This window comes from Brachypodium distachyon, chromosome 3 (genome assembly GCF_000005505.3).
Source record: "Brachypodium distachyon strain Bd21 chromosome 3, Brachypodium_distachyon_v3.0, whole genome shotgun sequence".
Taxonomy (NCBI): Eukaryota; Viridiplantae; Streptophyta; class Magnoliopsida; order Poales; family Poaceae; genus Brachypodium; species Brachypodium distachyon.
In genome coordinates, this window is record NC_016133.3 from 21272540 (window position 1) to 21333487 (window position 60948).

The 60948-nt window shown below is 53.0% G+C and overlaps 1 protein-coding gene and 1 long non-coding RNA gene across 2 annotated transcripts; both read right to left on the reverse strand.

Moving 5' to 3' along the window:
• Nucleotides 1-22411: 22411 nt before the first annotated feature.
• Nucleotides 22412-25876, reverse strand: LOC112271450. Its single transcript, XR_002964420.1, has 2 exons — nt 25743-25876; nt 22412-25014 (listed from the first exon to the last, which is right to left on the reverse strand). It is a non-coding gene; the product is annotated as an uncharacterized LOC112271450 (long non-coding RNA).
• Nucleotides 25877-27425: 1549 nt separating this feature from the next.
• Nucleotides 27426-46418, reverse strand: LOC112271655 (testis-specific gene A8 protein-like). The gene is made up of 2 exons (XM_024461391.1): nt 46083-46418; nt 27426-27443 (listed from the first exon to the last, which is right to left on the reverse strand). The coding sequence occupies exons 1-2, from the start codon at nt 46416-46418 to the stop codon at nt 27426-27428; spliced, it is 354 nt and encodes a 117-aa protein (XP_024317159.1).
• Between the last annotated feature and the right edge of the window lie 14530 nt (nt 46419-60948).

The following is a 60948-nucleotide window of genomic DNA, read 5'->3' on the forward strand; positions in this document are numbered from 1 at the left end:
GTCAATCTGTTTTAGCATTGCACTAAACATCAAACAATGTATGTAATATACAATTATACATGGCCCCAAGTGAAGGAATGTACCTCTCCATGTGCGGTGGCAGAATTTTGGAGACTAGAGACCATTGGGTAAGCTGGGACAAGCTATCTCTTCAGAAAAGAGAGGGTGGATTAGGTTTCACAGACCTCCACGCTTTCAATCTAGCCATGCTAACAAGACAAGCTTGGAGAATTCTTCAGAATCCATCTTCACTATGTGCTCAAGTCCTATCTGCAGAGTACTTTCCTGATAGACAGATTTTGAACGCAAAATCTATCAATGGTATGTTCTATTCCTGGTTTGAGAGGTTTAAAGCTACTGCAAAAGGCATTAATTGATCCCTCTATTGGCACATGGGATGAGGACCAGGTTCGACAAACTTTCTGCCCCGAAGATGTAGAAGTCATCCTACAAATTCCAGTAAATGAAGACGAAGAGGAATTGTCGGAGCCTCCCCTACAGTTTTCAGTCAAAAAAAAAAGACGAAGAGGATTATGCAGCCTGGCACTTTGATAAGGGTAGTTTCACGGTTAAGTCAGCTTATGGGGTGGCTGTAGAAAGTGACATACACAGTTTGGCTGTGGGGAGCACTTCTATTGCTAGCAGGGCTAGAATAAAGGAAAACTTTGAATGGATTAGTATTTCATATGGAGGTTTGCGAACCACAGTTTAGCCTTCGGACCAAAACTCAGGAGAAAAGAGTCTGTGTTGATATAAAGTGCCCAATCTGTAACCGTGTGGACGAAGACGGGTCACACTGTTTTTTCAAATGCAAGCCAGTAAAGCAAATTTGGAGAAGCCTTCAGTGGGAAGATATTAGGCAGAAGCTGGCTACCTTTCAAAACCCAAGGCTTGTGATTTATGATATTTTCAAGCTGAAGGAGAAAACCTGCCTGCAAATCTGTGTGCTCCTCTGGTTATGGTGGCATGAGAGAAACAAAGCAAATGCGAGTGCAGGTTTTAGGAACTGAACTGAAATCCTATATTTCATTGAGACACATCACACATTGCAGGGAGTTTGAGGAAGAATGGAACAAAGAAAGAAAATCAGTTTGAATGCCTAGTGAAAAGCACTGGCAGAAACCACCTCAAGATTTCTTGAAGTTTAATACTGATGGTGCTTATGATGCAAATTCTCATAAGGGTAGCTGGGGTTATGTTCTCAGGAATGATGAAGGAAAACTTGTGGCTGCAGGGCCAGGGAATTTATCTGCAGGCTATAAACAGAGCCATCCAGCTGGGCTGCAACAAGGTGATTTTGTAAACCAATTCAAATTTTCTTGAAGCAGGCGATTACAAGCAACAGTTATGATAACTGTAGTATGGGTGTTCTAGCTAGGGAGGCAAAGTTTTTACTTCAGTTATCTTTTGATGCAGCAAAGATTGTATGGTGTAATCGTTCCTGTAACTCAGTAGCGCATAATGCAGCGTCATTCGGCGCTGGTTTGGAGTCGTGTAGCCAACGTCATTGTCTAAATGTTTTCCCAGACTTTGTATCTGTCGCCGTTGCGGATGATATGCCGCATCGTCGCTGTTAATGGAATTTTCTTTCAAGTTACAAAAAAAAACTGTGAAAAACCAAAACACAAAAGAAGGGCGATGAAAGGCAGTCAAGGAGGGGCTGGATTGAAGAACACCCAATGTCGTCTTGGAAAAAAAGAACTTTTTTCGAACACAACGGGGAAAATAAAAATGCGGCGACGAAGGGCAGCGGAGCTGCTCGTCAACAAGCTCTGCTGGCACGAGCGCTCGTCACCAAGGTGGTGAGGAAGGAGGCATGACCTCCAACCTCCAACTCTCGATCGCCATCTCCTCACCCAGTTGAGAGGGTCACGCTTTTTCGACACCATCGAATTCATGTAGATATAAAAAAATGCCTCCTTTTACCACAAAATGTAGATCCAAGAGACATTGGAGAGAATCGGAGCAAGAAAAACCCCAAAACGTTGCATGGAACTTCACTTCATAACTTAGTCATCAGAAAACAGCAGAGAATCGGCAGCACAGTGAGAATCGGGAAGGACGATATTTCCGAGAAGGTGTACCCTCGGGAGAATCGGCGGAGAGGTGGGCTGCTGCTTGTTTTTTCCTTTCGACATCGCTGCGCCGCCTGCGCCTTCTCGCCTCGCGGGTTCTTTTGCTGAGGGAGGCGGTGCTCGTTGGAGACGAAGAAGTGAGAGGAAGAAGCAAGTGCAGGGGGGGCTTGGGCCTCGGTGGAGTTCTGAGGTCGAATAGAGTTTTTTTTTCTTTTTTCTTTTTCAAAAGAAAGTCTCACACGGTTACGATATTATTAAATTATTAATCATCATACAGATCTCAAATACAGACCAATAAAAAAAAATTATTGCACCATCCAAATCGGTCCGTCGCCCGTGTCCAATCGGTTGCACCAAAATTTCACAAAATGCTTGGCCACCATCGGAAGCAGAAGGGACAAGTACGGAGTCGGTGAGCCACTCTGAGACAACCTGCAAAAAGTTGAAAACTTTTTTCTTGCTAAAAAACAAATCATTCATGTATTTCAGATTTGACGTACTGGCAAATTAAATATCACAAAAGCAGCTCTACACATCAAGTGCGCCATAGTGCGCTATGGAACATTCTAGTGGGGTTTTATGAGAACTTCTCAAACTATGCTTCTAATGTGGGAAGACAGGATGTGAGATTGGCATATGGCTCTACCCAAGCTATTGCGGGGACTGGACAGTAACGTGTGATTCCAATATGCCTCTTATATCCGTAATGCATGTCCCCTCGTTTCCGATTAATTTGTTATCGATTAGCTGCATTATAAATGAGCTTAATTGTGTCGTAAACTTCCTCCCATCGTGGTTCTTATTTCATGAACTTGGTACTGGGAAAAGACTTGGTCAGGGATCATGCGTGATGGTCTATATTACCGAGACACCTATGGTTGCTGCTGTTCTGTTTCGTTCACCACTACAAGAGTTTCTTCTTCATCATCGCAGGCTGGACACATCTCTTTCAATACTCTGGGTCAGTTTTATCCTAACCTTTATAAATGAATTTGCAAGCAAAGTATGGTACGTGATGCTTGCCAATATGGGAAACTAATTCAGAGCTCTTACATTTTCATCTGATCATAGAAGTGCTATACCATTTCAAACTTTTCACTCGGATGTATGGGGTCCGAGTGGAGCGTGGTCACTTTATTGTTTGCTGCACCAGGACAACTTGGTTTTATGTGCTAAAAAACAAAAGTGATGTGTTTGAATGTTTTAGTGTTTTCCACAACTTAATCATGACTCAATATATGCACGGGTGAAGATATTTCGAACTGACAATGGCCCATATAATTTGATGAATACCTGTTAAGTTGTGGAATTCATCCATCAAACTAGTTGCCCATGCACTTTCGAGTAGAATGGACTGGAAAAACGGAAAAACAGACATCTTCTAGAGATTGCGCGGTGTATAATGTTTGCCATGAATGTTCCGAAATTTCTATGGAGTGAATCGGTGATGACTGCATCATATTTGATGAACAGAATGTCATCCAGGGTGATTGGCTACAAGACACCCCTAGAGCGTCTTACTGGTATTTGGGTGTGTATGTTTTGTGAAGGATTATAGACCATCAGTTGGGAAACTAGATTCTAGAGCCGTGAAGTGTGCATTTGTGGGGTACTCTGGAAAACAAAAAGGTTATAAATGTTAGTGTCCCTCAGAAATGCGAAAGTTTGTTAGTATGGACGTGGTATTTAGAGATCATGAAAATGGTGAACGAACTAACTTGACTGATGTGTTTCCTGACTTGTTTACTGATGACACGACGGATGGAGATTGCGGGACAAGGGGAAATGAAAATAAAAGCATTGATGTGGCATCAAGGGAGATGATAGTTGGAGTTATACCTAAAGGAGATGTACATGATGATGTGGGCTTACTGGATGCTGAGCAGGAACATGTGCAAGGTGAGCAACAAGATGAAGAGAATGATGTTGTGTGGTAGCCAAGGGTCAATGAGGAGCAAAATCTTCGGGTGTATTCATGAAGACATGTTTGAAGAGGAAGTGGTTCCAACCAGACATAATAATGAGGCTCAAGAAACACCTCTTGCTTTCATCCTCTTCAAATGAACCGTATATCTTCATTACCATTGGAAGATTTAAATATTCCAATTGCTCTCAGAAAACAGCCCTGCTCCACAGCTGAGAAATTACCATCAAATTTGTCTCCGTATGATATTTCTAATTGTCGCACCAGTGGCCCTGGGGTCCCACTGATGCCGGATGCGTGGGTCGCAACCACAGGGTCCCCGCAAGGATGGCTCCCCAGGAGGGGCAAACCCGGGAAGCCCCTCACCCCCGAGACAACAGCCAAGGGGGCTACAAGGAGACGCTCACTGGCAAGACCATCACACGAGAGGTTAAAAGCTCTGACACCATTGACAACGTCAAGACCAAGATCAGGATGAGAAGGACAACCATCCCAACGGCTATCCGGGAAGCATCATCCTGGCAAGTTGGCAGCATGCGGCCCCCGCAACTGGCCAGGCAATGGTACCGGGGTCCTTCCCGGCTACTAGATCTTGGGCCCACGGGTGGGGCCAGTGAAACAGTGAAGACAACAGCGGCAGTGCATTTAATGCATCGACAGGAGTCGCATCGGCAGGGCTAGTCTTGCTCAGCAAGTCTAGAGCCCCCTAAGGCTCATTTTATTTACCACGTACAGTGGTGTCGGGGGATGACCCCGGGTAGGGTCATGACGACACATGGTGGCCGACTAAGCGAAAGCATGGCCAGCATACGCAAATAAACCGACACTTGTAAGCCGACTTTCTACATGCCGGCATACCAAAAGTATGTCGGCATCGTTATCTTGTCTTGTGTGTCTACAGGACAAGTAAAAGCTATCTTATCTCGGCTGGAGCCGGGATATGCCAACGATCTTATCCTGATCTTACGGTCTAAAGTAAAGTTATGTTCCTTTGATGACGGTAAAGTAGTCGTTGCTCACGTCGCCATGTCGGACGACTGCACAGTGACGCGCCGTAGAAGGACAGTGACGATAGCCGAGGCGTGGCTACAGTGCGTGCGGTCTCACAGTATGAAAAGCACAAGGCTGCATTGTCCCCTCCTGGACAATCCAGAGGGGACCACGGGCAGTACCCGACGGGCCCGGGAGTATGGTCAGGGTGGCCCCTTGCCCCACCTTGCAGAGTAACATTCTTAGCCTATAAATAGAGGCATTACCCCTCCTGTGAGAGGGGTTCCCCCATTGAGTACTAGTTACTTCTTCTTCTTCTTCTTCTTCTTCTTCTTCTTCTTCTTCCTATCAACACAGCTCAAGGAGCAACATTGTAGTTCTCATACATCTCGGGTAATACAAATCAAGGCAGGAGTACTAGTTTTACCTCTACAAGAGGGCTCTGAACCTGGGTAAACACCGTGTGTTCTTTACGTTGAGTGTAGTTTCACTATGCCATCCCTCCTCCAGATCCTCCATCGTCCATCGGCCCCAACTTAAGCCATCCCATGGCATCTGCCGTGACACCACCACGACAAGTGGCCTGGGCACTGCATGAAGCCCAGCGTGGATCAACAGTAGGGTAATTCTTGTGGCGATGACACATGTGTAGTTAACGTGTCACGCTGCATGCATTAGCACTTGTGGTATCCCTTGACTATAAAAAGAGGACCAATGCCACCGGTCAAAGGGTTCCAATCCCAGTGGAATATAGAAGGTAGCTTAGCAGTCATCCAAGTAGCGAAGTTCCTTAGAGGGACAAGTAGCGAAGCCCGGGTACTCCCTGGCAACCTGTACTCATCAAAACTCGTGAATACATCACCAAGCAGGACATAGGGTGTTACACCTCCGGGTGGCCCGAACCTGGGTAAACTCACGTGTCGACACTTCGTGTCTTTCGTCACACCAGCGATCGCCGGAGCGATCCCCTCACCCTCCACGGAACCAAAAAAGGGGGTGTCCAACATCCCCGGTGCCGGAGGTCCGTGCTCCGACATCTGGTGTGCCAGGTAGGGGGGCGTGCAAAGAGCTCCGTGTGACCGCCGGCGTCATCATCTTCGTCATCGTCGAATTCGCCCTCGTCGGCATTGTCTTCATCAGCTCGCCATGCCGCCCAAAAAAGCAGACGAGCCTCGGGTCGACTTGCGCGACACACTTGCCATGCACACTCGGTCCCACGACGCCGCCAGGGCGTCTCAAGGTCACGGGGACCAGGGGTTCCCCCAGCGGCAACCGCTGCTGCCACCGCCAGCCCCTCGGGTGTCGATGGACAACCGTCTGAGGGGGCCTGCGGCGCCTAGCGCCGGAGCCAGCTGCACGGGCGACGTCAACGTCGCACGTGCCAGCCAGCGAGGTCGCTCGCGTGTTGAAAACGAGCAACAATAGCCATGTCATGACCAGAGCGAGTGGCGTATGATGCTAGTGGATTCTCGGCCCTCTCACCTGAGGGTTCCGGGCGAACAGGGGGACGGCAGCGGGTCAGGGAATCGGCAGCCTCCCGCCCAGACCTCGACAGAGGCTATCATTGGTGCGCGTGTCATGGTGTGCTACGAGCCACCGCAGGGCACGCCGGCGCATGACGCGTGGAGTGCAGAGTTGGACGCGCTCCAAGCGCTCGCCGCCCAACAACCGCAAGGTGAGGGTGGCCCGACCGGCTCAGGCCGAGGCTAGAACCTGGGACGTGGGGATCCTCCCCGTGCCTCGAGACAAGGACATCTTCCTGCACCCGCTGGGGGATGGGATGGTGATGGTTCCGGGGATTACTCGGATTCGTCACCGACCGTCACACCTGGTGACATGCGCGGCGTCCTGAACGCCCGCCAGCAGGAAGATCTCCGCCAGCGCTTGCAGCGCAGGTGCCAGCGCAAGAGAGAGAGCGCCAACGTCCCGAGGAGCAGGAAGATGCTCCTTGGGGCGCCGATGACGGCGGCGCCGCGTTTACCCGCGAGCTGCGTCGGGACCGTGAATCCCAAGGATTTCCTCCTGACCTACACGTTGGGCATGCATGCTATAGGTGCCGACGAAAAGGTTAGGGCCAACTGGTTCCCGATGGTTCTGAATGGATCAGCGAGAACTTGGTTGCTGAACCTGCCCGCCTGGTCCATCGCCTCCTGGGCAGACCTGCGCGAGCAATTCGTGAACGCGTTCCAGGACGGTTAGAAGCGCCCGGGAACCATGGCAGAGTTGCACACGGTGGTGCAGAAGCCGGGGGAGATGTTGCGGGACTTCACCAACAGGTTCTCCAACATCTCCTACTCCATTCCAAAGGCGGAAGCGGCTGCCATCATCAACACCTATGCCATCAACGTCCGTGATCCGAAGATGCATGTGAAGTTGAACACGCACCGGACCAAGACCACCAGGGACCTATACGCCCTCGCGCACAAGTGCGCGATGGCCGAGGAAGGGCGCCTGGAAGAAGGGCTCCCGGAAGCGTGGCGGGAAGCAGGTGCTTGCCGCGGAACCGGGGGCTCCCTAGAGGCCCACCAAGAAAGCTGCGTGGGCAGGCACATCGGGTAGCAAGCCGGCAACAGCCGCTCGCTGCCCCATCCACGCCAACGTCACCCACGATGCGTAGGACTGCCGCACTCTCCAAACCATCAAGGAGAAGCGCGAGCAGCGCCACAAGGAACGCCGTGCCGCCGGAGCCTGCTTCAACTGTGGGGATATCGGGCACCTCTCCCGCAACTACCCAAACAACCCCCGCAACGGAGCAGGCCGCGGCGACAAGGGAGAGCCCATGGGGGGTCGCGGTCAAGGCCGTGGTGGCAAAGACCGGCCTCCCTGGTGACGCGACAAGCCTCGTGCTGATCAGCGCGATGACGACTGCGGCGACGACGTCGACGAGCCCGGCTTCCAGGAGCCTCACGACATTGCCTGCATCCATGGGGGAGCATACGCTCTCACCTCTCACTTCGCCGTGAAGCAGCTTACCCGTGAGGTGTGCGCCCTCCTCCCCAGCGTGGAGGCACAACAGCCGTTGAGGTGGTCGCATGTGCTGATCGCCTTCAACTCGGACGATCACCCGATCCGTCCCTTGGGGTCAGGGGTTTTACCCCTCGTGGTGTCACCGCTCATCAACAACGTGACGGTGACCAAGGTTCTGGTGGACAACGGAGCGAGTCTTAACCTCCTGTCAGCCAAGTTGGTGGAGAAGCTTCAGTTGCCCCTGGAGAAGATGAAGCCCACTGACCCGTTCCGAGGGATTAACCCCGGAGTGGTGCAGCCCATCACGCTCCCGGTGACTTTCAGGTCCCGGAAAGCGTTCCGGACTGAGCACGTTGTCCTTGACGTGGCTGACACCCTGTTGCCGTACAACGGGATCATTGGTCGGCCTGCGTTGATCAAGTTCATGGCGGCGACTTATTGCGCCTACGGCGTGATGAAGATGCCGTCAACACATGGGGCACTCTCCATCAAGTGCGACCTAAAGGACGCCGCTTGGTGCGTGGGCGAGGTCGTGAAGACCTCCACAGTGGCGGATTTTGGTGACTTCGACGTTGCCAGGAACGAGGATCCACTTGCGGGCGAACAGCCCGCACAAAAGAAGGCACGAGCCTCCCTGGGCAGGATGCCCAGGGCAGTACAGCTCCAGCCCACGCGTCAGCAAGGGCACGAAGCTGAAGGAGGAGGGTGCTAGGGTCAAGAAGGTGCCCCTGCAAGCCGGCAACGAGGCACGCACCGTCTCCATTGGTGCGAGCCTCGGCGACAAATAGGAAAGCGCCCTCATCGCCTTCCTCCAAGGAAACTCTGACGTGTTCTTTTGTTGCTTCATGTATGTAGCATGTAAACGGTGATGGTGGTTGGTACAGGCATGCAAGATTAACTCATGATACTTCAAAATAGAATTGATCTTTCTTTTTCTTGTCCCTGTGACTGGCCTATGAAGTAGGGACATCTTGCAATAATCTCTTATGTGTATGTATGCTATCCATTGGCCACGATGTACACACGTTTCGTAGAACATCGTGCCTTGGGGTTTTGCCCTTTCCAACCGACGATCCTTGGGAACGAAATGGAGATCTTCATGTGGAGATACAAGATGCCTATCAGCCGTTTGCCTCATCTTCACAAATGAAGACTGATCGTCCGCATGATGCATGATAGAGTTGCGGACATTACAAAGACTATAGAAACATATGAGGATGGTGTGGTCCATCCGTGGCAGCGACCCGGCGCATGACAGATCCACCGATGCCATGGCATCTATTTCTCTTTCTTTTTATTTTTTAACCGTCCGTGACGATGACACGACGCGGGTAGAACTGTGGATCTCAAAAATTTGTAGACGACAATGGTGGTCCATCATCCATGGCTGGGACACGGCACCAGGTAGAGCCACGGATGCCATAGGCTCTTTCTCTCTTTTTTTTGTTAACCGTCCGCGACGACGACACGACGCCGGGTAGATCCGCAGACCTCAAGAATTTTATATACGGCGATGGTGGTCCATCTGTGGCTGCGACACGGCGCCAGGTAGAGCCACGGATGCCAAAAAACATCTTTCTCGTATCAAATGATTATCCGCGACGACCACATGGCGCCGGTAGAGCCGCAGACATCATGAATATGTAGAACATATGGCAACGGTGGTCTATCCGTGGCTGCGACACGGCTTCGGGTAGAGCCACGGATGCCAAAAAATGTAGAAACACCTGTAATTAAAGAGAAGAAGAACATAGTAATAATCGTCGCATGCTCCTTCGTGCGATTTACTCACCATGTGGTTACGCCAACGACGACCCTCGTGGAAGCCTCCGGATGAATCGATCTTGTAGTGGAGTGGATCAAAGATGCTATGCGGTGATTGTGTTTGCCAAGGGTGAACGATGATCTGCTTGGCCGGAGGGGGGATGATCTGGTTGTGTGTGCGTGTGATTGTATATCACTGATCGAGAGCAGAACCTGGCCGCCCTCTCGCTCTGATTGACCTGACGTGGTCTTGCCTCCTGGGCGATCAACATATATACTGCTCTTTTATAGCTCCCCTTGCCGAACGTGCAGGCCATCAGGATAAGCATGACGGCCAACGGCTAAAAACGTTTATCTCTAAATTTCAGGAGCTGTTCGGTTTCAGTAGGCATAGCTTGACGTACGTGATTTGAACTGCCCTATCAATCCCTATCAATCCGTGAACATCTATAAATATGCTGTCACCCTCTGCTAAACAAACTTGATGCATGTAGTAACTGATATTTGGGCCCATGCATGCATGGCCGATCAGTATTGGCAGCCAAAATTATTATCTTGGTAATTAAAGCAAATGATCACACGTACTTGTATTACTGCAGTCTGAGCACATCGGATTTTTTATACGAGACATCCCATCTATTCGTGTTGCAGTGCCATGATCCTTAACGAGTATCTCTTTGAAACAAATATATCTAGGTGACGGAGAAAACGAACCCTTGTTTCATTGTATAGTGGTAACATTTTGGCAATACTATTTGTAAATTACCATGATTCATTAAGGTCAATATCCGTCTTTATTTCTATTATTGTGTCGAAATATTGTGACAAAAGTCCATCGAACAAATGCCCCTCGCCAAGGAGAGTGCGAATGCGTAGCAATTCGCACTATGGTTGGCGAAACTGAATTCTCATGCCCCTCCATGAACAGAGCGAATGTCTTGGTGCCTGCCAATGATAAGTGGTTTTCATAGTGCAAATCCATGCCATGACCTCACTAATATTTTTTGCTAACTATAATTTTGTGTTTGTCGAACCACGGCAAAATCCATGCCACAGAATCAATCCAAATATAACCTTGTTGGTGTCAGACAAATAAGTTGGTGCAATTTATTGCATGACAAAAGCAACGACGAAAAAACCATGTCGTGTGTATGCCCCAATAGGAAACCAATCCTACTACGACCATGATGGTGTGAGCCAATGGGATAACAGAGTTCTTCATACTATAAATTTCTTGTATGTCTTGGCGTCATAAAAGAAGATCTTTGTAGCCGTCTTGGTGCTGCGGTGCCAAAGATGAACTGCACTGGCAAGCTTCGCTGCCCCGGAAGTCTTGCATTTTGGTGAAACAAACACTCTGGCACCAAGGTGAAATATTATATATTGCTAGCTTGGTCAACCTGACTCGTGGTGATGGTTGACAATGAAGCTTTCTTGTATAACGTAGGTTCCTGGAAATTAAAAGGTTATTGTAGATAAGACCATGATGACGTACCATGCCATCTGTCCTGATTGACCAAAAATAACCTATTGCGACCGTGATGGTGCCAACCAATAGGATGTCAAGGTTCAATGGTTATATAGTATGCTCTCTCAGGGTGTAGCGAAATACCATGCCATGTCCTGATAAAACAAAAAGATCCTACTGCGACCGTGATGGTGCCAACCAATAGGATGTCAAGGTTCAATGGTTACAGTAGCTCTCTCAGGGTGTAGCGAAATACCATGCCACTATTGAGAAATATCATGCGACCATCCTTGAATGACAGTGCCAACCAGGATTATACTTGCCATTTCCCCTTATTCTTGCGATGTAACGAAATACCATGCTGCACCTCAAGACTATTTTATCAACTCGACTGCGATCGTCTTGCTGCCACGATGCCAACCAATGGAGTTGAAAGGTTTCACAGTTTCACATGGACCGCACTGGCATGATGCACTGCTCGTTATCAAATGGCAAATCAAACATCGGGATGCCAATTCCGATGAGTACTTAGTAGATGTCAGAGCCACATCGTCAAATAACATAGAGATGCATGTCACCATGAACATGTACATAGCATACTAAAGATGGTAAATCAGTAGCTTGTGGGTTGAACCTCAGTATTACTTGTTACTGTAATAAGCCATGCTTGCTTGATTCTAGATCAAAGTTTGACCAGTAAATGCCCCTGATCATATCTATGATAATGATCCATCAATTGTTTTTTTTTTTGCCTATGTGTGTGACTCTAGGTGCCGTAACCATTGATGCCATGAATAAGCAGATAAGCATCCCAGTTTTGGGATTGCAAGGTTGCCCCTTTCATGTAATGTAGCCATATGAAGCGGCCGTACCGTGCCATATTGCTGAAATTGGTCGATCCCTTCGCAGGTTCTATGAGAAATTTTTCCCATAAAAGCAGTGGTGGTATGCTCAACAGTTAAATGGGTCAAAGCATGAGCATCTGTCATCTTTTGTCATATTAAAACAACGAGTTCATGGCAAACCATAATGAAGGATGATGGTTTCATATGCATTGTAGCTACCGTATGCCAGAAAGTATATATCGAGCTCAGTTGGAGACCTACTCCCATATACAGGACCCCCTAAATGCAAACATGTGACAGTATAGGAGCTCTGCTTGGATTTTTTATGAAAATGCTGAAGGTCTGCTCAGTCTTTGTTCCTAAGAGAAAAAACATAGCATAGAACATTCTGACTTTCACTGAGAATATTTTCCCATGCTTAGAACTGTTCGACGAACAAAAGGGTTTTAGGCCCAATCTTTCACGGCGATCGACGAACAAGCACATCAGCAACCGAGCGAAATCAATTTGAAGTAATCCAGATCAAATCCCTTCAGTTCCTCACGTTGGAACTGATCAGAATCAAACCCCCCTTACAACAACGGTTGCCAAGAACTCTTTATAGGGCAACTCTAACGCAACTTGGGTGGGACAGGCTCCACGCCACACAACTAAGGCCCATAGCCTGAACTAAAAGTAGTTTTGGACAGGCCCAAAAACCATCAAACGAAAATAAAGAAAACAGTATGCCCAGCGCATGGAGGATCCATTCAGAGTGTCCCTTATCTCGGTAGGGAACAGTACCTATTGTCTTGAAAACTGCAGACTCAAATAAATCTCAAACTCTAAAACGAAGTAAACTTCAAAGCTGGCGGTGTTCTGAAATTGGGCTTCACCTCATCTTTCGGAGGAACTTGAACGCAAAAAGATCCAAACCTCAGAATATATGGAGTTGGTGAAATAGCAAGAGTAATAGATATCCTCCCCTCATCATGCCCCCCCCCCCCCCCCCAACTTGAGAGGAAACCGTCCTCGGTTTCAACTTGGCTTGTTGGACCTTCTTCTGCACAGCAAACGTAGCCACCTTAATATCTTTGTCAAGCATAGGTTGCAGCACATGACGCTTCCCTTGAGGCCACAAAGAATAAACATTGGATCTGCCCTGATGTGTGGTACGTTTATCAAATTGCTACGGACGGCCTAGCAGCACATGACAAGCATCCATAGGCCAAACATTGCAGACCACCGTGTCCTCATAAGTACCCAATGAAAATTTCAGGCGCACCTTATGTGTTACCTTCAGCTTCCCTGAATTATACAACCACTCAACACAATGTGGCTGTGGGTGTTTCCATGTAGGCAATGAAAGAGAATCCACCAAACTCTTGCTAACAATATTGGTGTAACTGCCACCATCAATAATCAACTTGGAAGCGGTGTTCTGAACTGTGCATTTGGTCTGAAATATATTCCAGCGCTGTCCTTGTCCTTCTATGCGATCTTCGAGTACACACCGCACCATCAAGTTAGTGCAATTAGGGGCATCATCCTCGGGATACACATCGAAGTTGTCATGATCTTCAGACTCCACACTAGATGGCACATCACCCTTGTCATCGTCACTAGCAGAAACGTAGCCATCTTGTGTAAGCATCACCCGTTTGGTGTTAGGGCAATCACGCCTCATGTGTCCCCTGCCTCCACAAGTGAAACACTCAATGTTTGACGTGGATTGCGTACTAGAAGAAGCTTTGGACATGCCAGATTTGGGCGCCTCACTGTAAGAAACATGGTTGGAGCGTGACGAAGGTGTCGGCTTAGCACTAGAACCAGCAGCCTCGGTCTGGGAATGATGCCATGAATTTGCAGGAGTTACAGCTTGACGTCGCTTGAATTGTTTCTCCGCACGCTCAGCTTGGTGCACAAGATCCTGAGTATCATAATAGCTCACCATCTCCACACGATCTTGCACCTCAATATTCAGGCCATTAAAGAATCGAGACATTGTGGCCTCCGGATCCTCCCTTATTCCTGTACGTATCATCAGCAACTCCATCTCTTTATAGTACTCATCCACAGATTTTGTGCCTTGAGTGAGCTGCTGCAATTTATTGTACATATCTCTCTTGTAATTCTCAAGAACAAAGCGATGTCGTATGAGGTCTTTCATACCTCTCCACGACGTTGGGCGAGTATGCATACGAAGAATCTGATTCCACCAAATCAGCACATAACCAATGAACTCAACTGCAGCAAGCTGAAGTCTCCGCTCCTCACTATAATGATAAGAAGAAAAAATCTGATCCATACGCATCTCCCACTCCAGATAATCTTCCGGTCCACGATCACCCGAGAACGGAGGTATGGATAATTTGATACGCCCAAAACCACCATCATCATGTGGAACACGGGCAGCATGACCAACCTGATCACGACCTGGTGGTTGTCCACGAAGAGCTCCTCCAGGACGTGCAACACACGGGCGCTGATCTGGTGCATCATAGTCAAGCTCTCCATCAGCAACGTAGCCCATTTGGTGACGTTTTGGTTGTTCGGTAGGTCGGCTAGGAACCACGTCATGAGGTTGTGCACGGGCAGGAGCATCGCCCAATGCATCTATCCGGGTAGCTAACTGCGCAATCTGTTCCGTCAGCGCGGCATGACTCCGACGAATAAAATTGCAAGTGCTATCAAAACCAGCCTGGACATTGGGAGCCAAATCTTCCGCAAAAACAGGTAGGGCAAGTTCCTTCGGCTCATCAGCAGCGGCAACAGAATTTTCCCCAGTCTTCGATGTCACCATCACGGCAAACCAAGAGTTGGGCAGGCACAGAGAACCTCGCGCGCACCAAGGAAAAACGGCAGGGGAGTCGTGCTCTTACTGGCCGAGAGAGGGCGGTAGAGGATCTCCAAGGGCAGATCGGTTATAAAGATGCAACGATGGAAAAACTAGCACGAAGGTGAATCGGACAAGGACTCCCAGGCGGAATCGGACGAGGACTCCCAGGCGGAATCGGACGAGGACTCCCAATAGATAATTCTCAGCAGAGAATCGCCGTGAGAAACCCGACGAATCTGATACCAAGATGATAAGGATCAACGTGATCCAAAAGGGTTTTAGGCCCAATCCTTCACGGCGATCGACGAACAAGCAGATCAGCAACCGAGCGAAATCAATCTGAAGTAATCCAGATCAAATCCCTTTAATTTCTCACGTTGGAACTGATTAGAATCAACTCCACCGCAGGGCATAACATCAGATCTTCAAGATCAGCAAGCAAACACGACGATATGTGCCCCCAAACATTGGGACTTTTTTGGTCTATTCTTAATCTCGAAAATTCAATCCCCCCTTACAACGACGGCTGCCAAGAACCCTTTATAGGGCGACTCTAACGCAACTTGGGTGGGACAGGCCCCACGCCACACAACTAAGACCCATAGGCTGAACTAAAAGTGGTTTTGGACAGGCCCAAAAATCATCAAACGAAAATAAAGAAAACACTGTAGACTTAAATAAATCTCAAAATCTAAAACGAAGTAAACTTCAAAACTGGTGGTGTAGGGTCGTGTATACTCACCCATGCGATGAGTTGTGTCACCGCCAGACGTTGAGCCTTGCCCAGTCATGATAGGAAGGCATGGCGCAGTTGATCTTGCTCCCTTTCGTGATGTTGAAGTGCTTGACGTTGCATTCGCCTCGGTACCCTTTAACTATGAGCGGACATGGTCAAAGCGGGGGAGAAACATCTTTCGGAAGTCGGCCTTTGGATTGGGCACAATTTCCTTGTCAGACGGATAGGAGAATTCCTCAGTAACATGAGGAGGGATCCATTCGCTGTTAGGTTCGAGCATGGAGCGCACCCCGAGGGTGCCGCACATGGCGACGTTATTCTTCGTCGCGTCCGCCTTTCCATCTGTTTGTTGTGGAAGCGTGGCATCCGCGTCGTCGACGACCTCCTGTGGCGGTGTATCCTCGATATTGTGACCATCCTCCTGTGGGAGGTAGCCTGCCTCTCTTGATCTCTCGAAGGAGGGACTGGAGTAGGCTCCACCTAGCCTTCGGGGGCAGCATCAGGTACAACCCCAGGGGTCACGTCATCCTTTGCACGAGATGGAGGTTCAGCTTCCTCGACACCTTCCATGGGAGTGGCCGTCGGTGTCGATGAAGAGGTCGGGGTAGCATCCAGTTGTCCATCTCGTTTGAGGATTCTCAAGGGAGGCGACAGTGTAGCTGTCTCCTTTTGACCCTCCGCACTCGGGCGCACCTTGCGTGGCCTGGGTGCCAAGCGGCTCATGAGATAGCTACATCGCTCGTGTCGCTCCAAATCGGGGGAGATGCGAAAGCCGATCCGGTCGCTCTCTTGAGCGACTTCACCATCTGGACGCACTCGCACTTGAGTGTGTCGAAGCACCAGATCTTGCAGTTCTTGGAATAGCAAGTGACGGTTCCTCTGTCGCATTTCCCGCTTGCGTTGGTTCTCCGTGAGGGTTCCTTGAGCTCTCGCGGGGATTGATGGAGTAGGTAGAAGAGGCGGTGCAGGCCATTGGGTTGATGAAGTAGACGGGTCCTCCTGTCCCCGAGGTTGTTGTTGATCTCCGCGCCTAGGCGATGAAGCTCGAGGGGGGAGCGTTGGCCGTGGTGGATCTCGTGGCCTCCATTGTCGCATGGGAAGGGAGTTCCTCTCATCATCTTGGTTTCTTGTCCACCTATTCCAGTGTGGCGTGCTGGTAACATGCCCCCGGCTGATGGCCCTAGGTGGTGAAGGTCGACGTCGAGGCGCCAAGGTTTGGCGCTCATGTTGTGGATGATGGCTTGGAGCTTGATGCCTAGTCTGGTCTCCAGGTCATGCTCGTGCTGTTGATGTTTCCGGTGCTTCTTGCATTTGGTGCCGTCTCTGCAGGTTGCTCATCTGATCTTGCAGTTGGCAAAATTCTCGCCGAAGATCTTCATTACGTGGTGCAGGTTTCTCGTTCTGAAGAACGGAGAACCTATTGTCGTTGGAGAGAGAGCGCTTGTCGACTGTCGAGGTGTGCAGGCATGGTGCCCACATGCCACGGCAAGTAGCACCACCTTGTTCGCGATCGAAGGAGAATGTAGGGCCTGGTACAACAGGCTCCTTGCGTGAGCGGAACTTCCAGAATTCCTTCATGATTGCTCGTCTCACGAGCTCTTTGACTTTGCTTGGCTCGTTCGCCCAATCATCAGGGAACAAGTCGTACGGGGGAGTTACGGTGCTCTGGTATGTGAACACCTTTTGGGCGAGATCCAGAGCACCGAGGGACCAATCTTCTTGGGTTAGACATTCTGGGCGAGTCGAGAACTTATTTGTTGATGGAGCATTCGCACCTTGCGGTACTTCCTCCTATGGTTGCGTAGTGGATGTGGGCTCTGTGACAAACCTGTGTTTGTCATGAGTCGTCGTAGGTTGAAGGAGTCAGCCTCCAAGCGTTCCAGCAACTCCACCTCAGTGCGTCGTGTGGTTGATGTGGGCACCCTCGATTCGCCAGTTGGAGTGGGGGTGTGGAGCGATGTCGCGCCAGCTCACCGGTTGGCGGCCATGGCACGAAGGCGTTGAGCCGCCTCCAGCTCTCCCTTCATGTCAGCCCTTGTTGACTCCTTCAACAAGGCTCGGGCCTCGAGCATGAGCTCGCGGCGTTCCTTCTTGGCCTTGGCAGCCTCCCGCTCCAGGGCCTTCTTTGACTGCACAGTTTGGAACTGCGCAGGCTCCTGGGCTTGGTGCATGTAGGCCTTGTCGCCGTGCTCGAAGATCACCATAGGTGGCAGCGATCCAAACTGGATCACCGCAGGCGTTGAGTCGTTGATGGCGCTGAAGAACTTTCCTGCATGAAGACGATCCTTGATCAGCGGAGATCCACGCCGAAGTGTCGTCATGCAGCATGCTGTGATGGTTGGGGAATGAGCAAAAGCAAATCCGACGACCACGGCGAAGCAAAGATGGGAGGAGAACCAGGTCGTGCCATTTTGTTTGACACGAGAAAACACTCCGGAGGAGGGGTGGAGTGTATCTCTACGCACCAGGGTAAGAAAAGGGAGAGATATAGCGTGTGTGTATGATCGAGATACTCAAATAAAATGCAGGAAAAGTATTTTGTTAATCTCAAGGATAAACAAATACAATTCCCGAACGTGTTGCGCTCCGTGGCCTACTAGCGCGGCCAGCCTAACTATGGCGATTGCGGTCTCCTGGTCCCCAGGGTCCGAGGCCCCGGTTAATTACTCCCGCGGGTTGTGCCGCGAGATACCTCCGATTAAGCCACGTGGTCGTCGTCTTCGGTCTTCGCTTCAAGTTCCCGTGCATGAAGAAGAGGTGATGTCTGTGTGGCGGCGGTAGAGTCCGTGTCCTCGTCGGTACACGCGCCACAGGTAGCATGGCCTTTGCTCCAGCCATGCCCGCCCGCCGTCATGCCTTGTCGGCCTTGAACAGCGTAGGTGAGTTGTAGTTGTAGTACCATGGGTCTTTTTCGCTTGGACTTCTTGACGATCAGCAGCTTCATCGGGTAAGTGACGAGCGTGTCCCGCGGGAGTATGTGATTGGTGGAGACCTGCACCGATTTAAAACCGGCATGCGCATTTGTCGGCGTGGTTGGCGCAGCCAGCGTTGACACCTTCAGTCGGACGCCGCACTACTACAAAACGGTCTATATGCAACGGCACATCAGTAACGGGTCTGACGCGACCGTTACTGATGAACAACATCAGTCTCAGTCGCGGCCGCGACCGTTACTGATGAACAGAGCGGGGTCTGCCCATCCCCGCCCAGCCATACATCAGTGGCGTGAGGCGACCGCGACTGATGAACCATCATACCTCGCGATATACATCAGTGTCGGTTAAGAGGTGACCGCCACTGATGAACAACGCATCAGTAACGGTCGCCCTAACGCGACCGTTATTGATGTACCCACTATTATCAGTAACAGTCGCCCAATTCCCGACCGCCACTGATGATCGTCGCGGTTTTAATACGAAGAGCAGAGCCGCAGCTGGTCGCGCTGCGCATCATAATGGACCAGCTGCGACCCCTTCTTTTCCGACTACGGCGAGGCGCTGCCCGATGGCGCCATGGCCGCCGGCGAGCCCCCCAGGTAGCCCCTCCTTCCCCCCCCCCCTTCCTCCTCTCTCCCCCCCGCGCCGGCGGCCGCCGTCTCCATGGCCGGCAGGTGGCCATGGCCGCCGAGCTCCATTTTTGGAGCTCCGGCAGCCGGCGAGCTCCGATTCTTGACCCCGAAGCTTCCCTCTCCCTCCCGATCTATCTCGCCGGCCTCCAATTTCTCTCCGAAGTTTCCCAATTTCAAATTTTTGAGCTCCGGCCGCCGGCCAAAATGCGGCCTCCTCGTCGTCGCCCAGAGCTTCCCTCTCTCCCTTGCAAGCTCTCTCTCCCTCCCGATCTTTCTCGCTGGCCTCCAATTTCTCTCCGAATGTCTCTAATTTCAAATTGTTAGTTAGCTCCGGTTAATTAACACCTTAGTCCCCTCGTGAATGATTAGGCTAACTATTTTGCTTTGTTTGTTTTCTTGTGTATTGTGTTGTAGATCGAAAGACCGTTCTTGGATGTACGCCAAGGAAAGAATCAATGCTCGATGGATAACCGAATTGACGGTCTTTTTTGGAGTCGCAAAAGGTGATATGGAACGAAAAGGACTTGTGATGATGCGTTGTCCATGTCGCAAACGTGGAAACACATGCATGATGAAGCCTGAAGATGGTCAGATGCACGTGCTGGCATCAGGTTTTGTGGAAGGTTATTCTCGCCGGACTTGTCACGGGGAGGATGCGATTGATTTCGGTAGCGGTAGCAAAGATGATGATGTCCTGCGGTATGATCTGGCGAATGATTCTGAGGAAGAAACAAGGGTCGATGAGGAGCCTAATGTGAAAGGTAAATGAGCTCCACGTGGCAGGATTGCCGAAATGCTAGATGAACGGTACCTACGGGACCAACTGGAGGACCCCGAAGATGAGGCAGAGTCTGCTCAGTTCAAAGAATTGTTGGAGGACGCAAACACACCCTTGTATGATGGAGCTGGCGAAGAAAACAATGTGCTCGAAGTGACACTCGAACTTTTGAGGCTGAAGGCAGCATCATGCTGGTCAGACAAGGGCTTCACGAACTTGTTAAGTTACTTTGCTTCGGTTTTTCCACAGCCAACAAGTTGCCCAAGAGCACATACGAGGCGAAGAAGATTACATGCCCGCTTGGATTAGATTGCGTGAAACATCATTCATGTCCAAATGACTGCATGGTATACATTGGAAAGTACGAGAACCATGAGAGCTGCCACATATGCAGTGCATCGAGATACAAGAAGAAAAATGCCAGGGCTGGCGAAGACGATGGGGAAGAAGTGTTGAAGGGCAGGCCAGCAAAGACTGTCTGGTACCTTACGGCAGGTGGCCGAGTTGAGCGTTGGATGCAGAACGTTAAGGATGCGAGGTATTTCGTCCATCACGATCCGGTGCAGGCTGCATTCGATCCTGACGGGCACTACCGTGCGGAGGAAGCTGGGGTGCTAAGACACCCTGCCGATGGGACTCAATGGAGGAACTTCGACACGACATTTCTTGATTTCGGGGCAGAGCCCAGAAACCTGAGGCTCGGTCTCAGCACTGATGGGATAAATCCTTTCGGAAACATGAACAACAAGCACAGCACATGGCCAGTGATCTTGTTTGTCTACAACCTTCCTCCATGGTTAATCATGAAGAGAAAGTACATCCACATGTGCATGCTCATACAGGGTCCAAAGCAGCCGGGAGCTGACCTAAATGTGTATCTACAGCTAGTGAAGGATGAGCTGAGGCAGCTTTGGAAACCCTGGTAGAGTGGTTTGGGACGCAAACAGGAGGGAGTACTTCACGATGAGAGCAGCACTTCTGACCTGCGTGCATGACTACCCCGCGAATGGAAATACTTCATGCCAGGTGACACATGGCTACAAGGCAAAACCAAAGTGTTCTTCGGCGTTATCGAGGAGATCTGGGAATTGGAGTACTCGATCACAAAGATCCCAATTTTCCGTGTAAGATGAACCAAAGGTGACAAAGAAGAAAGTCACAGGTTCACGACGATGGTGCTAGCTCCTGACATCCCTCGTGAACAAGTTGACGTGAGAAAAATCCTGGCAAGAGAGAAACCATGGGTCTTTGTTAAACAATGCAAGTAAGTATTCTACATAGATGACCCGGCAAATAAAGGCCGTGTCGTAGTAAGAAGAGGGAAAAGAAGCATTGTTGGAGTGGACGGAGTTACTTCACAAGAAGACTGCGAAGGTTTCCATGATCCGACGACCGCCGCAGATGACGAAGAAGCGGAACGCACGATATTAACGAGGAAAAGGAGAGGGAAAAGAAGAAGTGATGGGAGCGAGAGCGAGAAAATACCACAAAAACCCTACCTCAGAAGCAGTTCTGCGAGGAGTCAAGTTATGACTTACCGAAGGAAGGAGAGCACTAGTAGTCACATTGTAAAATGTACTCGTACTGAATCTTAATTGAAACTTTGTACTAAGTGAAATTATGTGTGAAATTTGTATGCATGTGATGAATTTTTTGAATTTAGTGTAGCACAAATACTAGAGAAATGCATGAATCGGTTCCTCAAACATAATTTCAAAGGGACAGGTTTTGTAAATTTAAATTGGTACAACTGCCCCAACAAGCATAGTAGCACATCAGTAACGGTCAACTACTGTGTGACCGTTACTGATGTATAGGAGCACATCAGTAATGGTCGGTCGCTCTGCTGCCCGTTACTGATGTAAGCACATCAGTAATGGTTGCTGAGCCTCCCGCCCGTTACTGATGTGTGGGTGATCATCAGTAACGGTCGCGCGGTTACGCGACCGCCACTGATGTGCTTCGGCATATAAAAGGAGCGGTCGAAACCCTAGCCCGTCACTTTCCTCGCCTGCACGTCGATTTCCTAGCAGACCAGCAGCGGGCGCTCCTCCTCCCCCGGGCAAAGCCCTGCCGGATTTCCGCGCCGCCGTCGCCGTCCTTCTCCTCCGTGCCGTCGACCTCCTCCGCTGCCCCGAGCCCGACGCCGCCGAGCCGCGACGCCCCCGAGCCTGACGCCCCCGAGCTCGACGCCAGCAATGCGACGCCCTCCGGCCGCCGCCCCCGCCAAGCCTGACGCCCCCACGTCGTCTTCCTCCTCTGCTCCGAGCCCGCCCCTCGTCGTCCTCGCCCCGAGCCCGCCGCCGCTGGGCCCGCCGCCCCCGCCTCGACCACGCGTCGCCGAGCCCGACGCCTCCGCGCCGTCTTCCTCCTTCGCCGTCTAACCCTAGGTTTGCGTCTCTCTCTCTCTCCCTGTCTCTGTGTCTCTCTAGCCCGCCGCCGACGAACCCTAGATTTCCCCATCAAATGAGCTTGCTCTTTACAGAATTAGCTTGCTGATTTGAATTAGCTTGCTCAGTAACGGTCATGTCGGCCCGCCCAATGACCGTTACTGATGATGGTACATCATTAATGGTCGGACCGACTGTTACTGATGATACCCATGATCAGTAACACGAAGTTAGTAACGGCGGCCCCGACCGTTACTGATAAGCCTTTCTGTAGTAGTGCCGAGTTGACACGGCGGTCATCATAGGTGTCAGCACGCCTTCTCGTCTTGGTCGAGCCGCAAAGTAATGGGTGCAGCACCTCGTCGTCTTCACGCGACGCCTTAGGGACTGCACGGCGGCAAGTCCACTAAGCATGGTGACGAGCTACATCTGCCACGGCCCTTGATGACGTGTATGCCGATGAGCCCTTCTTCCGCCCAGCTTGATGACGTATGGGTGGGAGCTTAGCTAGCTCCCATGTCCACTTGCAGCAGCGTTGGCGGGTTGCATGTTGGCGAAGCTTGGCCCTGATGCCACAGGCGACATGGTGATGTCTCCACCGAGCGTGCGGTGACGACTTGCCGTTGATGACTTGATGACGATAGCTTGATGATAGGCTCCACCGGCGCCGTGGTAGGCTGCAGGAGTCGTCTAGCTCCATCCACCATGGTGTACGTCAACGTCGTGTTGTTGTTGACGGCGACGGGCTGCGGCTGCTGGCGAGCTCCATCCTCCGTGATGTCGACGTCGTATTGTTGTTGACGGCGACGGGCTGCAGCTGTTGGCGAGCTCCGTCCTCCATGACGTCGACGTCGTATTGTTGTTGATGTTGACGGGCTGCAGCTGATGGCGAGCTCCATCCTCCATGACGCCGATGCCGCGGGCCACACGCTGACGAGCTCGACGAAGGGCAGTGACGCCAATCTTCAGTGCACAGCGACCGAGAAACCTTTGGGCTGCTTGCTGGTAACTCGGGCCATGCGACTGTCGCCTCCACCGCAACTCCAGTCGTGCAGGGAAGAGATGTTGGGGAGAGAGAGAGAGAGGGGGTCAGCCAGGATCCCTCACCATTAGAGAAAAAGGCCGTGAAATCTAGCTTGCTGTCGACTTGCTGCTTCACGTCAACCTCCTGGACGGCTTCCTCCTAGAGGTGGCCTTCACTCCTGGCCACCAATGCTTGATCTGCTAGCTTGGTGTTTCTTGTAGTTTCTTCTTCTTCTTCTTCCTGATTGAGCGTAGCTTCAGCATGCTCTGCTGCTTCTGCGTGCGCCCTTGGAAGTTTTCTCTGTTAAAGTCTCCCGTGTCCAGGTGAATGCCTTACGAGCGCTGGCATCTGCGCCTTTTATACGCAGCAACTAACAAGCCGCGTGCAGCAATGGATAGCTACGAGCTCCTTAATCCTCGGCAGAAGTTGTGCGGGAGGCCTTATCCCTTCTACCAGCGACCTGAATAACCCACGGCGGGTATGTACGAGTCCTCCAGCCGTATACGATCGTACATAAACTTCTCCATAGCTGGCTACGCGTACGTGTTTGTACGTGCAGCATGCACATGCAGCTCTGGCTTTTTTTCTTGAGTTTGCTTGAGGTGATTAATACTGCCATATTGATCAATCGATACGTATGTTCAAAACATACTGATAAATCGATCCTTAGCTAGCTGATATTTCCATGCACGTACGCATCATATCAAAAATGAGAGCATGCATGCTTCTCAACCAGTACCATGCACGTACGTACGCTCATATGCTTATACTTCAAACTCACTGATTCTCAATGAACAAAAATCCATCGAACAAGAACAAGCTCCTGTTGGTTGATCTGTTTTAACATGTAACAAATGCCTAAAATCAAGTCCTTAATTAGAGGGCTGTGTTTTGGGAAACTATTCCACGTCCTTAATCTATGTGTTTTAGGAATTAATCCATTAACCAACGTTAATGGTTAATTCCACTAATCGCACCCTGATCGGGGGCACTTACCGACTAATGGTTTCGGCCCCCCGTCGCGCAAGCGCTATATAAATATATAGCATCCGATCAAGGGGGCACAATAGGGACTGACCATATGCCAAGTTTGCGTGCTCCTTCTTCTGTGCAGATAAACGAGGAAGGAATGAAAGATAATGATGCAGGAGAAAATTTGGGTGCAAACGATGAAGATTTGAGCCAAAACGGTGAAGATCTCCAGCAGCAGACCAGCACAAAACACGGAGGGGATTCGGCGCAGTCTTTGGGGCAATCCTCCTCGGATCACGTGCCAGGAGAAAGCGCGTACTCCACCAACCAGGCGAGCTCCCGTACGAGATCCTCCTCGGGCCGCTCCAACTCTCGCTCGATTCAATCTCTGTCCGCACCAACGGCAAGCGACCACGTGTCCCAGGCTGCGTCGGGTGGTTCTGCCGCACCGAATCTAAGTCCGGGATCCTCTGCATCGACTGCACCTGTGTCTCCACCTGTGGCCCAGCGAACCAGGCTCCAACATGGTAAAGTTATGACAAAAATAAGAACTAATGGCACCATTCCGTATGGCTCGTTAAGTGCTTCAGGTGAACCAGATGGTCTACAAGATGCTCTGGAAGATAAGTACTGGAAGAAAGCTATGGATGAAGAGTATGATGCTCTCATGAGAAACAAGACTTGGCACCTTGTTCCTGCAAATCAAGGTAAAAATATCATTGATTGCAAGTGGGTGTATAGAATTAAAAGGAAAGCAAATGGAACCATTGATAGATATAAAGCACGTCTAGTAGCAAAAGGTTTTAAACAAAGATATGAGGATACATTTAGTCCTGTTGTTAAAGCCGCTACCGTTAGACTTGTAATTGCTATAGCTGTATCCAAAGGATGGGATTTGAGACAGCTAGACGTAGAGAATGCGTTTCTTCATGGCATTCTGAAAGAAGAGGTCTATATGAGGCAACCTCCAGGATATGAAAGTGCAGATGAACCTTATCATGTTTGCAAACCTGACAAGGCTCTTTATGGGCTTAAACAAGCTCCTAGAGCATGGTACTCAAAGCTAAGTTCAAAACTCCAAGATCTTGGCTTCAATCCAAGTCAGACACCTCCTTGTTCATCTACAACAAGTCAGGTATCACCATGTTTGTGCTTATCTACGTAGATGATATTATTGTTACAAGTTCTTCAAAACAAGCTATTCCTGCATTACTTGAAGACTTGAGATTACACTTCGCCCTTAAAGATTTAGGAGATTTGCACTATTTCCTAGGGATAGAGGTTAAGAAATCTAGTGATGGTTTGATGCTATGTCAAGAAAAATATGCTACTGAGTTACTAACAAGGGTCAGTATGAAGGATTGCAAACCAGCCCCCACGCCACTATCCACTTCAGAGAAACTATCAGCTTATGAAGGTGTACCTCTAAGTACTGAAGATGGAACAAAGTACATGAGCATTGTGGGAGCTTTACAATACTTGACCCTCACATGACCTGATATATCTTTCTCTGTTAACAAAGTGTGTCAATACTTGCATGCACCAACATCTGTTCATTGGACAGCTGCAAAGAGGATTTTGAGGTACATAAAAGGAACACCGGGCATTGGACTTACTTTCTCCAAATCATCCTCTACTCTTGTGAGTGCCTTTTCAGATGCTGATTGGGCAGGATGTGTTTAGACGTAATCTCAACTTAAGAAAGTTGTGATTAAGGGGGAGTGTTAGACATAGTTGTTGTAACAAACTTCTGTACGTCACGGATTGGTATGATGTAAGCCAACCGGACTCCATCCTTATCCCCTGATCTTGTGCACTTGTAACAAATCTGATGTATATCCTGTTGCCATATAAATATACACCGCAGCCTCCTACGGGAGGTTGGAACGCTTCAGAATATCTTTATATTCGTAACCCCGGGTGAGACGAATCTAATGAGCCTAATTATGCCACGATTAGACAATGTTGTGCTACAGTAAACAATGTCTAATGACGGATTAATTAGGCTTGATAGATTCGTCTCGCGATTTCCCGTCCATCCATGTAATTAGTTTTATAATTAATCTACATTTATTACTCCTAATAGGCCTTGAAAGGGGCATTCAATATTTTTTGGGGAGCTAAACACACCATTTGAATCGGGGTAGGGACAGAGGGGGTGTTGATTTATAGTGTATATATGTTTTGTACGTATACGGTGGACCCGTGTACATAATACATGGATGGGACATAATGTTTTGTGCCGGATAACTTTTCCATATCTCGAGGTGTGCAAGATTCGGTAATGGGTGTACATGATAACACCCATTGCAACTGCCTAGTACACAGAATCTTAGTTCATGAGTTTGAATCAAACTTCGGTTTGTTCATTGTGCGTGCGTTGCAGTAGGAGTAAAAATTGTGGCTTGAGGTCCTAAGAAACGCGCACGGTGTGTGAAGGCTGAGGAATCAGTGTCGTAACGAGGTCGGGTTCGTGTGGAGAGCACATCGCTCTGTCAATAGTCAACGACGTACCAAAGTTTTGGCAGAATCAATACTCACTTTAATACTCGCTCCGTCCTTAAATACTGAAAACTAAAATCACGACAAGTATTTAGAAACGAATGAAGTATTAGGTAAAGATAAACATACTTGTTGCTAGTATATGACGTCCGTTTGTTTTTGTTTGCCATATTAACATGTTCATGTCGGTATTACTTTCTAGAATAAGGAGCATGCTCCCGATTTCATCGAAGAAATCACACAGCTTCAGTTCAGGTTGACAGTCTCAGGATCAACAGAAATTAACAGTCGCCATTACTCCTGGACGACCATACTTCAACCAAACCGAGAGAAAACTAAATTAACATGAATATTAACATGTTCATGTCGGTATTATGATCATGTTCATGTTCATTTATCCTTTGATTCACCGGATAGGAAAAACTTAGAAATAGGAAAACGTCAGGATTAGTGTGGCATGTCCACTTGATTCCTAAGAAATTGAAAAACGTAGGAATCACCACAAATAGTTGTTTGATAGTGGCATGGGAAAAACATAGGAACTCATGAACACATAATATTTAAGATCAATTGGCCCCTTTATTGCCAATAATGGCCTCTCCGCTCAACGTTGATCACCCATCTACATAAATGTAGAATTTTAGCTTATACAATGGGGACAACTAATGCTAGAGCAGCCTCTACCTCTAATAAAACTCGTTGTGGGAGAAATTACAGATCGAGGAGAAGCACTGAAGCTAGCAGGTTGCCGCCGGCCGTGTGGCCCTGCAGCGTGGATTGTCTGACTTTAAATCCCACGACTTTGTGTGGCTGACTTGTGGGTCCCATGGCTGTCTGGCCCGCATGTCAGCCACACAAAGTCTGGCCCGCACGTCAGCCCTAGAGCTTGGAGTTGGTCGGCCTGAATTTGAAGGGGAAGCCTTGCTTTCAAAAGCAGATGCGCACGAGAAGATATCCAATTTTTTCAAGAATTTTTAAAACTTTTTACAGTTGTTTTCTCGGAGTTTTCATCCTAAAGGTGATTTTTGCCGAATACACCGCCATATATAATAGGGATCTTGGAGAAGGAGGAAGAGTGGTATTTACGTTGCATGAATGTTTCGCACTGCAATACTAGCTAGCTAGCTGCACAAATTAATATGAATGCGGAATGAATGATGTACGTAATTAAAATGCGGTAACAACGGAAAAGTGATACTGATGTACGTAATTAAAATGCGGTAACAACGGAAAAGTGATACGGTAAGGGCGTGTACAATGGGGTGACGTCAGTCTTTTCTTAAAGCCTGCCACGTAAGATAATGGCTGATGTGGAAGAACGAGAGGTAATAGGCATGATCGTTCTCTTAGTTAAGAGATGATCTCTTAAAAAAAAGGATAAGACAAAAAAAAGTCAAATTCTTGATTGTATTGGATTTCAAATTTTCTTAACATTTATTTGATTAATTTTATTCATGTAGGCATTAATTGTAAGATATGTCACTAAGAGATGATCTATTGTACAACATGTTTTGTTGTCTTATCTAAATGACGTGGAACACATAAGAATATGCAGTCTTATCAACCATTATATATGCCCTAATTATTAAGACGCTGAATTATACTAGCCTTCACATTGTGAGCGGCCAGGCAGCATACATAAGTATGTACGTACTCCCTCCGTCCAACAAAAAATGTCTCAAGTTTGTCAAAATTTGGATGTATCTAGACATAACTTAGTGTATAGATGCATTCAAATTTAGTCAAGGTTGAGACATTTTTTATTAGACGGAGAAAGTATATAAGATTCTTTATTTTACGAGGTATTAGGTATATATGGAAAAGTTAGGGTGATACAGGGCTCTCTGGTTGGAAAATCATAGTACGGAGTACTAAGACTTGCATGACTAAACTTTTCTAGGCCAGCATGCATGCATTACGGCCGGGAACACCACATACACCGACACCAAAGGCACAGGAGTACATTTTAGCTAGGCAAACCCAAACATCCAACCGGAGAATATGTTATTGCGCGTCTCCCGCGTGTATGCTTGGCCGCATGCACGTCCTACATTACACCGTCAAGTTAGCCATGGAGAGGCTCTAAGAAAATTCATGTGAGTACGTAGGACGTGAACATGCATGCAGTGTTTGTTTTCACATGCATGCCTCCGTTAGTACAGAAAGACTTATCATTAACGATCGAAAAACAACATCAGTAACAGTCGGGGCCGCCGTTACTAACTTCGTGTTACTGATGATGGGTATCATCAGTAACGGTCGCTCCAACCGTTACTAATGAATACCATCATCAGTGAAGGTCCCGTTTCCGCGGCCGTCACTGATGATATGTACATCAGTAACGGTCGCTTTGCCACATCAGTGTCGGACGAGCGACCGACATTGATATATTTTCAGTAATTAAAAAAATAATTAAAACCACAGAAAATACACAGAAAAATATATATTTGAATACACAGCACATCACAGCACAGAAAAATACACAGCCACATCATTTAAAGCATACAAATGTATATAAAGCCGCATCATTTAAAGCATATAAAGAATACAAATGTATCTCACTTCACGACATTGATTACAAAGTGTCAAAATTTCATAGAAGCATATAAGGAATACAAATGTATCTCATTTTCAAGTTTGAAGCTATTGTTGTGGGTGAACCCTAGTCACCACTTGTTCCACGCGTTCGTAGAAGTCCTCACTAGGCTTGATAACCTAATTGTTGATGAGTTGGGCGAACTCCCTTTGAATGTTATACACGACCCATTTAGGTCGGTGTCCCATTGTCATTCGGGGCCGCCAGTACTTTTCCATCGTCGCGACTGACCCCTTCCACTCAGGCTTGAACATGCTGGCATTCTCAATAAGGATGTGACAGCAGTAATAGCCACAGAACACACTGCCGAGCAGCTGTTGCTGGCAAGGGAATCTGTGGTTGTGGTGAGGCTCGTCTTTATAGCCTTACCAGTTAGTTTTCCCTTGTCGCCACTTTCCAGGCAGTGTTAATGAGTGATTTGATGGGTTTCTAGTATCGACCTCGAACACCCTTTTTCGAAAGTAGTGAATCGAAGTAGTACACCGCGGACCAAGGCAAACAAATGAGTAGTGTCACCCAATGGTCTCTGTTTTCAAAAGAAACAAACTTTAGTATCTAAAAGTGCATAAGAAAGACTGAATTAAAAAAAACAAACGGTTCCATATATAAAATTAAACTTACTCCAAATTAAGGAAGAAGAGGATAAAGTCGTGGTCCGCGTATTTCTCCAGACATGCCACCAAGTATTTAGATGGCAGGGTTCTTGAGGGATCCTTTTCTGGCTCAAGATCGATGTCACCGTAGTTGAACACCGCGGGGTCTAGAATGGCTACTTTTTTGACCTCCATTCGCTGCATTTCCCTTATTTGGTAGGTAGAGCACAGCCTTAAGAGGTTGAAGAGGTGGAACAATTCGTTGAACTCCACACCAAAGGTGATAGGATGTTCCTGAATGTTCCCAGATTCTTGGTCAAAGAAGCCATAGTCTCGTGGGATTCGGACATTGATTTGTTGGGCATGCTATTGAGAACTAGCTGATGCTTGCATGTAAAACTGATGAAGCTCTTGCATCTCTCTGGACACGGCACGCAGGGAATCTTCGGTGACCATCGGTCTTCCAGGAGAGTAAATAAGCACCCGGTCAAACTCCATAGCCATGAAATATGATCCGTCTTCGAATCTCTGGCCTTGACGGGGTTCTTCATGAGAATGTTAGGCCTATTGTTTTCCCAGACTCCAGTTATGTCAGGCACATAGTGCATCTCATCTTGATTGACATTGGAGGAGTCCTTGATGGTCTTGCCGCCGCGCCCCCTCTTTTTATGCCTCCTCTTATTGTCCTATGCCTTTTGCTCCTCTGGCTTGTACTTGTCATCGATCTTGCGGCCACCCATGGACTTAGTGGCACCCAAGAGAGAGAAGGTAGGAGGGACACTTCCAGCCTGTGCCGACCCTATGGTCTGGCTATCTTTGAGCCGTGGAGGCATCGACATTGCCCGCTCTTCATCTCCGCCAGCATCGACAGGAGGAAGTATCCTAGGAGAAAGGCCGAGCGGCGATTGAGAAGTACCTTTGTGGACGGAGGGAGATGGAGTCACAGAGGGCCGGCGCTAGTTGTAGAGAGATACCAAGCTCCTAGGCCACATAATGCGGTAGTTTGGACAACTGCCTAGGATATCCACGCCTTCATTCGGAGGTAGCGGGATAGCATAATCACGATGGTCCTCGACGATGGAGTACACCATCACACTCACTTGTGTGTTGTTCATAAGAATGCCGTGCACCAGTTGCGGTGATTGTCTGGGCATCAGGCGGCCAATGGCGCCTACAGGCTTCCCAGGCTTGTCTACGTGGATACGACACTTCACCGGTGCCTGCGCGTAACAAGAAGAAGGCATATGTGTGTAAGATCTTTATTCATGAAGGTAAGGAGTGAAAAAGAGTTTGAAAAGTATGCTTACAAGGATGTTGTCGCTCGGACCCGGATCGTTATCCCAGATGCCCTCGCTTGGGTCCGGTTGGCTAGCGGGGGGGGGGGGGGGTGGGTGTTGTCCATGCTAGGAGCCGGGCTGTAACCTGGGGTGTATGTGTCATCGTCTTCCATACGTGTGTCGGAGGTGGCGCTGCTCTTCAGCGGGGTGCTCTTTCGCGGGGGAAGAGGAGGAAGAGGAGGAAGGAGGTTCCTGAAACCTTCCACTCCTCCCCCGAGTATAGCGTCAAGGGCAGGGTGGTCTTTGGCCAATGCCAACACCAAATGATGGACGGTTGCACTGCATATTCTCTTGACACCTCTTGACACATCATAGATGCCTGCTCTCGCGCCTCCGCCTTAGCTTGTTATATTATTTCAGCAGAAGCGGGGAGCTTTTTTTGGACCCTACTTCGCTCCAGAGCAGGCGATAAATAATCATCCCAGCAGGCCCCTTCGCTTTCCCCTAGAACACGGCCCGTGTGCTCCGCCTTTTGCAAGCCGGTGGTCACAGCCGACTTCCACCTCTTGCTCTGCACGGAGTTGGCGAATGTTTCTGAGCTCTTGCTCTCCTCCCATTTGTGGGCATTTTCCTGTTATCATATAAGACATGACGTGAGTCTATATGGATCATGAGTGTCATAATTAACGCCGAAAACAAATTAATGCACGTGAACCCTTACCGTAAATTTTTTAACAGGCGGCTGCATTGGCTAAATGCCCGCCCACTCCTCTGGTGTCATGTGCATGACGTGCATATTCTCTAGCACGTTGGTCCTCCAGCATGTTATGCACTGGAGGCACCCTGCCTGCCGCCTCGAGAATTCGCTCCTGCTTGCGCCAGACCTTCTTCTTCCCCTCTTTCCCTCCACTCCCTAGCCTGTGGTTCAAGGGCTTCCTCGCGCACAACGCCCTCATACGTTCACTCTTCGCAATGAAGGCAGGGTCAGATGATTCCTTCTTGAATTTTTCCCATTCGGCCTCATCAGTTATCGACGGCCATCTTCTTGATGATCTCATAGGGTTTGTCCATCCACTTTCAAGCGGTACATTTTCAATTAGCAAGACCATTCCGCACTGCTATGTTGATGGACGCTAGGAATCACTCGCGCCACTCGTCAGTGACTTGGAACCTCCTTGCAACGTCCACGATGCACGTGTTTCTAACGACTTCGGAGATGTCACTCCACTCGTCGGTGATCTTGCAATATTTACGTGCAACGGCTCCACAGGTGGTTGCGAAGGCCTTCTGTGCCCTCTCAGGCGACTCCGGGCGGCCTCTGCCAGAGTGCCGGGTGACCACATAACAAAACTCTTTCAAGTTGTGGCTCCCCCTCGGCGTCTTCTTCCTTGGCTTCTTAGCCGTAGAAGCAGTTGGTTGCGGGTTACTCTCTTCCACCCGTCGCTCGTTCTCGTGCTCTTCTGAACGAGAGCTACCTTTGCCAGAGCTACGTTCGCCGCCAGAGCTGGCAATTTGCTCTCCCGATGAAGACTCTTCATCGACACGATCTACCTCCTCAGGAGCTACGTCCTCAAGAACTGATTTCTGGATACTCTTGCCCATTTCGTACCTATGCCATCAAAACCATCAAATATATATCGGCCAAAAATTTCGGCATGATTTATGCTAAAAAACTAGCAAATTTTGTCTACTAGGAGCTCGAAACCTGCATAAAAAACCCACCCGCATATGTACCCCCTCGGCACGATGGCCGGCCCCTTCTCCAATGACCCGACACGATGGTCGGGCCCACAATTCACATAAATGTAGCACTTGGTGTATCCCAGCATGTATATAGCTAAAATCATAAGTAAATATAAGTAAACAGCATGTATATAGCTAAAATCATATACTTGGTGTATATAAGTAAACAGCATGTATATAAATCCCAGCATGTATATAAGTAAACAACATGTATATAAATCCTAAATTACTCTAAAATCATAAGTAAACGGCATGTATATAGCTAAAATCATATACTTGGTGTATATAAGTAAAAAGCATGTATATAAATCCCAGCATGTATATAAGTAAACAACATGTATATAAATCCTAAATTACTCTAAAATCATAAGTAAACGGCATGTATATAGCTAAAATCATATACTTGGTGTATATAAGTAAACAGCATGTATATAAATCCCAACATGTATATAAGTAAACAGCATGTATTAAATCCTAAATTACTCTAAAATCATAAGTAAACAACATGTATATAGCTAAAATCATATACTTGGTGTATCCTAGCATGTATATAAATCCTAAATTTTGGTACAATTACTAATTCTCTGCAACTTGGGGGCAACTAATGTTTCTTTCTACTCCAGGGCCACACACTTAATAGTAGCTCCAAAAGCAGTACTACCGAATTGGTCTAATGAATTCAAAACATGGGCTCCAGGTACTGTTTCACTGAAATTTGCATGATCAAAATTTCTGTGCATACTTTCTATCCTACAATGAATTAAAGTAACCTAAATCCAACATGCTTGTGGTTTGCAGCATTGGTACAATTCTGTATGACGGTCGTCCAGATGAGAGTATATCTCTAAGGAAATCAGAGGAGAGGGAGGCAGAGGAGCGCACCTAGAGTTAGGAGGATGGCGTCGGGGGTGTCGCGGAGGGAGGCGGCGTCGGGCGCGACGCGGAGGAGGTTGACGGCGGCGTCGGGCGGCGTCAGGCGGCTCGGGGTGGAGGAGGAAGACGGCGCGGGCTCGGGCTCGGGGACAAGGAGGAGGTCGACGGCGGCGTCGGGGTCGAGGGCTCGGGGACGGGGAGGAGGTTGACGGCGGCGGCGGCACGGAGATCCGGCAGGGCTTCGCTCGCTAGGGTTGATGCGCCCACTGCTGGTCTGCTAGGAAGCGACACGCAGGCGAGAAGAATAACGGGCTAAGGTTTCGGCCGTTCCTTTTATACGCCGAAGCACATCAGTGGCGGTCGCCTTCCCACGCGACCGTTACTGATGAGCACCTATACATCAGTAACGGTTACAGAGTTGTTGACCGTTACTGATGTGCTCCTATGCTTGTTGGGCATTTGTACCAATTTAAATTTAGAAAACCTGTCCCTTTGAAATTATGTTTGAGAAATAAATTCATGCGTTTCTCTAGTATTTGTGCTACATTAAATTCAAAAAATTCATCACATGCATACACAAAAGTACATCGATCACACATAATTTCACTTAGTACAAAGTTTGCATTCAAATTCAGTACGAGTACATTACAATGTGACTACTAGTGCTTCTCCTTCCTTCGGTAAGTCATAACTTGACTCCTCGTAGTACTGCTTCTGAGGTAGGGTTTTTTTGGTATTTTCTCGCTCTCGCTCCCATCAATTCTTCTTTTCCCTCTCCTTTTTCTCGTTAATATCGTGTGTTCTACTTCTTCGTCATCTGCGGCGGTCGTCGGATCATGGAAACCTTCGGAGTCTTCTTGTGAAGTAACTCCGTCTACTCCAACAATGCTTCTTTTCCCTCTTCTTACTACGACGCGGCCTTTATTTCCCGGGTCGTCTATGTAGAATACATGCTTGCATTGTTTAGCAAAGACCCATGGTTCCTCTCTTGCCAGGATTTTTCTCACTTCAACTTGTTCACGAGGGATCTCAGGAGGTAGCACCATCGTCGTGAACCTGTGACTTTCTTCTTTGTCACTTTGGTCCATCTTACACGGAACATTGGGATCTTTTTCATTGAGTACTCCAATTCCAAGATCTCCTCGATAACGCCGAAGAACGCTTTGGTTTTGCTATTGTCGTCGGTCGCGGTCTCAGAAGTCATGACTACACCACTATTTTGATATGTGCTTTTACGGTCCTGAGACGTAGTGTAGAAATTATAGCCGTTGATCGCATATGATTGCCAAGTAGAGACGTGGTAAGCAGGTTCCCGTGACAAACATGCAACTGTCTCTTCAGATTCATAGGTCGTCTCCCTGCCGTACCAATAATTTTTCAGCCACGCTGGAATGTTTTATTGTGCTCCTAGTGGATCCAGACTTCTCCTCTTTTAGGGTTTTCATTTCGCAGTTGTTCCATGTGCATTTCCTGATAAGGTCGGCAACAATCGACAGTTTGCAACACAACCAAATGTGCCCTTTCAAAGTCAGCTTCCCTTCCTCTTCCATAGACATTAAGGAATGTATGTCCAAGGCCACCTTCGCCATCGAGCTTGCCCTTGTGCCGTGATTCTGGAACACCTATTGATTTCTGATCGGCCAACCAATCCGTGCAGAACTCGATGCACTCTTCTGCCCTAAAGCCTTCCACGATGCTACCTTCCAGACGCAATCTATTACGAACGTAGCGCTTCAGAACCCCGTTGTATCGTTCAGGGCCATACATGTTATGCAGGAACGAGGGCCCTAGGGATAAGATCTCATCTCATATGTGGATCATTAGATGGACCATGATATCGAAGAATGATGGAGGGAAGAACATGTCGAGTTCGCACAGAATCTATATCATACTATCCTGCAGTATCTGGCATCGTCTAACGGTGATTGACTTCTGCGAGATGCTGTCAAAGAAGTCAGAAAGCTTCATGATTGTCTCCCTTACGTGCGGCTCCATGATACCTCTGATTGCGACTGGAAGTAACTGAGTGAGTATGACATGGTTGTCGTGAGACTTCATGCCAGATAGCTTGTGACTCTTCATGTCAACTAGATGCTTGATGCTCGATGAGTAGTTCGATGGGACTTTAATGCCTTGCGGGCACTGGCACATCCTATGCAACTCGTCTTTGTACAGGTTGTAACATGCAAGACGACACCGCGTGGTCACCGTCACGAAACCATTCTTGTCGGCTGCCGACACTTGATCTTTGCCCCACAACTCTTTTCTGATTGACATGAGTTCCAGGTCCTTCGGTGCATTGGGTCCATCTTTCGTCTTCTCTGGAATGTAAATCAGCAACCCCAGCACGCTGCCGCATACATTTTTCTCCACGTGCATGACATCTATGCTGTGGCAGCATTCTAAATGTGCCCAGTACTCCAGGTCCCAGAATACGGACCTCTTTTTCCACACGATGTCTTCAGGTTCCTTATATTTGTTCGCAGCAATCTTTCCAGGGCAACTTCAAGATCGTTCACAATTTCAAGGATTTCCATACCAGAGTTCTCCTTCGACGTTGTCCCATGCTCTGTCTTCCGATTGAACCTTTCCTTGTCATCCCTCCAAGAGTCTTTAGCATCCAACCACTTTCGGTGGCCCATGTAAACAATTTTGGATGAAGCGGGCAACTTCTCCGATGTCGTGTTTTCCCCGCACTTTGTACTAGCCTTGTAGCCTGTCATAGCCCGGGGCTGAGACACCAGGGATGCGAGGCCCCCCCTTTTAGGTTCGGCAGTGGGCGTTGGGGATCGCTCCAGCGATCGCCGGCGAGGCCATTGTCAAGCGTAAGATGCACAAGACAGTTTTACCCAGGTTCGGGCCACCCTGAGGTGTAAAACCCTACGTCCTGCTTCTGAGTTTGTATTAGCCGATGAACAAGGGTTTACAGGTTGCCGGGGGGGTCCTCGGGCACTCTCTCCTTTTTTGCTAAGTGCTACTTGCTACTTCTGGCTAAAACTAGTAAGAACCGAACCCTTTGACCGTTGGCACTGGTCCTCCTTTTATACTCAAGGGAATACTGCAGGTGCCTCGGTGCATGGGAGACAAGTGTCGATCGTAGACCCTAGGCAGCTTGCCCTTGCTGCACTGGCTTGCATGCATGGCGCATAGCGCTGCAACTAGGGCGGTACGTGCCTAAGATTCACTGCGGTCCAGTCACTGTAGGTTGACTGGACAGGGAATCACCTTTCTGTCGGTGCATTAAATGCTTGCTTGTGCCACACTCCTTGCCCTGACGTGCCCTGCGCACAGGGAGCCTGCCGGGCGGCCACGTGGTGCAGATGCTCTGCCTGTTGGGCACCGGCCCTGTTGTAGGAGCCTGCGCCCGGGAACACCCTCCCGGCAAGTGACCTTCCCGGGGGGCGTCCTGTCAAAGATTCTCTTGTTGCCTTCCGGAGTAACCCCGGCAGCCCGGATAGTCCCGCCGGGCTGGTGACTTCCCGGGCAGCTCGGGCGGACCTACCCAGGGTGCTATCCTTGCGGGGAGCAAGTGAGGCGAGGGCGGACCTGCCCAGGGTGCTATCCTTGCGGGGAGCAAGTGAGGCGACCCACGCGTCATGCAACGGTGGTACCTCGGGTGCCACTGCTGCAACAGTAGCCCCCGGGCATGGGCTGGCAATGCTTGTTCCGTGGCGAAATCATCCCTGGCGGTTGCCGGGCTACGCCCTTAACTGACGTGTGGGTCCCGAGTCGTTTCTGGTCCCCGTCCATGCGCTGCTCCAGGGACTCTGCCGTTACAGGCAGAGTAGTTGGGGCGAGATTTCCGCCCTAACCTTCCCCTTAATCACGGGTGGTTAAGGCCATGTCTCGCATTACCCACTTAAAGCGTAGTTATCCCCAGCGCACCCATAGGGTGCGGATGCGACTGTTGCTCAGCGCCGGGGTACTATAAAACCCCACCACTGTGCTGAGGAGCAAACACTTAGCCCCCAGCCCTTCTTCCTCATCCCCATTCTTCCTTGCACCCCTGAATCCTGCTAGTCTCCGCCCACATTCCCCATGGCGCCCACAACCCCCAAGAGAGGGAAAGGCTCCAAGAGTTCTGCGGCCGACAAAGGTGAGAAGGCTCTCAAGAAGCCTCTCTCGGAGAAGGGCCAGAAGAAACGGGAGTTGAGGGCCACGCAGGCCTTCTTCAGGCCCGGCTACAACGACGAGGGGCTTGACAAGATCCGGCACGCCGTCGCCTCCCCGTTAAATGAGTACGGCGTGCCACCCGTTTTCCTCGCCGGCGCCGACCACCAGGACAACGACTTCCGGGTGTTCGCCCGCTTCATCCTTGCCGGGTTGGTACGTCCATACTCCCTCTTTCTCCACGCACTCATGGTGGCGTACCAGCTCCGGGATGCGCGGCTCCACCCCACCTCCCTCTTCCTTCTCGCCGCCTTCCAGTTCCTCTACGAGGGGTTCGTTGGGGTGATGCCGTCAGTGGCGTTGTTCCACCACTACTTCTACCCGCGCGCCAAGCAATCGGAGGCGATGTCATCGGGGGTGGTGTTCCGTGCCCGCGACAGAATGAAGTCTGAGTTCATCGTGCGGACGGAGAAGAAGATCGAGAAAGGGGTGGCGCGCGGATTGGTGTTGGGTTTGCATGGAGGAACCCGACGAGTTCATCTATCCGCCCATCGAGTTGCCGGTGGGCAACGACAGTTGGCGGGACCGCTACAGCCGCGACGCGGAGCTCCTCCACATCGTCGAGAGGATCAAGGCCCTGCGACTAGTGGGGCTCACTGATCTTGACATGGCGCACACCTACATCAGCCGGCGCATCGCGCCGCTGCAGCTGCGGTCTCGTCCCGCGTGGATGTACACGGGGCCGGGGACACCACGCGCCTCCAGCGCACGAGCGTGACCCCGCATGCGATCCGGGCGTGGGTGAAGGGAATCACCGGCGAGGATGCCCCCTTCACGGAACTGCCCCCGGGGGCTCCCTCCCTCCACGCTGGCGTTGCGGGGCTACACGACATCGTCAGCAGCTACCCGCCCTGCAATGAGAGAGGGCTGATGTTCGAATCCCCTGCTCTTGCCTCGCAACCTCCGCCACCCGCAGCCCGTGGGAAGCGAGTGGCCGAGAAGAGTGAGGGGGAATCGGAGCTCAACTGGCCCGACGTCGAGTCCTCCAGCGACGAGGCTGGCACGTTGCCGGGGCCCAGACGACCCTTCCTATGGCGGAGGAGGAGGACGAGGACGACGCGCCTCTGGTGCGGAGACCAAGGGTGCCCACGGCAGCGGCCGCCTCCACAGCGGCCACAAGCGTCGTGGCGGCTTCCGCGGCAACCGGGGCTACGGCAACCCCACGAGGGTCCGCGGCCCCGCCCAAGTGGGGAATCTTCAGGGTCTACTCGCTCAAGCTCAACCCCCCGAAGTAAGCTGACGTTTCTCCCCCCTTTCTTCCTAATAGTTTTGCGCCGGCTCTGGTTTCCTTACTCCTTTGTTGACGCCTTGCACGGACAGCACCCCGGCGAGAGCCGGCAAGAGGGGGAGGACCGACACTGCACCCGTCGCGCCAAGTAAGAAGCCGCGCACCCGGGCCAGTGTCAGTGTCTACGCCAGTCCGGCTGGCACAGGGGCCAGTGCGCCTGCCGCCGACCCGATCCTAGAGGAGGAGGAGCCCACAGCAGGTACAGACCCCTCCCCTAATTTCACTATCCATGCTCCTTCTACACATTGACCAATATTCGTGCCACTACCTTGGCTTGCAGGTGAAATCCAGCCTGCAGCGGACAGCCCGGCAACAGGAAACGGGACAAAGGGGGATAAGGCTCCCCCCGCAAGCACGGCGGCCCTGCAAGGTACTCGTCCAGAGCTTCCTTGCGTTCGCCGCCGGATACCTCAACTTAGCTTGAAGTACTCATTTTGCTCTTTGTCTCAGGCCCTATTGCGCCCACAACGAGTGCGAACGCTACGGTGATCGACCTCACCTCTGACGTTGAGGACGCAGGGTTGAGGGACAAGACAAAGGTGGCTCCCGCGCCAAGCCCCGCCGCCCCAGACACAACGGTGGTGACATCCCCCGTCGCTACCGGAGAGGGGCTCGGCGGAGCGTCCCCGGCCTTGCAGGCCGGAGACATGGATCCCGCAGCCGCCCAGCGGGAGGTGACTCCTACCGGGGGCGCGGTCCCTCCACCAGACTCGCAGCCTACGGGCGCGGGTGTGGAGGAAGAAGTGGCGGGGGAGCAGCAGGCGGCTCCCCTCCAAGGGGACGATGCTCCCCCCGGCCAGACCGTTGTGGCAGGGGTCTCGTCGTCATCCGCTGCTACCTCCAGCCTAGACCTCGGCATTCTTGCCGGGGCGACTTTGGACCCGATCACATGGGACCTGAGCATCTACGACCAAGGAGCAGCAGCTGGCGTTCGTCACCTCGTTCAACAAGGTGAGGGAGCACCACGAGCTCGCGAAGGGCCAACTCGGCGAGGTGCGGTGAGATGTCGAGAGGGAGCGGCAGGAGCTCTCCCCGCTACGGGAGGAGACATGCCTGGCTCGGCAGGCTAGGGACGAGGCCACAACGCCGATCGTCCCCGAGGCAGAGCTCCAACAACAGCTGGAGGCCCAACGCGTCGAGAACCAGCAAGCACTGGACTGGCTGGCCGCGGCACGGGAGAAGGCCAACAAGGAGCACGAGGAGGTGCTTGCTACAGCCCAAGCTCGCCTCAACGAGAAGAGCGAGCTGGTCAGCAGCTACTCCTCCCAGCTCCAGGCGCTGCGCATGAAGCTCGAGGAGCAGGCCAAGGCCGCAGAAGACGCGGCAGCGGCGTCGACATGACGAGAGAAGGAGCTCAATTCCGCCAAGGAAAAGAGCGCCCATCTTGAGTCCGAATTGGACACCGCCCGGGACGAGCTCGTCAAGATGGGCGAGAACAACGTGGCCAAGGCCACGGAGATCACGCAACACGCAGAACTCCTCCGAAGGCCAAGCATGCGATGGCGCTGGCACGCGGAAACCACGACAAGCTGGCGGAGCAGCGGCGGAGGAAGACCGGGAAGCTGCTCGAGATCGCCCGGCCCATGCGTGAGCTGCTACCAAAGTTCGAGCTGCAGGCCGCGAAGGTGGACGGCACGGACATCAGCACGCTGATCCCGTTCTTCTCCGACATGGTGGGGAAGCTCGGGGCGCTCGACATGTGGATCTCCAAGTTCTGCGACGGGGAGATAGCGTCGTGCGCCAGGGAGATCGCCGAGACGATCCTCCCCCGGGTGCACTACTAGCACCCTGACTTCCCCTTCGAAGCGCTGCTGGACGCCTGGTCGGATAGCGAGGACGGCCCCTCCCACATCAAGGCAGTGGGCAGGTTCGTCGACGAGGTGGTGGAGCGGATGCAAAGGAAGCCGGAGCCGGAACCAGAGCCGAAGCCCCCAGCGGAAGACCCCGGCAACTAGTCGTCGCAGCCCCCTGCTAGTCCTTGTTTTCTTTTTGTGTCTCTGCTTTCGTTTCCTGCAAGCGTCGCGCTTGGCACCGTTGAACAATGATGGTTTTATTAGTCCATGTAATCATTCGCTACTTTTAGAAATTTTGCTTTCTATTCTACTTGGTTCTTGTTCCTGAAATTGACTCGTGGGGTGGATCTTCTTGTCCTCGTGTGCTATGGTTTGTGTTGCCGGGGACTCGCACGCTACCCACTCAACCAGACCAGGGACTCGGGACGGACCCGCAGTGCCAACCTGGGGCCAAGTAGCAGCGGCGAGCTGCTCCGCTTGCGGGTTAGCTACTCCCAAGCACGCGGCTACGGGACGGACCCGCAAGCCGCATGAGGAGCGCACTCCCCCCGCAAGCGTCCTTCTAACACTCTAGCCACACGCAAGATCGGACCCACGCCAACAAGCCAACGTTGAGTATTAGAAAGCTAGGCGGCCAGGATCATGCACTTAGCTATCTATTCTCACGTCAAACGTATCAGTTCCACACTTGGAATGCTTACTGGAGGGATGCGGCAAGGACGCTGTGGCCGTGCACCAATCGGCGCTGAGCACTGATGGCATGCACCGCCACAGCGTCTCCACGGCAACCCTCGCCTTGGAAACGCTTGCTGGAGGGATGCGGCAAGGGCACGGTGGCAATGCACCCATCGGCGCTAAGCACTGATGGCATGCACCCCCACCGTGTCTCCGCGGCCTCCCTCGCCTTTGTAGCCAACTCCTTAGCTTTGCTCTGAGTTGCTTCGTGGCCACCACGCCCTTTTATAGGCACGGTGAAGAATCCTACCGCCGTGCGCGCCGAATTACCGCGGCACACGTGGCGACACCCTCCTGCGGTAAGAACCTTGAAGCGGTCGCCATGCACCACTGGCTACCTGCTAGATGACACCGCAACGGGTTTTTGTTTTCGAAGCTCCGGCGGCCCCCTGCTCACAGCCAAGGATGGAAAGAGACTTCTGTGCACCTAGAGCAGGAGACAAAAGAAAGAACATGCAATAACGAGACAACTTGAAATTCGGAGGAAACCACTTATCTTTATTCATAGAAACTAGCGGATTACAATCGGGGGTTGCCCGGCTACACTAGTTCGAGAGGTATGCTGCAGCAGCATCACCCGTGGGTCAGGCTCCGCCGCTTCACGGGTAGAACTTGCGCAAGTGCTCAAGGTTCCAACTGTTTTGTGCCGGCAAGCCTTCTTCGGTTTCCAGGCGGATAGCCCCCGGCCTGGTCACCTGCACTACCCAGAAGGGGCCTTCCCATTTCGGAGCCAGCTTGTTCCCGGCCTTCATTCCTTGTATCTGGCGTAGGACAAGGCCTCCGATCTCGAGCTCCCAGGGACGGACTCGCCGGTCATGATAACGGCGGAGTCCCTGCTGATAGCGTGCTGCTCGTACAGCAGCCCGGCATCGAATTTCTTCGATGAAGTTCAGATCGTCAACCCTCTGCTCGTGTTGGCTATGGTTGCCATACGCGCGTACCCGAGGGGATCCATGCTTGAGCTCGAGGGGCAGGGCTGGTTCTGCCCCGTAGACAAGGGCGAAAGGAGTTTCCCCCGTTGCCTGGCTAGGTGTGGTCCGGATTGACCACAGCACGGGCTGGAGTTCTTCAATCCAGTGCTTCTCGTGGCCTTTGAGCTTGTCAAAGGTTTTCGTCTTGAGCCCCCGCAGCACCTCTGCGTTGGCTCTCTCCGCCTGTCCGTTGCTCCCCGGGTGAGCAACAGAGGCGAAGTGGATCTTGGTGCCCATGCCCTCGTAGTAGGCTTGGAACACTACGCTCGTGAATTGTGTGCCATTGTCGGTGATGATGCCGTTAGGCACACCAAACGGGCACACAATGCCTTTGAAGAACTTGAGGGCCGCCTGGGCGGTCACCTTCCGCACTGGTTCCACTTCCACCTACTTGGAGAACTTTTCGATGGCCCCGAGCAAATACTCATAGCCGCCAACTGCTCTCGGCAACTTGCCGACGATATCCAGCCCCCAGACTGCGAACGACCAGGTGGATGGAATGACTTGCAGGGCCTGCGCCGGCTGATTACTCTTCTTCGCATGGAATTGGCACGCCTCGCACGTCTTGACTAGTTGTTCGACATCAGCTAGCGCTGTGGGCCAGTAGAAGCCGTGCCGAAAAGCCTTGCCGGCCAGAGCCCGGGAGGCCACATGGTGGAAACATGTGCCTCGGTGTATCTCTTCTAGCAGTGCGCGCCCTTCGTCTTGGGGTACGCAGAGTAGCTTTACTCCGTTCGCACGCCTCCGGTACAGGTTCCCGTCTACCAGAGTGTACATCTTGGTTTGCCGGGCTACACGCTCCGCAGCAACTCATCTTCCGGGAGGGCTTCCCATGTAAGCTAAGGACACATGCATGCACGTTTTTACCCAGGTTCCGGCCACCCGGAGGTGTAAAACCCTACGTCCTGCTTGTCTGAGCTTGTATTACCACAAAACTAGGTGTTTACAGGTTGCCGGGTGGGTTCCCGGGCACTCTCTCCCTTTTAGCTAAGTGTTCCTCGCTAAACTCCTGTAATGCTAGGAGCTAGCCGTGAGCTGATCGAACTGTGAGACCGTAGAACCCTTTGACCGTTGCGGGGGGTCCTCCTTTTATACTGAAGGGGCTACCACAGGCGCCACGGTGCATGGATTACAAGTGGCGAGCAGGGAGGCTGGGTACCTCCCCCTCGGTGCGCTGGTGGCACGCATGAGTGCCAACTCCGCCGCTAGGAGTCTAAAACCCTAAAAGTAGGATTGGATAGCCACTGTTCACCTGATTTAGACGGGTAACGCCCCTCCTGTCGGCTCATTTAATGCGTCGTGCGCCTCACCACTCGCCCTAGCGAGACTGCGCACCTGACGCCCGCCACGCGCCCGCATGGCGCCGTTGCTCTGCCTGCTGGGCCCCACCCTCATGGCGGGAGCCTGCGCCGAGGAACCCCTCCTCCTGGCAAGTGGCTTCCCGGGAGGTGTCCAGGCGGGAGTATTTCCCGAAGCCCCGCTAGCCCTTCCAGGCTGGTAGCTTGCCGGGCTGCTCGTGGCTGCTGCCTGGGATGAGACCCTCCCGGGAACTCGGAGGCGGAGCCCACGCGTCGTGCAACGGTGGTACCCCGGGTGCCACTGGTGCGACAGTAGGCCCCGGGCATGGGCCGGCAACACCTGTTCCCGGATGAGCTTTCCCCAGGTCGGTTGCCGGGCTACGCCCACAACCGACACGAGGGCCCCGATCCGCCTCGGGCCCGCATCCCTTCGCTGCCCCTAGTACCACACCGTTACAGACAGAGTAGTGGGCGCGTGATTTCTGCCCTAACCTCCCCCTTAAATAGGGAAGTTAAGGCCACTCCCCACATTACTCATTTTGATTAGGAGTTATCCCCGCGCACCCGTAGGGTACGGAACCGGCCGTTACCAAGCGGCCGGGCGCTATAAAGCTTTTACTGTTGCCAAAAAGGGGAAAACACTCTGCTTCCCACAGCCTTCGCCTTCAACCTCCTTCGCATCTCGCATCCAAGTGTTCTTGCTAGCTTCCACCTCTGTTCCCCATGGCGCCCCCCACCACCAGGAAGGGAAAAGAGGTGCAGGTCTCGAAGAGAGCGGCGGCTAGCAGGAGCAAGGCGGCAACCAAAGCAGCCGCCGACAAAGACCGGAGGAAGCGGGAGATGCAGGCCCGCTCGCCTTCTATCGGCCTGGCTACAACGACGAGGGGCTGGACAAGGTCCGGCACGCCGTCGCCTCCAAGTTCAATGAGCACGGGGAGACCCTGATCTTCCCTGCGGGCGCCGAACACGAGGACAAGGACTTCCAGGTGTTCGGGCGCTTCATCCTCACCGGGCTGGTGCCGCCATTCTCGCTGTTTCTCCACACGCTGATGGAGTCGTACCAGCTGCCGGTGGCGCAGCTTCACCCCACATCGCTGTTCCTCCTCGCCACCTTCCAATTCCTCTGCGAAGCGTTCGTGGGGGTGATGCCGTCGGTGGCGCTCTTCCATCACTATTTCTGCCCTCGGATTGACAACGCAAAACCGATGTCATCGGGTGTGGTGTTCCACGCCCGCGACCAGATGAAGTCCGAGTTCATCATCCGGTCGGGGAAGAAGATTGAGAAGGAGTGGCGGGGCGACTGGTGCTGGGTCCGAGTGGAAGACCCACAAGAGTTCATCCTCTCACCCACGGAGCTGCCGCAACCCCACAGCGGCTGGCAGGATAGGTACCACCGTGACGCCAATCTCCTTCCCATCGTGGAGAAGATCAAGGCGCTGAGGCTAGCGGGGCTCACGGACGTGGACGTGGCGCGTACCTTCATCAACCGGCGGAACGCGCCGCTCCAACTGCGCTCCCGGCCCGCGTGGATGTACATGGGTCCCGGGGACAAGACACGCCTCCACCAGGACGGCGTGGATTTGGAAACCCTCAAGGTGTGGGTGAGGGGAATCTCCGGCGAAACCTTCCAATCAACGAGGTTCCCGCCGGGAGTCTTTTCCCTCCATGCCGGTGTTGCGGCGCTCAACGACATCATCTCTGCCTTGCCGCCCTGCAAGAAGTGGGGGTTGATGGATGATGCCCCCACTCGGACCCCCCGCGCCCCCCTGCCAGCACCTCGCGGAAAGCAGGTGCTTGAGGCGAGCGGGGGCGAGTCGGAGATCAGCTGGCCCTCCCTCCAGTCCCTGGAAGTCGTCCCCGTGGACGACGACGATGAGGACAACGACGATGCGCCCCTGGTCGTTCGGAGATCAAGGGCGTTCACAATGGCTGCTGCTATCTCCTTGGCGGCCGCGGCTGCATCTTCCCCAGCGGCGACATCCGCCCCGACGGCGGCCGCCGCCTCAGGGGCGCCCGTCGGTACTTCGGCGGCGATCACGTCCGCAGGGGTCGCCGGAGCCTCGATGGCGACACCCGCCCCAGCGGCGGTCGTGAGCACGGCGGCGGCGGCCCCCTCAGGGGCGCCTACCGGTACCTCGGCAGCGCACACGTCCGCGGGGGTCGCCGGGGCCACGGCGGCGATATCCGCCCTAGCAGCGGCAGCCAGCGCCGCGGCGGCAGCTGCTCCAGTGGCACCTGCTGATGCCTTGGCGGGGACCATCTGCGACCCAGCAACGGCTTCAACAGCAACAGGCGCCGGGGATGCGTCGGCAGCCTTCCCGGGGACGCCGCGACCCGGGGCGTCGCGGGAGTCGATGAGTTCTTCAACCCAGCGTTTCCCGTGGCCTTTGAGCTTGACCAAGTGTTGGGGAACGCGGTATGCTACGCTAGCACAAAATAAAAATTCTACCGCTTCCGCCCGGAACAATGCTGTAGATAATGGATCACGGGATTACCACTAGACGCGCAGACCCATAACGGAAGTAGAGTCGATGTAGCGCGTCGATGCCGAGTAGTCGAACAGCCTGCTCCTTCTCGCCGATCCCATGAACAGTTCGTCCAAGCGCCGCAGGTGCAGCGTCTCCGAGGTATCCACACGTACAGGGAGGAACTCCGTGCGGCGGACTGCTAGATCCGATCGCAAGGCTTTGGGCGTGGAGGTGTGACGGCCGAATCTAACTCACGTCTCGGACTGGTGTAACCCTAGACGGGTTGGTCTCCTCCACTTATATAGATGTCCCTAGTGGGCTCAACACTTGAGGCCCGTTAGGAGTCTAAGCCCGATACGAGTTGGATCCGATCCAACTCGGTTCCCACCCCTTAAGCGTGTGACCCTTCAGGTTCGCGATCAGTCGGACACGACTACGAGCTCGGACTGTGGGCCCGAGTAACACCTTACTCGTCCACCGGCACCGACTCAAGTCGATAGTTGGTAGCGGCGCCTAGCAGCACGTGCCAACTCCCGAGTAACCACAAGGTATATTGACGAACCATACAATGTGTCATATGCAACATTCCTTTTGCCTCACGATATGTGTGTCGAGCTCAAGGCGAGTGCTTGTCATCCTTGTGGATAGCTCGACTCTCTTCTCGTTCCTATGATACAGATTCCCGAACGGGTTAACACGTAACCCAAGTCGCATGGCCATACTTTTCGAATCTGATCACTCGAGAGGGCTCAGAGATATCTCTCCGAACAGGAGGGGCAAATCCCATCTTGATCAACCATGACTCGCAGCATGCTTCTCAGCAAACCCGAAAGCTACCTTTATAACCACCCAGTTACGGAGTAGCGTTTGGCAACCCCTAAGTAGGCCGATTCACATCCCAAGCTCATGCGATGACCTCAGGTCTAGGACTGGCATATACATCGTAATTGAGACTAACAAATGACAGTCATCTCGTTGTGTCTCAGTGCGGGTCTGTCCGACTCAACAATCTCATTGTCGAGTCCATGCTATCAGTCGGCAACACCTTGCCCTATGACTTGTGAAACATAGTCATCATACTGATTCACATTGCTAGTCTAGGTTATGTGTCCGCATAACCTCATGACCAGGGACCATTAGAACAATCATCATAGAATACATAGTCTCACAAACAAATCACGTATTTGTTGATACATATTAGTGATGATGTTCAAGGACAATAACAATAACTCATGAATACATAGGAAATAACATCATCACATGATTGCCTCTAGGGCATATCTCCAACAGTCTCCCACTTGCACTAGGGCTCGTGTGTGCGCCTCATGCTTTGGCTGCGGGAGAGGCTTTGTCAACGGATCGGCAACATTGAGATCCGTGTGTACCTTGCATATCTTAACATCACCTCTCTCCACGAATTCCCGTATGAGATGGTAACGCCTGAGTATGTGTTTGGATTTTTGGTGATGGCGTGGTTCTTTGGCTTGTGCGATAGCACCACTGTTGTCACAGTAGAGGTCCATGGGATTGGACGCGCCCTGAACCACTCCAAGCTCAGAAACAAACTTTCTGATCCAAACGCCTTCTTTCGCGGCTTCCGAAGCCGCGATATACTCAGCTTCTGTTGTAGAGTCGGCCACCGTTTCTTGCTTAGAGCTCTTCCAACTCACCGCACCTCCGTTCAAGACGAACACGTATCCAGATTGTGATCGATAATCGTCCTTGTCGGTTTGGAAACTAGCATCGGTGTAACCCTTTACAACGAGCTCATCCTCACCACCGTAAACCAAAAACATATCCTTAGTCCTTCTCAAGTACTTAAGGATATTCTTCACCGCTGTCCAGTGACTCTCACCGGGGTCAGCCTGATACCTGCTCGTAACACTTAGAGCATAGGAAACATCCGGTCGAGTACATAACATGGCGTACATGATGGATTCGACCGCTGAAGCATACGGAATCACACTCATCCGACTTCGCTCATCAGAAGTCGAAGGACTCTGAGTCTTGCTTAGCTTATACCATGCGACATGGGCAAGAACCCTTTCTTTGCCTCATCCATGTTGAATCTTTTCAACACTTTGTCAACATATGTACTTTGGCTTAAACCAATAAGCCTCCTTGATCTATCTCTATAGATCCTGATTCCCAAAATATCAGCCGCTTCTCCCAAGTCCTTCATTGAAAAACTTTTCTTCAATGAGTCCTTGGCGGCTTGTAGCATCGGAATGTCATTTCCAATCAATAATATGTCATCCACATATAAGATTAGAAATATGACTGAGTTTGCACTAAACTTCTTGTATACACAAGGTTCTTCTTCATTTTTGATGAAGCCAAACCCTTTGACTACTTCATCAAAACGAATGTTCCAGCTCCGAGATGCTTGCTTCAATCCATAGATGGATTTCTGAAGTTTGCATATTTTTCCAGCATGCTTTGGATCGACAAAACCCTCGGGCCGTATCATATACACGTCCTCGGTTAAATTTCCGTTAAGGAAAGCCGTTTTGACATCCATTTGCCATATCTCATAATCGAAATATGCAGCAATAGCTAGAATGATCCGAACTGATTTAAGCATCGCTACCGGCGAGAAAGTCTTGTCGTAGTCAACTTCTTGAACTTGTCGAAAACCCTTTGCGACAAGTCGAGCTTTATGGATTTGAACATTTCCATCCATATCAGTTTTCCTTTTATATATCCATTTGCACTCGATGGTTTTTACACCCTCTGGCGGATCTACCAAGTTCCAACCTCGGTTTTCGTCCATGGACTTTATTTCGGATCTCATGGCCTCAAGCCATAACTCGGACTCTGGACCCACCATCGCTTCTGCATAAGTAGCTATCTCCTCGGCAGCCATGGCGGCATCTTCCCCAGCGGTGACATCCGCCCCAACGGTGGCAGCCAGCCCCAAGGGCGCCCGTCGGTACTTCAGCGGCGGCCACCTCAGGGGCGCCTACCGGTACCTCAGCAGCACACACGTCCGCGGGGGTCGCCGGGGCCACGGCAGCGATATCTGCCCTAGCAGCAGCCACCAGCACCGCGGCGGCAGCTACTCCGGTGGCACCTGCCGATGCCTCAGCGGGGACCATCCACGACCCAGCAACGGCTTCAGCAGCAACAACCTCTGGGGATGCGTCGGCAACCTTCCCGGGGTCGGCCCCTTACACCACGGCGGCTTCGCCATCGACTCCCACAACGCCCCAGGTCGCGGCGACCCCGCTGGCGGCACCGGGGGGTCTTCCTGGGCTTCGCGCTCCGGCGCAACCCCCCAAGGACCAACTCGCCGGTGGGCGCCAGCAAGAGGGGGAGGAGCGACTCCCCGCCCGCCACGCCGAGCAAGAGGGCGCGCGTGGACGCCGGCGGTGCCGCTGACCCGACTGAAACAAGGGCTAGTGGCGCCGTCATCGCGCCCGCCGATGACCCAGCTCCAACGGGGGCGGGGCCGGCGACTGGTACGGCTCCTTCGCTCTTCCTCTGCTACATATTTCAGTTGTCAGTTAACCATACAATGTACCTTCTTTTTCAGCAAGCGGCAGCTTGCCCGCGGCAAGCCTCTAGGAGGCTCCCACCGGCACGGGTGAGGCGGTGGAAGCCCCTCTCGCAAGTCCGTCTGCCTTGCAAGGTAATCGCCCCGGCTACCCTTGTCTGCTTCCGATAACACTTTTACTTGTCGATCCTCACACTCCTTGTTGTCGTAGGCATAAGCGTGCCTGCACCGGGAGCGGGCGCTACCATGGTTGATCTTGACCATGACGTCGAGATCATGGGGGTGGCGGAGGAGCCGGCATCGGCTCCCGCACCAAGCCCTACCATGCCGGCCATGGCGGCGGCGGCGACCGCCACCACCGCTGGGAGGCGCCTGGCGAGGTGCCGGGAGCCACGGATGCAGCTGGTGGGGACTTGCCTGCCGCCCAACAGGGGACGGCACTTGTCGGGGGCACGGTGGCTTCTCCAGCCTCGAAGCTCCCGGGTACGGGTGAAGGGGAAGTTGTTGGGGAAGAGCAACCGGACGCCCCGGAGCGAGAAGATGATGCCCCTCACCGTTCTACGATGGCGGCGGGGGCTTCGTCATCATCGGCGGCTTTCCCCAACACCGACCTTGGCACGCTTGCCGGGGTGGCTTGGAATCCCATCACCTGGGATCCGAGCGTCTTCGAGCGAGGACACCGGTTCCTGGACGCCGTCAAGGACCAGAAGCAGGCCTCCATCACCTCCTTCAACGAGGTGAGGGAGCACCACGCCATCGCCAAGAGCCAGCTTGGCGAGCTGCGGGAAGCCGTGGGGAGGGAACGGCAAGAGCTCTCCCGGTTGCACGAGGAGACGCGCCTCGCCAGGGAGGAGGCGCGCCTTGTCCGGCAAGCCCTGGAGGACGCCGAGGAACCGGTCGTCCCGGAGGCTAAACTCCACCGACAGCTGGAGGCCTAGCGCATGGAGCTTCAGGGGGCGCTAGACTCGCTGGCGGCAACCCTCGAGGCGACCAAGAAGGAGCACGCCGGGGTGCTCGCAACAGCTCAGGCCCGGCTCGACGAGAAGAGCGACCTGATCGCCAACTACCGTGGTGAGATCCAGGGGCTGCTGGTCAAGCTGGAGGTGTAGGTCAAGGCCACCAAGAGCGCGGTGGAGGCAGTGGCCCGGCATGAGATCCAGCTCGGCTCCGCCAAGGACAGAGCGGCCAGGCTTGAGACCGAACTGGCCGCCGTTCGGGAGGAGCTCGCCAAGGCCGGCAATGACATCGCGGTCAAGACCGCAGAACTTGCGGCGCTGGAAGGCAACCTCCGCAAGGCCAAGAAGGCCACACACGACGCTTGGCTCCATCACGGCACGCTGATTGGGCAGCGGCAATTAGAAACCGAGAAGCTGCAGAAGATCGCCCAGGCGCTGCATGACTTGCTCCCCCGATTTGAGCTGCAGGCTGCGGCAGTGGACGGCACAGACGTCTCTACCTTGATCCCCTTCTTCTCTGACCTGGTAGTCAAGCTTGGGGCTCTCGACGTCTGGATCGCCTAGTACGGCACCAACGGGGTCGCCAACTGCGCCCGGGAGGTTGCCGGGACAATCCTCCCGAGCATACACCTCCGGGACCCGGGGTTTCCCTTCGAGTCCCTACTGGACGCCTGGTCGGACAGCGAGGACGAGCCCACGCACACCCAAGCGGGGCGCGGGTTCGTCGACGAGGTGGTCGAGCGGATGCAGGGGAAGCCGGACCCCGAGCCGTCCCCGGAGGCCCCGGCAAAAGACGCCGGCAACTAGTTGCCGTAGCCCCCAGCCGTCCTTGCTGCTCTCCAATGTATCTTCTTTTGTTTGATTTTTCCTGCAAGTGTGGCGCTTGGCGCCGTTTGAACAATTATTTTTCCATTAGCTTATGCATTCGTTCAACACTTAGTTAATCAAGCTTTTCAATTTGCTTAATTCTTGTTCCTCGTTCCTGGGGCTGCCTCGCGTGGCGACTCCCCTAGCCTTTGCGTGTTTTGTCTTGTGTTACCGGGGACTCGCGCGCCTCACTCTTGACCAGACCAGGGACCCGGGACGGACCCGCAGTGCTGACCTGGGGTCAAGCGGTAGCGGGGAGGCACTCCACTTGCGGGTAACTACTCCAAGCCGCGCCCTCCCGGGATGGACCTGGGAAGCCACACGGGGCGCGCACTCCCCCCGCAAGTGTCCTTCTAACACTCCAGCCATGCGCAGGTTCCGGGGCCACACTTGGCCAAGCAGCGTTCAATTACGTTTAGTTCTTAGTGGGTTTGCCATTTAGGTGTCAGCACTTAGCTTTTTGTTCAGTCTTGTGCCCGAAGCGTTCGCTGGAGGGCCACTCCTGGCTCGTCGTCCTTGCAAAGCGCCTGATAAAGGGACGCGGCGGGGATGCCGCGGCAACCCTCGCCCTCGGAAGAGCCTTTTCCAAGGGGTGCGGCAGGGACGCCGTGACTTCCTCGGCACCGCCGCTGACCGCGGGTGACGAGAACGTCACGGCGTCCCTCCAACAGCCCCCGCTGCTTGAGGAAAACCCGTCTGAGGGCCGCAGCAGGGACATCGTGGCTTCCTCGCCACCGCCGCCGAAAGCGGGCGGCAAGGACGCCATGATGTTCCCGCAGCAGCCCTCGCTGCCTGGGAGCAAAATTGGTTGAGGGCCGCGGCAGGGACGCGGTGATGGGCCGGAACGAACGGCGAACGCCGGCACCGGCACCATCACAGCGTCCTCGCGACGGCCCCCGCCTATAGAGGCGCTCTCTAGGGAAATGCGGCAGGGACACTATGGTAGTGCACCCGTCGGCGTGGGGCGCTGATGGCATGCACCACCATAGTGTCTCCGCGGCAACCCCTGCTCCTTGCGGAGATGTCCTCTGGAGGGATGCGTCAGGGGCATTGCGGCAGTGCACCCGTCGGCGCCAGGCGCCGATGGAATGCACCCCCACAGTGCCTCCACGGCAGCCCTCGCCCAGGAGCCGCTCGCTAGAGGAGGCGCGGCAAGGGCACGGTGGCAGTGCACCCGTCGGCGCGGAGCGCTGATGGCATGCACTACCATCGTGTCTCTGCGACGCCCCTCGGAGTGGGCTCGATGGGGCGATGCAGCAAGGGCGCGATGGCAGTGCACCCGTCGGCGCTAGGCGCTGATGGTATGCACCACCATCGTGCCTCCGCGGCACCGCCCGCCTTAACAGCCCCTTTCACGGCTTCGCTCTGAGCCGTTCCATGGCAGGGGCGCGCTTTTTATAGGCGCGGGGAAGGGCTTGCCACCGTGCGCGACGGATCAGCGCAGCACTAGTGGCATCTCTCCCTTTGAAATGTGGTGCAGTCTTCGCCACTTTGCATGCCAAGTGGCTGTGGCACACGTGGCGGCCCCCTACTAAGTCAAGAGCCTCGGAGTGCGGTGAGTCCCTCGTGGTGCGGTTGTTCCGCACCACCAGGTACTGCTACATGCCATGACCCGTGGGCAGCCCGCGGGTATTACAGTGCGCAAAATTCCACTTTTCCCTGCAGATTAGATTCTTACCAGGCCCGAGGTGCTGCAATTGTTTTTCGAAATTCACGAAAATACAGAAAGCAACACGAGTAATCTCCTGCATCTCAGCCCCCGGGCACGGAAGGGTTGATGCCAAACTTGGATGTGAGCATTCTATTTCCCAGCCACAATGACTGCGAGGTGCACGTTGCGGGGAGCCCGCAACTACACGTCCCGTGATGCACGTCGCGGTTAACCCCGCAACTGCATGTCCCATGATGCACGTCGCGGTTAACCCGGCAACTGCATGCCCCGTGTCGGAGCAATCCAGCAATGGGGTTTTCGTTTTCGAGGCTCCAGCAGCCCCTGCTCACAACCAAGAATGGAAAGACACTTCCGTGCACCAAAAGCAGAAGAAGGGGGGCACACACAAATAAACGATGCAACTTTGAAGTTCAGGAAAGAAACACTTATCTTTATTCATAATAACTAGTGGTTTACACACGGGGGCTGCCCGGCTACACTAGTTCGAGAGGTATGCATCGGCGGCATCACCTGAGGGTCCGGCTCCGTCGCTTCACGGGTTGAACTTGCGCAAGTGCTCAATATTCCAACTATTTGGCACCGGCAAGCCATCTTTGGTTTCCAGCCGGACATCCCCCGGTCTGGTCACCTGTACTACCCGGAAGGGCCCCTCCCATTTTGGAGTCAACTTGTTCCCGGCCTTCGTTCCTTGTATCCAGCGCAGGACAAGGTCTCCGTTCTCGAGCCTCTGGGGACGGACTCGCCTGTCGTGATAACGACGGAGTCCCTGCTGGTAGCGCGCGGCTCGCACAGCAGCCCGGCATCGAAGCCCCCTGCAGGCAGAAAGCGCCGTCGAAGTACATGATCCAGTGGCCTTAGTCCAGCCTGCCGGGCGGGCTGGTCTCCGGCTCCTCTCCTTATATGCCCGTCGAGGTCCACTCTGCAACGAAATCAGCCAGACCAGCACTCTTGATACTCTTGGTGTTTGTGAAGTGTAGATCGAACTCGGCCACCCTTCCAGTGGCTTCACAGTTGGTGAGGGCCCGCTCGAGGCAGAATCCTGACACCACCGTGACGCGGTGCGCCTAGAAGTAGTGGCGCAGATTGGGTGATGCAAGCAAAATCCCCAGCAAGAGCTTCTGCACCACGGGCGTCGTGGAACACCGTGCTGATGAAGTACACCGGGTGTTGCACGAGCCACTTGCGCTAGGTAGAGTAGCAGCGGCTCGCCCGCTCGACGGTGGTTCCTGGGTTCGAGGCAGTTGCCAGGGCTGGCTCAGCCCCCTGCCCCGCAAGCTATGCCCCCGGGAGATCTTCTTCTCTCTTGGCAACAAGCACCGAGCTGACCACTTGGTCAGTCGCCGCTAGGTAGAGTAGCAGCGGCTCGCCTGGCTTGGGGGCGACGAGGATTGGCGGCGACTTCAGGTACTGCTTGAGATCCTGGAATGCCGCCTTAGCCTCAGGGGTACAGTCAATTGGGCCCTTCTTCTTCATTACCTTGAAGAAAGGCAGGGCACGTGCGCCAAGCCTTGAGATGAAACTCTCCTGCGCGGCTACACAGCTGTTGAGGCGATGAACGTCCTTCACCCTGCGGGGAGCCTCCATCTTCTCGATGGCTTCTATCTTCTTCGGGTTGGCCTGAATCCCCCTGTGTGAAACCAAGAAGCCCAGAAGCTGCCCCGAGTCTACACCAAAGGTGCACTTCTCAGGGTTCAAATTGAGCTTGATCCTGCGGAGGTTATCAAACGTTTCCCGCAGGTCATCAATAAGCGAGCCCCCGCGCTTTGACTTGATGACGATATCATCCATGTAGGCCTCAACGTTTTGGCCTAGCTGGGATCCCAAATACTCGCGTAAAGCACGCTGGAATGTTGAGCCCGCGTTCTTCAACCCGAAAGGCATGCACGTGTAGCAGTAGCAGCCAACCGGGGTGATGAACGCTGTTTTTTTTTCGTCTTCGACTGCCATCTTGATTTGATGGTAGCCGGAAAAAGCATCCAAAAAGCACAATAAATCACAACCGGTAGTGGAATCTACTATTTGATCAATGCGGGGTACAGGGAAAGGATCTTTAGGACATGCGCGATTAAGATCAGTAAAATCTACACACATGCGAAGTTTATTCTCCCCCTTGGGTATTACAACTGGGTTTGCTAACCAAGTGGGGTACAGTACTTTCCTGATAGCCCCCGTAGCTTTCAGCTTGTCCACTTCTTGCTTGATGAAGTCTTTGTGCTCCTGTGCTTGCCGGCGGATCTTCTACTTAACGGGGCAGGCGTATCGACGCACCGCGAGTCAATGCTCGATCACCTCCCTAGGGACTCCGACGATTCCCAAGCGAACACGTCGGCGTTCTCCTGGAGGAAAGTGATGAGGGCGCTTTCCTATTTGGCATTGAGGTTCGCACCGACAGTGACGGTGCCCTCCTCGTTGCCGGCCTGGAGGGGCAGCTTCTTCACCTTTCAACCTCCTCGTTGAGCTTCTGGCCCTTGCCGGGGCGTGAGCTCGAGCTTGTGCCTCCCCCGGCAAGTTCCTGCGGGGGGACACGAGCCTTCTTCGCTGCGGGGACGCCGCCCGGCAGCGAGCCTTCACTTCCGGCGACGCCTTCATCACCAGAATCGGTTGCGGCGACGGCCTTGACGACCTCGCCAACACACCAAGCCGCATCCTTGAGGTCGCACTTGATGGAGAGGACTCCGTACGTGGACGGCATCTTCATCCCGCTGTAGGCGCCATGAGTTGCCGCCATGAACTTGATCAGCGCCGGCCGACCAAGGATCCCGTTGTACGGCAACGGGGTATGCGCCACGTCAAACACGAGGTGCTCGGTCCTGAACGCTTCCCGGGACCCGAAAGTGACCGGCAGCGTGATGCGTCCTAGGGGACGCACAATCCCGGGGTTCACTCCCTGGAACGGGTCGGTGGGCTTCATCTGCTCCAGCGGCAGCTGGAGCTTCTCCACCAACCTAGCGGACAGGAGGTTTAGCCCTGCGTTGTCCACCGGCACCTTGGTCACCGTCATGTTGTTGATGATCGGCGAGACCATGAAGGGCAAAACCCCTGACCCTAGCTGCCGGCTGGGTGATCGTCTGGGCTGAAAGTGCTCGGCACGTGCAACCACTTCAGCGGCTGCTGAGCCTCCATGTCCGGCAACAGCGCACACACCTCCCGGGTAAGGCGCTTCACTGCGCTATAGGATGGGAGAGCATAAGCTCCCCCATGGATGCAGGCGACGCCGCGGGGCTCCTGGAAGCCGGGCTCGTCGCCCACGCTTTAATCGGACTCGCGCTGCTCCTCAGCACGAGCCTTGTCTCGTCCCCGGGGAGGCCGCTCCCTGCCGGCTCGGGCTTGGCCACGTCCCCCTTGGGATTCTTCTCTGCCGGCATCTCCGCCGGCAGGCTTCGGCCCAGCTCTGGGGTCATTCAGGCAATCCCGGGAGAGATGCCCGATATCCCCAGTTGAAGCAGGCGACGGCCGCTCGGCGCTCCTCGTGGCGCCGCTCGCGCCTCTGCTTGATACCCTGCAGGATGCGGCAATCCAACGTGTCGTGGGTGGCGTTGGCGTGGATGGGGCAGTGGGGCGCGTCGCCTGCCTTGCCGCCAGACCCGCCAGCAGATGAGGCCTTCTTCGCTGGCCTCGAGGTAGCCCCCGGTTCCGTGGCAAACACTTGCTTCCCGCTGCGCTTCCGGGAGCCCTTCTTCTGCGAGCCCTCAGCGGGACTCGCGGCAGCCTTAGCTGTAAGTTCGGGCGCCAAGCGCCCTTCTTCGGCCATGGCACACTCGCGCACCAAGGCGTAGAGCTCTTGTGTCGTCCAAATCCGATGCGTGCTCAGCTTCTCCCGCATCTTGGGATCACGGACGTTGATGGCGAAGGTGTTGATGATGGCGGCAGCCTGCGCCTCAGGAATAGAATAGGAGAGACTGGAGAAGCGGTTGACGAAGCTCCGCAACGTCTCTCCCGGCTTCTGCACCACGATGTGCAGCTCCGCCATGGTTCTCGGACGATTGTAGCCGCCCTAGAACGCGCTCACAAACTGCTCGCGCAGGTCAGCCCAGGAGCCTATGGACCCGGCAGGCAGGTTGAGCAACCAGGTTCTCACTGATCCTTTGAGGACCATCATGAACTAGTTGGCTCTGACCTTGCCGTTAGCGCCGATGACATGCATCCCCAATGTGTAGGTCAGGAGGAAATCCTTGGGGTTCACGGACCCGTCATACGTTCCAAGCGCCGGTGCTCGGAATTTGCGGGGCCAGGTCAGCCGGCGCTAGCTTGCGGGTGAACGCGGTGCAGCCGTCCTCGGCGCCCATAGGAGCATCCTCCTGCTCCTCTAGGCGTTGGTGCTCTGCCTCACGCCGGTGCCGGCGGAGGTCATCTTGCTGGCGGGCGTTCAGGATGCCCCGCGCGTCACCCCGCGTAACAGTCGGTGACGAATCCGAGGACCTCACGGGATCCTCGCCTCCTTGCCCTCCCTGCGGGGGAGGGTTTTCTCCCTGCCCCGAGATGCAGGGCGCGTCTCCGCGTCCCGGGTTCTGACCTCGACCTGAGCCAGCCGGGGTGCCCTCACCTTGCGGCTGCGGGGCGGCGAGTGCAAGGGGCGTCTCGAGCTCCGGACTCCATGCTTCGTGTGCCGGCGTGCCTTGAGGTGGCTCGAAGCGCACCATGACACGCGCGGCGATGATAGCCTCCGCCAGGGTTTGGGCAGGAGGCTGCCGATTCTCGGAGCGGCTGCCCTCCGCCTTGTCCCCCGGCGCCCTCGAGTGAGTGGGGCGCGAATCCGTCGGCGTCGCACGTGACGTGCTATGCTCCTGGCGCAGCTGCCACTGCTCGTCCTCGGCCCGCGAGAGAACTCGCTGACCGGCGCGTGCAGAATTGTGGCCGCTCGCTCGACTGGCTCCGACGCTGGGAGCCGCCGGCCCCCTCAGCCGGTTATCCGCCGACGGCGGACGAGGTGGTAGTGGTGACAGCTGCGACTACGGCTGCTGCACTCGGGCAGGATCAGGGTCCTCCTGATCCTGCGACATGCGCTGCACGTCGTGTGACCGCGTGTGCGCTGTCGGGGTGCCACGCGGATGGATCCGAGAGTCAACAGCCCGCTTGGGAGGCATGATGACTGGTTCTGTCGCCGGAGAAGACGAGGCCGATGCAGCCACAGACGACGGCGCCGGCGGTCGTAGCCCAGGGCTTAGACACCAGGGATGCGAGGCACCCCCTTTTACGTTCGGTAGTGGGTGTTGGGGATCGCTCCGGCGATCGCCGGCAAGGCCATTGTCAAGCGTAAGATGCACAAGACAGTTTTACCCAGGTTCGGGCCACCCTGAGGTGTACAACCCTACGTCCTGCTTCTGAGTTTGTATTAGCCGATGAACAAGGGTGTAAACCCCGGCAGCCCGGCTAGTCCCGCCGGGTTGGTGACTTCCCGAGCAGCTCGGGCGGTGCTGCCCCGGGTGCTATCCTTGCGGGGAGCAAGTGAGGCGACCCACGCGTCATGCATTGGTGGTACCCCGGGGTCCATTGGTGCGACATAGCCATGTGTCCCCTGGCATGAAGTATTTCCATTCGCGGGGTAGTCATGCACGCAGGTCAGAAGCGCTGCTCTCATCTTGAAGTATTCCCTCCTGTTTGCGTCCCAAACTACTCTGCCAGGGTTCCAAAGCTGCTTTAGCTCATCCTTCACTAGCTGCAGATACACATTTAGGTCAGCTTCCGGCTACTTTGGACCCTGTATGAGCATGCACATGTGGATGTACTTTCTCTTCATGATTAACCATGTAGGAAGGTTCTAGACAAACAAGATCACTGTCCATGTGCTGTGCTTGTTGTTCATGTTTCCGAAAGGATTATCCCGTCAGTGCTGAGACCGAGCTTCAGGTTTCTTGGCTCTACCATAAATCTGAAAATGTCGTGTCGAAGTTTCTCCACTGAGTCCCATCGGCAGGGTGTCTTAGGACTCCAGCTTCCTCCACACGGTAGTGCCCGTCAGGATCGAATGCAGCCTGCGCCGGATCGTGATAGACGAGATACCTCACGTCCTTAACGTTCTGCATCTAACGCTCAACTCGGCCACCTGCCGTAAGATACCAGACAGTCTTTGCCGGCCTGCCCTTCATCACTTCTTCCCCATCGTCTTCGCCAGCTCTGACGTTTTTCTTCTTGTATCTCGATGCACCGCATATGCGGCAGCGCTCATGGTTCTCGTACTCTCGAATGTATACCATGCAGTCATTTGGACATGAATGATGTTTCACGCAATCTAATCCAAGCGGGCATGTAATCTTCTTCGCCTCGTATGTGCTCTTGGGCAACTTGTTTGGCTGTGGAAAAACCAAAGCAAGGTAACTCAACAAGTCCGTGAAGCCCTTGTCTGACCAACATGATGCTACCTTCAGCCTCAAAAGTTCGAGCGTCATTTCGAGCACGTTGTTTTCTTCGCCAGCTCCATCATACAAGGGTGTGTTTACGTCCTCCAACAATTTTTTGAACTGAGCAAACTCTGCCTCATCTTCGGGGTCCTCCAGCTGGTCCCATAGGTACGGGTCATCTCGCATTTCGGAATTCCTGCCACGTGGAGCTCCTGCACCTTCCACATTAGCCTCCTCATCGACCCTTGTTTCTTCTCGAAATCATTCGCCAGATCATACCGTAGGACATCATCATCTTCGCTACCCCTACCGACATCAACCGCATCCTCCCCGTGACAAGTCCAGCGAGAATAACCTTCCACAAAATCCGATGCCAGCACGTGCATCTGAACATCTTCAGGCTTCATCATGCATGTGTTTCCACATTTGCGACATGGACAACGCATCATCACAAGTCCTTTTCGTTCCATATCACCTTTCGCAACTCCAAAAAAGACCGTCCATTCAGTTATCCATCGAGCATTGATTCTTTCCTTGGCGTACATCCAAGAACGGTCCTTCGATCTACAACACAATACACAAGAAAACACAAAGCAAAATAGTTAGCCGGCTTAATCATTAACAAGGGGATTAAGGTGTTAATTAATCGGGGCTAACTAAAAATTTCAAATTAGAGATAATCGGAGAGAAATTGGAGACCGGTGAGAAAGATCGGGAGGGAGAGAGAGCTCGCAAGGGAGAGGGAAGCTCCGGGCGACGACGAGGAGGCCGCATTTTGGTCTGCGGCCGGAGCTCAAAAATTTGAAATTGGGGAACTTCGGAGAGAAATTGGAGGCCGGCGAGATAGATCGGGAGGGAGAGAGAGCTCGCAAGGGAGAGGGAAGCTTCGGGCTCGAATATTGGAGCTCGCCGGCCGCCGGAGCTCCAAAAATGGAGCTCCCCGCCGGCCATGGAGATGGGCGCTGCCGGCCGCCGGGGTAGGAGGAAGGGAGA

Excerpts from the sequence above, each read along its gene's own strand:
- LOC112271655 (XM_024461391.1), bottom strand. The coding sequence starts at position 46,418 with ATGGTCCCCGCCAAGGCATCAGCAGGTGCCACTGGAGCAGCTGCCGCC.